Source organism: Haemaphysalis longicornis, unplaced genomic scaffold (genome assembly GCF_048455015.1).
Source record: "Haemaphysalis longicornis isolate Haplotype H1 unplaced genomic scaffold, Haemaphysalis longicornis Haplotype H1 scaffold_6, whole genome shotgun sequence".
NCBI lineage: Eukaryota > Metazoa > Arthropoda > Arachnida > Ixodida > Ixodidae > Haemaphysalis > Haemaphysalis longicornis.
Window position 1 is genome coordinate 14,269,921 of NW_027526407.1, and position 72,089 is coordinate 14,342,009.

General features: G+C 47.2%; 1 protein-coding gene across 1 annotated transcript; it reads left to right on the forward strand.

Moving 5' to 3' along the window:
* Positions 1–33,236: 33,236 nt before the first annotated feature.
* Positions 33,237–56,964, forward strand: LOC144141871 (uncharacterized). The gene is made up of 8 exons (XM_077673349.1): positions 33,237–33,311; positions 47,093–47,171; positions 48,637–48,737; positions 48,859–48,897; positions 52,046–52,136; positions 53,301–53,399; positions 56,767–56,852; positions 56,911–56,964. Exons 2-8 carry the CDS (start codon positions 47,093–47,095, stop codon positions 56,962–56,964), a joined length of 549 nt encoding a protein of 182 aa, XP_077529475.1. The 5' UTR covers positions 33,237–33,311.
* The last annotated feature ends 15,125 nt before the right edge of the window (positions 56,965–72,089 follow it).

Sequence of the window (72,089 nt, forward strand, 5' to 3'; positions counted from 1 at the left end):
GGGACGTCGGGCGGCTGCCGCAGCTTCAATCATACACGCTTTCTCCCGAAAGCGGTTACGACAAGCGACATTTTCAGTTTCTCTAACCACCTCGCCACAACAAAATTTCTCGGTCGATTTATTGCGCATTCACTTAGAATGATGTCTAATGAAGGTGTGAGCCCACGCCGTGAAGTATACAAGGCGCGTGCAAAATGTTTTAAGGTACGTCGCCCTTGGTCACAACCACACCTCCGGCGGTGCTGCTTCGTTTTCCCGGCGCATGCTCTAATTATCTGTGCAATTATGTGTACCCTACAACAATTTTCTGCCCTTCAAGCGTTGCAATAAACTTAGAGATCTAAGGCTTCTGCCATAAAAAATATTAGTGGTCCATTAGAACGTTCAGGGTAGTCCATTAGAACGTTTTCTTCGTGTCCTCTGTGTAACTTAAGACCAGTTAGATATACATTGTGCCCTAACTTATGTTTTGATTTCCCTTTGCCAACTCCAAGCGTGATATGGACAGGGGAGCCTTAAATCTGTTTTGCGGCGGTGCCTGTGTTTTTTGTGTGTGGTGTGGGTCATTCGTGTAGATTTTTGTTAAAATTTTGTGTCTAACATAACACTTTTGGCATAAACAAACCTACAACTGGCAAAAACCATTATTAAAGAAAACAGCGCACAACGCGTGCTGCAGTCTTCATTCGGCATGTCACTGTTAAGAATCATTGAGAGCAACTGCATGCAACGAATAACTTCTCTCGGGTTCCGTTCGATATCAAGAGAACGCTTGGTGAATCGGTGGGAAAAAAAGCGGCGAAGTAGAATAGAAAATTCACGGAAACTCTAGATTTCCGCGAGCGGTTGCAAGCATGGTGACATGATGAGAAGCGTGGACACAAAGTGCTCCCCACAATGACGTCAGCACTCAAGTTGAGCACACGTATTTGAAGATATCTACAACGGACCCTTCCAGAATGTGACCGTAATAGACATCCTACCCTTCAGCAGTAGGTTGCCGTGACAGCTGTCAGGTGGGAAGAATGGGAAGGTGGCACAGCAAGGCATACCACTTCTGAATAAATGCGAGTTAACAAAAGCCGATACGGAGCCCTTCCAGAGCTTTCAAGAACCAACTCTTCCAGAAGCCTAATCGAGTCTCTTAGCCGACCACGGACGGCTGAAGCTACAAACCAGCTACGTGGAAATAGATACCCGTGTGGGACGCAGCGGGCCGAAGATGTGAAGAGGCTGTGTCATCCCTCAACGTCTGCAGAACAGTCTTGTGTGGGCGTACTCAAGCGCCGTCATGCAAACATGCTTAGAGGCGACCACAGCGGCTGTGTTTGCGATTGCATTTGCGTCAAGTAGACTGCACAGAGGAGTCCCTGTACTCAACTGCTCAGGCGTTCAGGCAGAGTGGATGGGGAAACATGGGAAGTTGGGAGGAAAAGGACGCGGGAAGCTTGTGTGAATGAAGGAGAAAACGTCAGCACATGGACAAAAAAAAAACGAAATTTGGAACTCTCTTCTTATTGGGCTAGGAGGAGCACCGGAGTCCACATAACAGCCTCTCGTCAGCGCTAGAGGGTACGTGTACTGAGCTGCAGACGCGAGAATGGGCCGTACCGCATGAGCCACTTCGTCGTCTGCTCCGCCCAGTGGTGAGCGTCACCACTACCCATTGTGCTCAGATCCTTCGTGCTCATCGACTAGACGAATTCCTTTTGTTCGTTAAGCTACAAAAACTATTTGGCGGCGATGTGGCCGGCCAAGAATTTTCATTTACGAGCGTGGTTGGACTGCTACGGAAGCCCTCAGCGGTGAGTCTAAACGTCTCTCATCAGTCTGCAAGGACTTTAAGTGTAATCTAGACAACTTTCTAAACAAAAAATCTTTCTCCTCTCTTGAAAAGTCATGCTTAGAAGGGAATATGGTTCAGGGCCTTGTCAATTTTTTTAATAATTGAGAATCGCTTGTTTAACAATTACATTCCTCTGGGCTTAAATAATCCGAGTTTTTCAGCTAAAGCTTCAATTGTTACACACCGCTTGTGTCAACCAGCTTTTCTTGTTGTTGATTTTTCTTTTGGCTTTGGACATCATGAACATATTATAACTTACCCAATCCGCTAAACGTTACCAGGGCACATAGACGCAGGTTGCACTCCGTATTCAAGTGAGTAAGCGTCATAAAAACAGTGCGTTAGATTCTAAAACAGTCGTAATACCATTAAGCAACACTAGTACCATTCTTTATTTTAGAAAAATGCATGCATATTAGCTAACCGGCCACTCCAAGCCTCAAAACGTGGTTGGCCTTCACCAGGCAGTCACAAAAAGAAGCAAAAGGAGCTCATATAATTACTGCAAAAAACAAAAAACAAAAGAGAGAAACCAAAATAATTCTAAGTGAACGAAAGAAGGGGGAGAAAGAGAAAAAGGGTAATAAAGTGTAAGTGCAAACAAGGCCAAATCTCTATAGAGGTTACAATCTGAACAACGAGCCCCAAAGATGATGTTTCTCAACTACAAGTTTAAGGTATATTCAGAGCAGGCAGAACATGTTTGCTTATACGAAGAGTTAAGCGCATTGTGTCAGCAAGGCGGCTTAAATGTCAAAAGTGGGTTTTGGATTTTGATGTAGTATAGGCAGAGGGATGTTTTAAAGTTCTGAATGATGGATGGCGGGAAAAACGTCAATGCACTAAATCTGCACCATACAGTAGTTTGAATAAAAATGATCCCTCAAACGCGAGTAACCATAAGCACCGAGTCTAGACGTGTACCTGGTGCTACGACCGTATACTTCACTATAATAATGTGTTTAGCTCTCAGCAAGTATGTTCTTTTAAATTATTCCAACATCAATTTTACGATTATATTTACAAGCTCCATAACCGTGTTTATAGGCGTGTATAAGTCATCTAAACACTTTTATACCTCAAGTTGTCAGAAGTTAATGTTGGGAAGTTCTAGTGTACGCCTCGCATCACAAAATGCACTGAGCGCACATTAGGGCAAAGCGATGGCACATGACTTCCATATAATTTCCCATGCAACTGAATATGCCTCCACAGCCACGACACCATCACTACAGCGCCTTCACCAATACCGCACCGTAAAGAACCTAAATAGCCCCCGTCTTTGCGAAACATTGCGGCGTGCATTAGTGCATCCCCAAAGGAAACGCAAAAAAAATATTGGCACTTTCCTTTGTGAATTTTAACACCGCCTTCTTGCAACCCCTCTGGAAGCCCGTGCCTCACACGTTTTTTTCAAGACAAGATCATTTAAAAAAGTTTGCCACGAAATGTTTGTTGCCAAATGTAGCGACATTGTCACATAACTTGCTCAGTTTCGGCCGAGGTCAATCTAAGCTGCCACTCATAATTGCCACAAGAAAGGTACAAGCCTTGCTTCCCAATGTACACAATTTACATCTGTCAAAAATGTACCTCGCGGAACATCCCATTCCGTTCCTCTCCTCCCCAATTTCGGGAACAATAAACTTTATTCACTTACTCACACCTTAAGTTTGTTTCATGCGGTGTTCCTCAAGGAATCGTACTTCGTCCTTTGCTTTTTATGATATATAATAATGGCTTACCCCCTTCTGTAAACACTAGAGTTGGGCTCTTCGTTAACGATTGCATTATTTACCGTACACCCTTCTAATAATTAACGTAATCCTCTACAATGTGGCCTTCACTAACTTGGTGATACTCGACGTGGCTAATGACCCTGAATTCTTATAAAATTAGGTTATTTCATTTTGCCAAAAAGGCTTCTTGCATTCTAACGTCTCAATTGCCAAATAATACCTCTGTGGAACTTGCGAACACGTATAAATATCTCGCCGTTAACGTTCAATTTAACTTGTCATGGCGCTACCACATTATCGTTACTCTTGCGTCAGCAAACCGCTTACGCAAGTTCCTTAAATAGAGCACAACCAATCACTTTTATGCAAACTGGTTTATATCACTCTAGTCCGTCCTAAGATAGAGTACACATCAGTCATCTGGGATGTCGATCAAGACTACATTAATAAAACATTGAATCCCTGCAGCGCTGTAAGTTTTATTTTTTCGATTACTCATGTCACACAAGCGTAATTTCATTGACTAATTGCGCCAAACTGCAAAAGATAACGCGAAGTCGCTGATTCATGGCTACTTCACAAGCTCTACCGTTATGCATTCCTTCGCGTTGACTCCGTTAGACCACTTCCTGCCGCCTTTCCACGCCGCGATCATGCTTCCAAATCGAACTCTTTGCTTGTCGGACAGCAAATTATGCAAGATCATTCATACCGAGCACAACAACCGACGGAATAACTTGCCATCAAACATCGCAACGTACACCGATACAAATGCATTTCAGTAGCTGCTAAACATAAATGTAAGTGCGTAAGGGCATCCTGTCCCCTCCCTATCTTTTTCTTTGCATTTTTACACTACAAAGTGTAACAAAATTATTGTTTTGGTATAGTGCAACATGCGTATTTTGTGGTTCCTGTTCCTAATTGTTGCTCTAATTTCCTTACGCTTTTTACGGGCATTTTCTTGTGCTGGTTCATTATATATAAGAATTAAGGCCGCGTTTGCTTTGTTTAAACCAGAGTACTCTCTTTTTTCTGTATCATTGACTCATATTTGTTTTTGTATGTGCCTGATTATTATTAGGCAGACGGCAAGAATATTAGGCCTTGAAATTCATTTTTAATTGTCATAGTTTTTTCCAGTTTCTGCCTTTGTTCGACTTTTTAATATTTGTTATATTTTTATGTGTTACTGCTCCCTCTATGTAATACCCTCCTGCGAAAGGTGCTTTAAGAGTATTCTGAATACAAAACATCAGCTTCATAGGTATGTCTTTGCGTGTAGCACTTGCGTGCATACGAATTCAGGCATAAATTGTCATCCCATTCGATATTCTTCCTGAATTCCTTCTCAAGCGGGGAACAAAGTGAACATTTTTTTTCTTGCTTCACTCTTTTGATTAAATTTGCTTTCTTTTTTCTTACTCTTCCCAAGATGCGCATAGCAAACAGTATTTATAACGAACAGAACAGCATCAATCACGGCACGAACACCTAAAATCATGTTTCTGTTGCCTCCAGGCGAGAGATGTTCGCAGAAGTTGCCACTGCTTCTAGCTACTGGGCCCTACCACACCCGAATCCACCATCCATGCTACGCTTGGTAGATCCTGCATCGACTCCGGCTTGCATCGGCACTGGCTTGGTTGCGCATGGGACTTCTATTCACGCTACCAGAACTTCGGCAGCCACTGCGGCACTAGGATGCCGCTTCAATCCGGCATTCTGCTTGGACATTTATGACGCCGGCAGCCCCAGCTCGTGGCCTGACGACTCTACCTCAGGTAGGAGCTAGGCAATGGTCAGTAAATAATTTAAAGCTGCCTCCGTTTTAGAAAAGATGGCCTGTCTTTGACTACTTCAACCCAAAAATTTTGGCCTGTCTCTCTGCCTCTCAATCCCTTGATTAAGCCCTTCGGCCAAAACTTCACGGAATCCTTGAACGAGACGCGTATACAGACAGAACGTTTCCAAACCTCGAAGTATGGGGCCGTGCCTCATACCTGTCAACAGTGCTCAGCCTGAACAAATTTATTTTAAGTGGGGGTAGGTGTGTGCCTGAAACTTGCGATATCAAAAAAGCATGCTTCCGGAACAATGTTTTCACTGAAAATACAAGGGCTCCAGGGCACGCCTAGACTTTCTGGCGGAATTGCCAGTCCAGCAGTAACGAAGGCTGTAATATGTTGTTTGTGAGCAGTGGATCGCTGAAAATTAAATTATTTGAGCAAACTTCCAGCGTATTTATTGTGCAAGGAGCAGGACAGAGAGAAAAAAGCGTGAGTGGTGGGCGGGAAAGAGAGAGAGGCATTTACGGGGTATGGGAGACAGAAGACTATCGTCTTTCCACGACATTTGAGGTCAATTGAGCAGATACAAGGTTCTTTATGACATAGGGTATTTAATGTAAGCATTCAGGTATACTACCAAGTATCCCAGATCACTAACCTCATGCGGAGACGTCTAGACTGCGGTATGTATGGGAAACCGTAAAATGACGTCCCACTTACCTAGCTTTACTTTCATCTCCTAGGTATAGATTTTGGTAACCTTAGTCTAGATCGACGCAAGCTTTCCGACAGGTCGTCTAACAGATAGTTCAGAGGAATTAGGCTCACACTTGCCGCTGGGTAACAATTTCTTGCAGTGCGAGCTTGAATACCATACGTGTCTGTTATTTTTAAACGCAGTATCTTGCTTTACAGCATATCTCGTTTTTTATCCGAAACACCTGAGAAGAAGACGATTTAAAAATGTGTCAAAGATTCAAATCTTGCAGTCACCGTAATCGTCGTTTTGTAATATGTCCTATATTGTATTACAGCGACCGTTATTCGCGGGAAATACTAAATAGTAACTAGTAAAATAAGGTACGTTGTTGAGCTAGTTGGGCGATCATACTTACGGGATGTATAGCAGAACAAAAAAGACGAAGGACGCCCTTTTTGTTGCGCCATACACCCCTTTAGTACTTGTAGCTGTATTTGTGATTGTTACTAGTAACTAGTAATTTTAACCGTAACTAGTATCTAGTAATTGTACGTAGAAGGTTTGTGCTAAGGACTCCTGCAATGCTCAATTTCTGCCTGGGGGTCGGCTCACTAATCCGACCGGAGGAACGTTTTGATAACCGGTTCGTCAAAATAAATCCGCATTCGTGGTCGCACTTTTTCACTGCTCATCGAAGCGAAGTAGCATTAAAAAAGAAACAGCATCTGCCTCGCAAATGGTAGTGTTCAGACGTCAAAAATTTCCCTGCGGCCACCTTTGCAAATGGTGGATGTACATGTCGGTATTTAAAATTCACTGACACCCGTCTTAGCAACGTTTACGTACGCGTTTAAGGATGTTTGTTCTAACTTATTGCTATCTGCAAACGTAAGGCCTCCTTGCCAATTTTGTTACTGTTTGGTAACTGCAGAAAGATGTACAGTTGCGTGAGTTCGTGATGTAACATCATGGCGAAACAGCACGGCATACCATCGCACAAAACAAAAATAGGGCAGCGCCCGTACTGCATGTTTCCTCCTTGTTCTGTATCTGTTAAGCCACTGTTTCACCAGGATGTTGCGATATTTATTAACTGCATGAAAAATTTCGCCCTTATTCTGGAAATGTAAGCATTCAACCCCAGCTTCTCATACCAAAGGAGCATTTAGCACCTTTGCACGACCAACGCAGGCACAGAGTGATGGGAAAAGACCCGTTTGCGAAGAATTTCCGATATAATGTCAACGCCACCGCCGCAGGAATGCTGTCGTGGCCGTTGAACCGCAAGCAGCGCCGCAGCCGAACAGCATTCACGCAGCAGCAGTTGTCTGCGCTGGAACGCAGCTTCGCCCGGGCCCCTTACCCAGACGTGGGGACGCGAGAGAGCCTCGCGTTGCGCACAAATCTGACGGAGGCACGCATACAGGTGCGTCAGCTATTATATCAAATCGCGGGAACAAACTTACATCAAAACTATCATGGGAATAATTGTTCTTCATATATTCAGTACTTACACAATCATGAACAATAAAAGCCAGTGCGAAAATATGTACCAATACACACAAATCCGCAATTTCTTTTTACGCAAATCAAATTGTCGCCTGGCTTCTGACTGTAGCAAAGTGTCAAATTGTGAATTTTTAAATATACGACAACTGCATCATTACGTGATCTCCACTAACATTATTCTTCGATTTTGCGTTTTCTGTTTCAAATTTTCGTCTCCACTTTTCATTTGTTCATGACTGCAAATGTGTGTTTGTAAAAGAAAGGCAAGACAACTTCGGTAAGTATCAAACCTGTATATAACTGTATGGGTATTTTAGGGATGGTAAAAAAAGTTCTAAATGTCATAAAGGTTCGGAAGAACAAGGACAGCGGCGTGATCTGTTCACACTGTAGCATTTTTTTCAGTTGGTCTGAAGCAAAATCTTCGCTTTCAATCTGTTGCACCCGTACGCACGGCATGGTGTAATAACACTCTTCTTGCAGAGTCAAGCAAGAATGGACGACGAACCGAAACAACAGAAAAGACACATTCCACTACTCTACCAAATATATTAGGGTATATGGATGGCTGAGGCAAAAAAATCTATCCCGCATTTCTTCATTGTTGCTTTTGGTTTCTCATCATCTGTAGCCATATATCATCGCAATGTTATCTAAGATCATCACAGTATTATCTAAGATAACTGCAGTGTGTACAATTTGCATACAGACTCGTATTTGTGCGTGCGCGGGTAATTATTTGATTCCTTACATGCACAAAAAATAGTTGGCCGTAGTAGAATTTGTGAGTAGGTCAGCTTTTCTTCACACTCTGTTGAAAAAATGTTTGTTCAGTAGTTCTTGTGCACGTGAAAACACTTAAGCTGACGTAGGTGCCCGGACGGATTCCCCTCTATGTAAGATTGAAAGAGGGGGTAAATTTATTTAGCCTATTTATGCGTTGAAGTTAACTACTCTGCTGAGAGATGGTCAGCTGGAATAGTGGACAAGAATTAACGTTGATTACAGAGGAAAACAAGACTCAAACACGCAATAAAGGCAAGGACACAGACCAGCTCTGACGTGAGCACTAAACCGGGAGCATGGAGAGTAAAATGTTTCTAGACCCGAAAATGCGCTTATTGCATTCAGAATTCATCGCTAGATGTGTAACTAGCTGAAGCCATCCTTTTGTGTTCTCGCTAGTTCCCGTGTATTTCCCCCTGTGTGGGTAGGTTTAAAAAGTTGTATTTGTCCTGAGAAGATAGCGCAGCAGTAGTGCTGGCTGCAAAAGCTCTTCACACTGGCATGAGCCCTAGTTGTGATAATTGTCGCTATGCTGGAAAACATCTGTTACTGTCTTTTTTTTTGTTTACATTTTCTGTACCCTGCTGATGCGCCAGGTGTGGTTCAAGAACAGAAGAGCCAAGCATCGCAAGACGCAGAAGCAAGTCGGCACGGCGCCGACTGCTGGGGATTCTACTGATGGTCAAACTGCTACCGAAAGCAACAAGCGTGAGAAGTCGGATGACAGCCTTATGAGCGAAGGTACGTGGAATAAATTCAGACGAGGTCCTTGTGAAACGGATACGAAGACTGTATTGGTCCATAGTTTATTAGTATTCTTGAATAGACTGTGCCCGTATTTCAGCAAGATTGTTGTTGCAAGATCATCCCTCCGTATGCTTCTCGTCGAATATACAAGAATATGCACGTCCTAGCCTATATACACATTATACGAATTCATCAGTTTTTCAATCATTCCTAAGTTCTGAAGTAGTTTTTTTCTGGGCCACTAAGCTAGAAGCTCCAGTATCCGCTTGACGACGCCGAGAAAGCCATTACATGGCGGCGACATTGCCACGTCATACAATATAGTCACATAAACGAACAAAATATAAGTATTTACGTTACACTGACATATAGGGTACAGTTATACTGTAGTCACCGTATCGGTGCGCTGCGGGCATGGGAAGGGATGTGCACGCATTTCCCGCTCTAATCACGAGCAGTTCTGAGAAAAATAAAAAGACTGAACCTAAAAGGGCGGTGGAGGTGGCACACACATGCCATGTATACTGAGAGCTTTGTAATAGAAATAAATCAAGTTAAGGCCAGCGCTGCCAGGCAACGCGAAGCCTCGCGGCAGTTGGGGACTTGTAGTTGTGGCTATAAGCGCAGTGTTTGACGGCACATCAAAAAAGCACCCCGCTGACCCGGCACCGCGGCACAACAGCCACTAGTTGCAGCGCAAAAAGGGAAGCACCTCAGCAATGTTAAATTAGGCATAACTTCTTTCATATTCACAACTCATGAGAAGTGCTTAGGTGTTATCAGATTTTTTGCGTTTTGTTGCATGGGATGCCGTACTGACGCATCGCAATATTGAAGGATTTGCAAATTGCAAACCGGCTTACAAGACTAACAAGAAGGTTTACGCATTGTATACACTTTATTCTGTTAAACCTGCTGAACAATGTGCATGTCCCACTGCATAATCCTGTCCAAAACGCTAACCGTCTTGTTTTGTGCGGCGAGCACAAAGGCGCTATTTGAAAAATTAGGTGATTTTTCTATTTTGACAAACATATGATCACGTAAAACCGATTGTGGCCCTGATTCAGATTTAGAGTCAAAAGGAAACTTGAATCGACCGCGAGAGTGACGATTTTAGGCAACGTCTATGGAACACTGCCCGCCATAAACTCTTAAAAATCCCTCAAATTGGTGCCCTACTATAGGAAGTTTCGTTTTTGGGTGTACCAGTATTAAAGAAGTATCACGTGTCCTCGTCTTTCTAAATAAACACTTTTAAAGGCATTGGGTCAGCTAGGTTCCTGAGGACACAGTGGGGCCTATATGTGCTGCTTGCTCAGGTTTTACATTTCTTATATGCATCTCACTAACGAATCATTCCTTTTGTGTCTTTCTCTGCACCTTTCAGCTTTGCCACTTGCTCCAACCAAAAAACCAACTGCTCCATGGGAAGTACTTCCATGCATCTCCTTGAGACCCTATGAACCACTCCCTCAAGACGAGCGCACGTCCTCAATTTTGAAAATCGATCTGCGCGATAGTCCCACAAAGCTGCCCAATAATTACCCTATAGGATGTCGCCTTTACGACTCCAGGCTGCACCCATCCAGGGAAGTACTCCACGTTCCACACAGAATTTTGTTCGATCAAACCCCTACAGCTGCACAGTTCTGGTACGGGCTGTCCCCGCTGGAGGCCGATACAGACTGTGCTCGATACCACCGCAGCGGATGTGCGTTTTCCACAAGATTGGCGCACTGGTCAAACTGCTCTCCGGATGCTGGCAGGTTTTGTCAACTCACGTAGGACTGTGTAACCACAAGCGCACTCCACTACAGTGTTTTCATTCAACTGGTTAGACTGTGTCCTTTATTAAAGTCACCGAAACCAACTATGCAAAAACTTGAATGATGGTGCATAAATACCCCCACATATGGTCTCAATAGGTTAGCTAATAAGCAATACTGCTTAGCCATAAGTTACACTATTTTTACAAAAACATGTGAGGCCAAACACGTGATATGTACTGTCCGATTAATCCCCTCTTTGAAGGCGATGGATTCAATATAAACACAAACACTGTGCCGGCATATTTTCTGCTCTAAATTTTTCAATAACGTTTCTTGGGGGCTGCAGTTATGTGCCCATGCAATATCCTTCACCGTGAAAGCATTTCTAAAAAGCTGTTTAGCTGTTTTTAGCAACATTTCAGTAGATAACAGGAAGAACCGTTATTTTGTACCTACTGAAGGCACCACATGTTGATTCAGCTGGCTACTGATTTTGTGAAAACGCTCCAACCCATTTTTTGACACCCTCGATTTAAAGGTGTTCGCGTTGGATACAGAGAACCTTGTATTTGAGGTTCCCTTATACCTGCTTACCTCTGGGAAGGCAAAACCGTGGTAACGACTAAAAGGATTTAACCTTACACTTCCGGGTGCGATAATATACAATGCCAAACCGTGCATTAAGAGGGCTGCTGTTATTAAAAGGGTCCTTTCCGGAGATCGTTATTTGAGCGTCTTCGGTTTTAGTTTTTTGAGAGAACACTGCGATTTGACCAGTGTCACAAACGCCAGTAACACTTTACATGCTTTACAACCGCTTTCACTGGAATTGCTAAATTGGCTGTTAGGAGAACTTTTACACCCTTGACCATCCATGACTACAGGTAAGCAGTAGCTTGTATTTAAATTTGTCCTGCTCTCCGTAACCGGCACTTATTTTGTATGATACCTTATTTCCCAAAGCAAAAAAATACTGAAGCCTAACTAGGCTTAACGCATGACATCGCAAAACAACCATTTGTTCCAAGTGGAAATGTTGTCTAAATACACATTCCTGTCAACTACCATGGTTTACTCTGTTTGCATCAGCCGCGGTCAGAACATATAGCATGGTCCGTGCATCAGTCAGTGCTCACTTCTGTAGGTATCCATAAATGTTGAATTAGTACCTTAAACAGGTACTAAGAACACCCGAAGGAACGGAACGCCGGAAAACTCTCCGTTTTGTCAGGTAATGATAAGCGCTTAAACTGCGTAAGGCCCGATGGGGAAAGAGCGTAAAATCGGAGGGTTTCCATGGGCACTGCACAGTGGTAAGTTCCTGGAAACAAGGGGAAGAGAACACTTAAGACATATGAGCAAAAATAAAAACAGGAATAAAAAATGGCACAGACACTCAAGAAAAGTACAAAAGCGTCGCCCTCAAAAATCCGTCCACGCGACCATCCCTCAACACCTTCAACGGTGCTACTCGGCCTTAGAAAGTAAATAGGGACTTTTCTTCCGTCCGGAAGAGCAATGGCTGCATACAATAAGACACAACAGCCTCTCTCCTGAACTTACATTGTCTAATATATGAAGACCACTAGGCGGCTGGTGCTTTATTTGTTTTTAGTTAAACGGTGGTCACAATCACAAGGAAGAACGCTGGTGAAGAAAGAAACGTCACATCACTAATGCATTCAATTATACTCTACGCAAAGCAACCGCTGAAAATCCATAAAAAATTGGCGGCCTGTCGGAGTTTATCTGCTTATAACTATTGCGACGTTGTATTCAACCGAAATTCGAAATCCGTAACTATCGAACAGCGAAGTTGAGCATCGGTGGCGGCTGCATTGCATGCGATTGTTGTGTAGTAATTTCCGCGGCCAAAGTTAGATTCATAAAGACCAGGACGACCACTCGTTTTAGTCATAAACGTTAATCACACTTTATGTGGATAGTGGGAAGGGGTGAACGGAATGCTGTGAATAAAATCTCTTGTGTTTATGTTTCTTCTTTCACAGAGTTTTTAAGTGAGACATTTGCCAATGCTGTCGCATGCACCCAGCAAGCAGGAGCTTCTTAAGGCCCAGGATGGGTGTTTCAAACAGGCTAACGAGAAGAGCGCAGGCGTACGAAAAAACCAAGTTACCCACGTAGAAGTAATACTGAAAAGGCGAGAACACATAATGTGTTATTAGCAAGATTTGTAAGTGTTATGTGTTAGATATCACCATCATCTATTCCGAAGAGGAAGCAGACCAACACCTCGCAGCGCGAGCGCGCGATCAGTTCCGTCAGCCATTAAAGGGACACTGAAGTGAATTTGTCAAGCTCCCGTTTTTGCTTGCACTGTGTAGACTGGCTCAAATTAGCACACTTTTAATCGTTTTTACGATTGACAAATCGGTAATTATTTTACAAAGCGCGAAAGAAGAAAAACTACCATGCGCGGTTTGCGGCGGCCGCACCAACTAAAGCTGTGACGTTAGGAGGAGCGGGCACCGTGATTGGACGATGCCCAAGGTGAGCAACCAAACAAGTTTCGGTTTCGGTTTCGGTTCTGTAAAACACAACCGGTGGCGTTGTTGGATGGGCATTCTCAATGACTCAGTAATCATCGTACCGCGCTTCTGCCATGTTGTCAGCTGTAAAAATGCATAAAGATAAGCCTCCTAGGACGGCTTGGAATCGTAGCATTCACTAGCCGAAACCTACGCAGTGCATGAACGCCCTCCGCGTACTCGTAGACGCCCGAATGTCATGCGCTTTTCCCCCATAATTGGAGCGTGCCTCCATCATGCCTGTATCGTAAAAAGCGTCTTCGCACCAGGCCAAGGGTCTGTTCATTCTGGCCTGTGCCCACTGCCTGCAAGCAGTCGGTGCTTATGGCAACAGCACGCCAACGAGAACTCGCTAGCGCGCCATGCATGTGCCAGCCTGCGCGCGTTTTGTGAACTAGTTCGTGTAGCCATGAACGTTGCGGCCCAAAAAAAGGTGAACTCAATATAGAAAACATCGGCGGAAAACAAAAAAGTTAACTTACAAAAAAAAAAGCACGTACCTGCGGGGATTCGAACTCGTGACTTGCAAATCACTTGCGGTGACATACCCAGCGCCCCAGACTACTAAGCCACGAAGCGGGACGCGAAGGCCTTGCTAATATAGGGTATATATTGTATAACCGGTTTACACTTTTATTTAGTTTTGGCATTTCAAGCAGCTTAGGTGACTATTTGTTGTACTGCGATCGTGCAGTAAGCGTCGCCCGAGTTTCCACAGTAGCTCACGTCTAGCAATTGCATTTCGTAGACGGAAAAGCGTTCGCAGATGCGTAGTCGTGCTGCTGACCGCTGTGCTTGTTCGCCCAGCGCAAAAAAGTGCTTCCCGCGCCCTAGTTTTACGCTGTACGGTAAAAATATCAGTTCATTTTATTTCCTTAGTACCTATATTGACTTCGCTGACTCTTCTCCCGCCTTCAAGAGGCCTTATATTTTCCTACTGGCGTACCAGTCAGCGAAGCGTCGCATGTGCGCTTGTGCAGCACTTGTGTGAAGCGAACTTGACTTGGAGCTAGATACAGTGTACAAACAAACCAAGTAAAGAAAGGCACATTCTTCCATTCACAAACGTGTCCTGGCTTCGTTTCAACTAAGCGAACGATTTGCGACCACGCAATTTTTTTTTAACCTCCTTGATTGCGACGACCTGCCGGCGGCCGGCGGACGAAACGCTGGGCCGACTGACTCTGTCGGCCGGGGAGCCGTGCAGTAGCGCAGCCGTGGCGCAGCCAATTGCCAGCTCATCCCCTCCTGACGTCACACGAAAACGCCACAGAAAATGGGCGAGCGTAAAGAGAGGAGGACAGCATTTTCGAATTAGTTTTTCTACTAAATATAATCGCGTAAACGCGCCTAGAGTGGTCGAAACATGGCCTGGGGACTCCGGACTACAATTTGCGCTAGTAATCCCGCAATGTTTACATATCACTTCAGTGTCCCTTTAAAGAAAGAACGCATACGGTTCCCAGGCCTCTCTCGTGTTTACAGGTATGACGAAAATTGTGCTGTAGATGTTGGTTTTTGTTTTTTCTAACCTTAGTTGCGAGATTCATTCATCCATTGGCAATACAGAAGCGTAGACGTGCTTCGACGTCTATACAAGCGCCAGCGCGGATACTTTAGTCACTACAAGTCTTCACTTACGGAATGAGGTTTATGTGGCTTAAAAGTGGCGTTAAAGAAACTAAAACGTTTAAAATTTACATTATTCACATCAGCTTTTTGTATGACGACGGTGAAGAAGCATTACGTGCACGCATAACAACGGCCCGGGCATTAAAAACCTCTAAACAACACTAATGCAACCCACAGAAGTATAACTACTACTGGCTTGTCTTGGGCGGCTAAACTCAACTGAAGTGTGCCGTTTTGTTCGGTGTAATATTTCGTGACAATATTGAAGTACTATAGTGCAGTCTCAAAAAATTGTGGAGATCTTCTGCCAGGGTGCTTGTACGTGTACAAGTGGGGACACAATTTCCCGGATTACACGAGCTCGTGGCGAAAACCACTGCCGCGCAGACTTACGCTAGACATACGCTGCCCGGTTGCGAGTCCTGGCATGCTCGTCGGCAAGCAAGTTCTCTTGTTTTCGGAAGCCGCACTCGGACTGTGAGTAGGGAGCCACGGGGCGATGCCTTTGTATCATTCCGTTCACTCTGACTACACATCTGCGGCATTGCATACTTGAGCCGGCATTAGGCCGATTCCGCCGGTATTTCCGCATGGATTCCCAGTGGGCCTAATTAGCGTGTAATCGGAATGGTGGATTTGTTGTTTTGCGTTTTTTCTTCATAATTCAAATAATATATAGTTAACCTGACGACATTATTAAAAAGACAAACCTTCCGAGGAATGATTTTTTCTGAATGGAAAGACCACATATGTGAAATCTGGTGAATTGGTCCGCTTGCCCGTGGAATGGTCATCAAGGAGAAGGGAATGCAACATAGCCGTCCCCCCGTGGTGTCTTACCGAAAATTATAGCGCGGCTGCGGACAGTGAGAAAGCTTGTATGCCTGCGATTCAGCAAGGACGCGCATGCGCGCCACGTAGGTCTCAACAGCAAGAGCTGCTCTTCAGAGTGCGCAGCGGTGGTTTTCGCCACGCCCTCCCATGGCCCGGAAAATTTGGACACCGCTTGTACCATCTTTTCGTAGTTTAATCAAGCACGCTATTGAGTAGATGGGTGCCCTAAGCCCAGTAAAGACTCGGCAATTAGTTAATCAGATTGGTGACTGCACTCGAATATAGTAATGATCTCATCCAAGAAACGATGTAAAGCTGCATACTACCCCCCCCCCCCCCCCAAAAAAAAAAAAAAAAAAAAACTAAAATAAACGTACCTTCCTCTGATACGAGATGTTACGCATTCTGCTAGAGCTGCGGGAACATTGGTTTTCTTTTCACGTTTTCAAGCAGGATTTATAGCCAGAAGCGGTAACGCCACTATATCCGCCGTTCATTTTTAGTAAGAAACACGTATTGTTAAAAATGAGCGGGAAACAGAAGTCACAATAATTTTGACGCTCATCTTTTTATTAGGTAACATTTGTTGTGTAAAGTAAGCTAGCACTGACTTGTGACATACATCGCCTCAATAATGTATTATGAATACAACTTGTTCCTGGGATCCACCACTGGGTTTGGTTCGTTGTGATGGAACCCCGTGAGAATTTTAAGGACGACAGTTATTCTTTGGCTACGTAAACCCGAAAATTATTGCCTTTCTCTATGTATGTATGTCTGTCAGCCGGCTTTCGATTCAGCTACCCGGCCAAAACGTGACAGAATTCTTGAACGTAGAGTTTTCATAGGCAAAGCTGTTTCAAATCACTAAAACTTAAAACGCACTTCTAGTGAAAATTGCTCGCCAAATAGGAAATATTACGCATACTTCAGATATGATATCCGCACAAAGCAGTACTTGCAATTTTAATTTTTTATTAAAAATACATGTCTTCTTGGTTTTTGTCACAGCAAATAAAAAATACTTGTCAGAAACAACACTGTACCCAAAACATTCCAAAAACGCTCACGCCCGGCCCTAGACTTCGTGGCGATATTTCAAATAGAACAGTAACAAAAGCTTCCAACAAATGCCGCACGAACAGTGGCACGCGAGAAAAAATGGATAGACTTGAGCAATCCTCCACAGCGTTTATCATTGGATGAGCGAGAGAGGAGGAGAAGAGTGCCAGAGGTGGGCTGGGCAGATAATAGAGGCTTTAACGAGGCCAGGGGTGGTGGAAGACTAGTGTCTTTCGACGACATTTGCAGCCAAGTAAGCAGGTACGAGGACAATTTTTTTTCTGGCGTCGTGATATTTTTTTGCATAACATACCGACATCACAACTCCCCGAAAAGCGTAGCATCTGCACAAGCCGCTGTAAAACAAGAAACTGTCGATTTACCACGAGTCCGGCGAAAAGGTCGAAATTGTGCTTCCGCGACGCATAGAAGACAGTAATGGCAATCACGTGGAACAGGTATGCGGCAAACGTGAGCCGGCTCAGTGGAACCAGTGCCTTCAGTTACAGAAGGCTGGTTGCAAAGCCTGTGCGGAACCGACATCGCACAATGAGCTTGCTACATTGCTACCTATGCATACGGTCGCACCCAGGCACCCATGCAATACTACTAGACTTGTCGTTGGTAAGATTTAGGTCCTGTAAAGGAATGGAGATAAACAGCAACATTGTCCGTTTCCTTCCCGTAGAAGCACATCTATTGACAGCAGACGACAATTGTCACTTCTGGGTACGAGCAAGCGAAGACGGTTGCAGCATTTTCAGTTTCGCCGAAAGCTAGCTGTGCCTAATCCGAGAAAGCCACACAGAAAGCAAAGTGTTTCCCTCAACGTGCAGATCCCATTCACTTTCAATGTACAGCCGGTAAAGGGCTTGTCTATAACACAGCGTTCATACTCTCAGCCTTATCCTGCCCCGCCGGAGCGGAATTTGAATAAAACTACTGCAGAATTCTGAAGTCTTAGCCCTTCGCTTTTGCCTCTGACATGTTTGGAACGAGTATGTTTCGGCAGTTTTCGGATGTAGCTGGTTGAAGTTGAAATCGCTGTGATAGACAAGCGTTTTACCGGCTGTACATCAATTTTCTAAGCTGCTGCTGTTTCGGAACAAAAAAAAAGCGAATACAGCCGGCGTTTTCATACCTCTATGGGTGTGTTTGGGTTTTAAAAACCCATTTCTGGATGGAATGTGTTGGAACAGAGCATGACTACAGCAAAAAGGCCGCCCTAAGAGCTTTACACTTTATATTAGCTTCTTGATTTTTTGCTGAAGCACGCCACTTTGCTTGGCGTGGTATTGAAACCTATTCTCAATCGACACTTATTGCCCCGCCATAGTCAAGGTAATCGAGTTGCTCCATTTACGATTAGAACACTACTCATAAATATCCCGATTTTGCGGCCACGATAGGCGATCAAGTAAAGTGAAAGGATGAATTCTGAAACGTACTCGCACGCAAGTTTTGGGGAATTCTCTTTGGAACACTTTGTGCCTGGTAAACTACAATAGTCAAGCAGTTTCCGTCATTGACCTTCTTCCAGCCTAATGTTAAATAACATCACCTAAAGCAACTTCGTATTTGTTTACCAGCAGTATTACGCAGCAACATAAAAACAGGTTGTATTAGGATGAAATCACGAGTATGACTGAATCCTCTCTGGTCGGGAAACAAATGACAATACTTATAAACTGACTCCTACCATGAAGGTTATAAAAAAAAGCGTGAAGCTCCGTTCGGGAGCCGAAGCTTGTTTGTTTTCGTAACTTTCCTCGTAGGAGTAAGTTTTAATTATCAGGTTGTACTATTAGTCATTCAGGCCCACCTCCGTGATCTGCGCCGCACGCTATCCCTATCCAAGCCACGCAGGCGGCCCAGATGGACCGCGCAAAGCCGCCGTACAAGGCTGCCGGCTGCATAGACGGGAATCTGTCTTCCTGCGGCCTCCACGGGTCACATGCCCAGAAAAACGGCCAACATCAGCCTGGTGCATACGGTCCATCCAACGTACACGCAGTACTAAAAACGAAGATGCGCAAATGACGTACCTGCCACTAGATCATCCGAAACTCAAATTTTATTTTTAATCCAACACCAACATCGCAAAAGGAGGCCCACTTTGCGTCACTCAAACTTTGCACAGGAGACATAACACCGAAAACTTGACGCTGACGTAATCTGCCCCTAACCCTGGTGAATACAAAAAAATGCGCAAAGGCGAAACAAGAAGAAAAAGGAAAGACATCAGCCCAGTATTTGCCGTCTGCTTTCATGTCCCGTGTTTTCTCTGCTTTTTATCGGGCATCTCCAAAAACCAAGCCTTTTAAGGCCCATTTTTTCTCAACGTGATTTTAGTAGTTGTCTGGGCGCTGCGTCAAGTGCATAGAACAGTTGTTACGACGCATTGCTTATAACCCTACTTTGAAGATGCACTGTACTTCATGTGTTTGAAAGGGACGCCATGATGTCTAATTAACATCAGGTGCTAACGTATAACTTGGTGATCAACAGTCCCCATGAAGACTGCTCGATTCAGGGTGAAATTTAGCCATGACTCCAAAAAGGCGCATCGTTCTTCGTACACTAGCCATCGTTTTCTCTAAGACAATGTCACTGAGCGCCGGGTAGAAATTTATACCACCAGCTCCACTCGAAATGCTATATAAAATGTATTCTGACTGTTTTTATTAATATTTTCTTGCTGAAGTGCCCATATATACGCAAAGGATTCACACTACGCGTTAAAGATTGGGTGTATGCGAGATTGAATATCCTGTTTTGATTAACGTGTTTTTAGAATTCCCTTTCAGAAGTAAGTGACTTAACTTTACATGCTAAGTTTCCTAAAGAGGCATCGCAAGGTATATTTGGGTTAAATTTTCTCCAGGCTTATTTTTTTTTATTTCATAAAACTGGCTGTTCCCGACACCCCCCCCCCCCCCCAAATTGCAGAATTTCATTTTTATTATTCAATAACATTCGTAATCGTTAGCTGTAACTGAAACGTATTGCTTTGAGATTCGTGCGCAAAAGGCGGATTGTCAGCGGACTCATCTCACCGTAGTGCACCTATCGACGCTTGTGTGTGACCAGCCAGTGCACTCTCGACGAATTCCCGACTCTTTCCTGGGCAAGCACACCAGCCCCAATCCCAGAGGTTAGGCCTCGCCCGATTGCGTTCCATGCCGGGCTCGCCTGCCGACGGGGATCGCGCCGCAGAGTCCCCTAGTTCCATCTCAAGCGACGCGGACGAAAACACGATGCTACACGACTCCACCGAAGGTGACAATGCAGAAAGCTACTCGGGTTACAATTCAGACTTGACGGACGTCGTCACCAAGGCTCAGCGGAGACAACTGCGCAAGACAAACAATGAGGTAGGCCTGACCGAAGCGCCTTCAACTCCGTCTTTGCCGCTCATACGCAAGGCCACCCCCAGGCCCAGACCTCTGCCCCAAGATTATTAAAATTTGGTCTTGCCCCATCAAGGCGGCCTCAAGCTCGCGAACGTAGAAATGGCCGAAATTTCTCTGGTGCTGTTGAATGCGATAAACTTCACTTGGCTCCCGGCTAACCTCAAAGTTCGCTTAGATGCCGTGTAAAATATAGTCACGATCAGCACACCGCCCTCAGAGGCAGCCAAGGCTCTAAGCGAAGTGAAACAACTAAGGATCGCCGATACTACCCATGCCGTCACTCTGTATGGACTAGCGCCCGATGACTCATCCAAGGGACTGATTCGGGGAGTGCCCCTGCGCTTTTCCGAAGCCGAGATCCTTTCCAACCTTGACCAAAGCCAGTGCGTAATATCCGCCTCTCGCAGGCTTGGCCAATCTAATGTGGTGGTACTCACCTTTGCCGGACTCAAGGTCCCGTAATTTGTAACCTCGTTCGGCGAGGAGTACCCCTGTTCGCTGTACAAGAAGACAGTCCCCGTGTGTACCCTATGCCACGAAACCTGACATCGATCCACAGCGTGCCCACAGCCAAACCTCAACGTGTGCCACCAGTGCGCCTCCGATAACCTAAACAGAGCCACACCTGTGAGCCACTGTGCACCCTATGCGGCTCCCACCTGACGGTGGCTCAGGGATGCCCAAAGCGCTTCCATGAGCCTTACATCCTTCGACGGAGAGAGCAAGCCAGGCGCCAGGTGGAGGAGCGAGCCATGAGTAGGGACTATACACTGCAACGTGGGCGGCCCAGGGGCCACTCTAGTACCCCTACCCGGTGGAGGCGCAGCAGCACGGGCTCCAGGTCAAAGTCTACCTCCCGTAACAGTGCGCTCAAGCCAGACATGACCACTAACAAGCAGGTGAGCTGGGCGCATGTTGTATCTCCCACTGCTCCCGGTAACCCGAACCACCCCCCACCACACGAACCATCACCTACTCCGTGCGAAGAATGCACAGAACTCAGAGCACAACTAGCAGCACTTCAAGCCAGACTTGAAAAAATTGATAACTTTGATAACTCCCAAACGGCAAACGTTCCAGACAAACGCAATAAACCCAATCGCCCTGACCCAGAACAATCAACACAAATGGACACAGCTCCCCCACCACCAACAATTGCGAATGATCCACAAAGGACGACACTTGAGGGTCCCACAACGAATGAAGTGCAGACACCAGATGCCTTTGCAAGTCGCCTAACCCCAGTGGTTTCAGGCAGCCATAACAACCGTAATGGAGACATTGACGAAAAACATTGATGCGCAGTATAATGCCCTACGCAGGACCTACAGAGATTACACCAGGACGTACAAGCATTGAAGCAGGATGTACAGGCCCTTCAGCAAGGAGAGCGTCACAGCATCCGCATAGACCACCTCGAAACCGCAAACCTACGCAGCAGCCGCAGGATCCCCCTATACTTACAAGAATCTACAGTAGAAAATTAGGACACAACCATTTACCATGACGGCCACACCAAATAGAACAAAAGCCACAGTGGTTCTCCAATGGAACTGCCGTATAAAAAACAAGAAGGGCGAACTTCAACAATACATCGCCTCTATTCACCCTCAACCAGAAATAATTACCTTACAGGAAACTAATAGTACATCTCGCCTGCCAGGATGCATCACGTATGCTGATCCTACCGGAAAGGCTACTGCGATTCTCGTCAAAGGTTGCGTTGCAGCGACACAACACATCACGCCATAGAAAGACTGCGCGCGTACGGTCATCGAAATTCTATATCCATCAAGAAAGAAGAAATCCAATCTGTTTATCCTTAATATGTATTGCCGGCCATCGCGCACACAACCTGGAATACGAGACGTTATCCAGGAAGCCCTATTATTACCAAGAAACTCACCCCTCATAATCATGGGAGATTTTAACGCCCCACACCAATTATGGGGGTACTCTCACAACTCCAAAAAGGGGAAAGCTATTCGCCCCGAGCGCGAACAGAGTCGGCCCCTGGCGGTGGCGGGACGAACCGCTCCTAGTGTGGATGGCGCTCTCGCGTCGTCTGCTTTTTCACGTTGCGTGCGGCGCAAGACGCGTGCTGCACACGACGAAACAACCAATATGTGTGCTCGTTTGGCAGTAAGCAATGACATAGTTACCTCTGCTTGTGCATTTCCTCTAGAAACGCAATAATCAGCGGCCGTTGCGGGTTAATGCGCTGGTTTAATTCCGCGAAACATCTTCGCCGTGGTCACCGCGGCTTGAGTGTGAACATCAATTGCTTTCACACATTGCACTTTTCCTATTGCTGAGTGCAGTCGTCTGCCGTTTCGGGAACGTCGAAGGGTGCTTTTTGAAGGTGGCGTGGTGATTATTTAAAGGATAAAAGTTTAGTATGCGAAACGGGTAAGAAGCGACAAGACCTGTGCATACGCGTGCAAATTCCACACCCTTGTAAAACTGCGCTGTGTCCTTATAGAAGAAACAAACAAAAACATTTACACTGCACACGACCCCTGAGCTATCGCCCATACATTACCGGACACGTATTTTACACCAGCAAGCGCCTGTGTGATCGTGTCCTTCCCGTATATTTCTAAAATAAATACCATTAGTCGTGTTTATACTGAGGAGGAGGAATAAACATTTATTCAACTGTATCGAGTTGCTAATTTTACGTATTATTTAAAATACGTTTCTATGGATGCGCTAGAGTATTTAGGGGGGATTGTTGGTAAAATTAAGCAGTTGTGAGTTTGCGTCTGTCATGTGGCATTTCGTGTGTCATTTTCATATATATCATTTTCAAATCCGACATGAATCACCTTGTCCAGAAACGTGTCTCACTCAGCATAACCAAATGCCTAATATGGTCACGTCTTAACCTCTTAAGGTGGACCTAAGTTTAAAGAAAGAGGAGAAAACGTGTAATATAATGCACGTTGTTGCCCACATGTGTGAGGGGTGTGTGCCTTGACTCGCTGATTTTTTCTTAATTTTTTCCCACAATGCTTGCTTTCAATACATTTTTGAAAAAGGCGAACCACAATTTCTGGACAATCTCGGACCAAAGGGGGGTTAATTAATTTTGAAAATACGTGTTAAAGTACTGCTTTTTCACCGCTACAGAACACAACTCCTAGTGTAGTTTCGATTGTCAGTATTGATAACCATAGTTTGGCTTTTCGCGTTACATGCGTTCTCTTCTCTCGGTTCTTACGTTGGCAGGACCCCCCCCCCCCTCTTCCCGAAAAAAAAAACAAAATAAAAGAAATGCACAGAATTTCATTTTTTAACCAATCCTAAAGAATTAAATGCCAAGCCAAAGGCGATATTCAGTTAACAAAACAAAGTAGTTACCGGGAACCCGTTGCGCTGATTCGCAACGAGAAATAAAAAGGAAATGTTTTACTACATCTGCAAAAGCGCAACTTCGATCATTTATTGCCATCTTTAGGGTTCGTTAGTGACCTTATACGCAAGAATGCAAACACATGTCGCTGTTGCATGCACCTGTTAGATTTTAAAAGGAACGATGGTCAACAGAGCAGCCGTAACAGAAAATTTGTGCTCACTGTGAGGTCCCAGAAGCTTGGTTTGCACACTTTAGACCTGCTTGTCACTTTGCTAAAACCTAGCTAAACATGAGATGTTGATTGTACCGCGTGCGTTGACAATTCAATTCGCAAGTTCACTTGCGACGAAAGCCGTAAATAAGTGATCTGAAACCGTTATTCATCAATTTGATTGATTGATTGTCTACGCAACGCAGGCGATGAGGCGCGCCGTAGTGGAGGGCTCCGGATTAATTTTGACCACCTTGGGATCTTTAACGTGCGCCGAAATCTCGTACACACGGGCGTTTTTGCTTTTCGCCTCCATCAGAAAAGCGGCCGCCGCGGCCGGGAATCGAACCCGTTATTCATCAAACCGCCAGAGTCGCTAAAATTTAATTTAAAAGACCCGTTAGAGCGGTTACATTTATATCTCTGCGTTGATCAAAATTCAGTAATTTTATGTTGCCTTTTGAACCCACAAAAAATATCGTAAGCTCTTAGAAAGAATTTCGGGGCGTTAAGTTGGTTAAGTAGTGTTACCATTTCAGGGCATCCCACAAATGCAAGAATGCGTCACGATATATACCAGTGAAAGCGATTGAGATTGCCATTGTAAACTGAATTTCAGAGATCGAGGATTCCTGATTTGTTTCTAATTATGCTTTTATTGAAGGCTCAAAGCCATAGTCTGGAAAGATCGAGGTTGCTACGAGCCACAGCGTACAAGTTCATTGACACAATTACGGCAATTATGAGATTCCCGATGAGCCGTCGCTTTTTTTTTGGCGTAGTAATGAAAACTGACTGCCGCTTCCATGCTTTACATTGAACGTTGAGGAACCGAACTACAGCATACCACTCTTGTTTGCACCTTTCGTGCGCACATACTGCGAGAAAAAAGCACGAAGCGCGCCCACAGTGTGCATTCTTACGGGCCGCTCAGCGGAGCATCCACACTAGCAGCGCGACGGTGTCGCCACCTACATGTCGAGCTCGCGGCGAATAGGTATACAATCCATCCAGCAAGATCATCGTACGCTGCTCAACGACCCCGACACACCTACTCAAACGGGCACCAGCGTATCCAGAGATACAAGTCCAGAGCTTACTTTGTTAGCCGGACCTCTAGATATTACCTGGACTAATACGCAGGAAAATCTTGGATCTGACCATGACATAATCCATCTGTTAATCAAGGACAAAAATTACAAGGCCCGTGGTGGATCAGCCTGCATTACAACCTTGGATAGTTTCCGGCAGGCCAGGGTCTCCCAGAACATCGATTCTGTACTATCCTATGAAGAATTGATGCAGGCGGCTCTTAGAGATGCCCAAGCACACACTCAGACAGTAGCTACCTCTTACGGGATACCTTATTTGGACCCAATACTCCTCCACATATGGGAAGCGCGACACAGCCTCCCAAGGTGAAGCGGCAAAGACAACAAAAAGCTCCAGAAGCGTATATTCCTCATAAACAAGCAGGCTGCAGAATATGCGGCAGCACTATGCAAAAAGAATCGGTTACAAGTTTGCGAGGGCCTACAAGGCACATTGACCACAAAGAAAACATGGCAACTAATTAGGCACCTAATCGACCTTCTGAAAAGTAAAGAGCGTCTAACCTGGTGCGCACACTCAACGCCTATTCGGGAACCAGCGCCGAACTTCTGAAGGAACTGGAGAAGAAGTACCTCCAGACACATGGAGGCTTTTCGCCTCCTCCGCACAAAGGAAATCCTAACCCCGAGCTAGACAAGGAAATCCAACTGTACGAGCTACGAGAGGCAATAGCAGACAGCAAGCGGAACAGTGCCCCGGGCCCAGACCAAATTACAAACAAGCTTATTGCCAACCTAGATGACCCCACCATAGAAATCCTACTTAGACATTTTAACTCCTTCTGGATGAAAGAAAAACACCCGGAACAATGGAAGATGGCTGAAGTTCTCTTCATCCCGAAGCCGGGCAAATCGCCACACATTGAGAACCTGCGACCAATATCGCTAACATCCTGTATTGGCAAAATTACGGAAAGAATTATACTGAGAGAGAGAGAAACAACATCTTTATTGCCTGCGAGAGGTTACCTACTGTCGCCGGCCTCCTGGGGTGGGAGGCAGCGTGTTCGGCCGCTGGCGTTCAAGGGCCGCCAGCGCAAGCTGAACGGCCTCCCGCTGTAGGTTGCAGTCTGTGCTGGCCACCGCACTGGCAAGGCGTGGTGGCAGCGTGTCCGTGAGTGGGTCTGTCTCTTGGCACTCCCATAACACGTGCACCATGGTGGCTCGATCCCTGCCGCACACCGCACACACATCACTTTGGTATACCTCCGGGCATACATGCTTTGCGAGTACTGGCGTCCATATTGCGCGTGCCTGCAGCTGTCGTAGCAGTACTGCCTCCCGTCGGGTGAGATTCCGGTGTGGTAGCGGATAAGTCCTTCTGTGTTCTCGATACCAGGTCAGCACCCCTTTATATGTGCCAACCGGTATCATCCCGTCATTGTCGCCTTCCGTAGGTCGAGGGCTCAGGGCAGTGCCGTGGCCGGTGAGCACATGCGCTGCTCGGTCTGCTTCCTCGTTACGGTTCGCACCCGTGCTCACCGGGCCCATATGCGCTGGGAACCACCTGATGGTCACTGGCACTAGTCGTTGTGGTAGGGCCCCGCACACCCTAGACGCGCACGAGGACACTTTGTTTGTAGCGAAGTTCATAAGCGCACTACGCGAGTCGCTGAACACTGTTGTGCACTTTGGGTTAGTTAGGGCTAGTGTGATGGCCAGCTCTTCTGCTTGGTTGGAGTCCCTAGCCCGTACGCTGCCCGCCGTGTACAGCTCCCCTGAGGTCGCCGCGACCACGGCCACAGCGTACGTGGCCGGGCGGTCTGGGTATGCCGCCGCGTCGACATAGTATGCACCAGTGTCCGCGGCATATGTAGCGGTGAGGGCCTTTGCTCTGGCCAGGCGACGTTCTTGGTTCATCTCTGGGTCCATATGTTTGGGAATTGGTGGAACCTGCAGAAAGCGAAGCAGCGCGCGCGGCAGCGGCGATCGGTCCTTGTCCCCCTGCAGCCTCGTTTGAGAACCTATTCTTTGTAATATCGATCTGCCTGTCTTTGTCTGTGCTAGTCTTGTGAGTTCTGCTGTATGTTGTGCCTCCGCTATTTCGCTTAATATGTTGTGTATTCCTAGCTCTAAGAGGCGCTCTGTATTAGTGTGTGTATAAAGGCCTTATATGCTTTGCGTATCAGCGCATCAACCTTTCGGCTCTCCGCTGTTGTCCAGTCGTGGAAAGCCGCGACGTAGGCCACGTGGCTGATCGCAAACGACTGCACCAGCTTCAGGAGGTTGCCTTCCTTCATCCCTGCATGCCTCGTTGCCACCTTCTTGATAAGCCTTACGGCTGTTAATATTTTCGTTTCCAGCTTTGTGATGGTAAGGCCATTGTGCCCAAGCGCATCGACGTGTAGACCAAGGATACGCAGCGTCTTCGTTCGCGGGATGGTCATCCCGTCGCGCGTCCGGAGGTTGATATTGGGTTCAGTCTTGTTTCCTCGGCTTTTTCGTTTTGGTGGTATGATCAGGAGCTCTGACTTTGTCGGGGAGCACGTGAGGCCTGTGCCTTGCAGTTGGTCTTCGACGTCATCGATGGCGCGCTGCAGCCACGCCTCGATCTTTCCGTCACTGCCGCCGGACACCCACAGCGTGATGTCGTCTGCGTAGATGGTGTGTCCGACATTCGGGATGTTCTGTAGTCGTTTGGCCACCCCGATCATCACTATGTTAAACAGTGTCGGCGAGATCACGGCGCCCTGTGGTGTACCAGTGCTCCCCAGTCTTTTCTTGGGCAGTTCAATGTCTCCGGCTACGATTGTTGCGGTGCGGTCTGTCAGGAAGTCGCGGATGTATGAAAAAGAGCGTTCTCCCATGTTGAGGCGCGAAACTTGTTAGAGGATGGCTGAGTGACGGATCTTATCAAACGCGCTTTGCAGGTCCAGGCCCAACACTGCTCGGTTGTCCATAGAGCTGATTGGTTGGTCCAGGACTTCGTGCTTGATGAGCAGCATGGCATCCTGTGTGCTGAGCCTGGCCCGGAAACCCAGCATTGTGTCTGGGTAGAGGCCTTCTTCTTCTAGGTATGCTTGCCAGCGGTTGAGGAGGACGTGTTCGAGAACTTTTCCTACGCAGGATGTCAAAGAGATAGGCCGTAGGTTCTCAATGCTTGGTGTCTTGCCCGGTTAGGGATGAGCACCGTCCTTGCCTCCTTCCAGCTGGTGGGGAGTTTGCCTACGCGCCAGCACCTGTTGAAGTATTCTGTTAGCGTCGTTATCGCTGCGTCGCTGAGGTTGCGCAGCGCCTTATTTGACACCTCATCTGGCCCCGGTGCCGACTTGCAGTTGATGGTTTGAAGGACTGCTCGGACCTCCTACTCCTCGATGTCAGCGTCGAGCCGGGCATTGGCTGCGCCCGCGTAACTTGGGAGGGGGGTTGGTGGGGTGGGTGGGAGATATTTACCGTCGATCCGCCGGCGAACTTCGGCTTCGCCGAGCTCTTGCTTTGCCTTGTGTAGGGTGCGTGCTAGGATGTGATGCTACGTCCCCTTTGTCTTGTTTTCATCCAGCAGGTGACGTAGCAGACGCCAGGTCTGGCTTTTGTGGATTTGGCCATCCGCTTCCTGACAGACCGCCGGCCATTGTTGACGGCAAAGCACCGCGCTATGTTTCTCAATTTCGCGGTTCAGCATGGCGATGCGCTTTCGAAGCTTACGGTTGTGGCGTTGTCGCCTCCATCTGCTCTTTAGCGAGTTTCGTGCCTCCAGCAGGTGGCTGCAAAACTACCTTGATGCAACACAACAAATGCTGGACACAATGTTTGGCTTCAGGAACCATCTCAGGACACAAGACGTGCTCATTCTACTGAAGGAGGAGGTCCTCGTCCCTGCCACGCGTCACTCCCCGAGGGCTATACTCGCTCTGGACTTGAAAAGAGCCTTCGATAACGTGGCACACAAGGCGATCCTTCGAAACTTGGCCAACACAGGATGCGGGGAGAGGACCTACAACTACATTGTTGATTTTCTTTCCAACAGCAGAGCCATACTCAAGATCGCGGGCGTCGCCTCTAATCCCATCACTCTCGGGAGTAGAGGGACTCCCCAAGGCTGAGTCCTCTCCCCATTACACTTCAACATCGCACTCCTGGATCTCCCAGAGCAGCTGAGAAGAATACCAAACTTAAGCCATACCCTGTACGCAGACGGTGTGACCCTATGGATGGGCCCTGTGGATGTCCGCGCCGCTGATGCACTCACAGCGCTTCGCAGAGGACGCTGCCAGCAATGGGAGCGCCGGAGCGGCCGGAGCGAGAGCGGCCGCCGACCGGCCTGCACCGCGTGCTAATGCCGATGAGAGCGGGCGCGCACCGGGTTTGTCAGCCAGTTAGAGCGGTGAAATCCAATGGCTCGAGGTACGCCAGCTCACAATTTAAGCTGCGATGGAACTACTATTAGACTCTTATTTCGCGACCCCGGATTTTTCGCGAATAGGGCTACGGAGCCTATCTGCGGCCGCTTACCTTCGCCAGTGAGACCGAAGGATGAAACCGCAGCAACGAGAGTAGCCGTTTCACTGACGCCGCTGGAACCATTATTTCGCGCAATGTTGAGACAGTGAGACCACGTTTAAATAGAGCCCGGCGGCACCACACGCAGTGTTTTGAAGTGCGAATGCACTTCTTAAGCGAGACTGAATCGTCCGCCGCCGTCGTCCGCATAGCAACAGCTGCGGGTGCGCGCGCTCCTCGTCTTCCTCCTCGTCTTCCCTAGCAACGGGGGGTGATGGGCGCGCGCTACTCTCCTCCTCCTCTCTCCGCTCAGTGACTGCGGGTGTTGGGCGCCTCCTCTCCACTTCGGGCGGGAGAGCTCTCGCTCGCGTAGCGGGCGCTCCGCATTCCGACGCGTGAGGGCGCTCGTGTAGCCCTCGCCGTAACGGCGGGCGCTACTCTCCTCCTCCTCTCTCCGCTCAGTGACTGCGGGTGTTGGGCGCCTCCTCTCCACTCCAAGATCACGATATCCACCGTAATCGCGCAATCAACAACCGTGCATTCGCACTTACACACTCTCCCCCTCGAGGAAGTGCGAGGGAATTTTTTTCCAATTAATTGTTAAAACTACTGGATTATCCCCAAGCGCCATGCATTGAATGCGGTCGGCAGGTAGCCGGCCAGGCTAGCTCCGAGATCGAGAAAAAGGAAAAAAAAAGCTGTAGTGAAATGCTTCACAGAAAAAAAAGACCCGCTCCTAAACACTTCGAGGGGGCGGGGTAAAGCCAGGCAAGGTCACTGGACTAAATAAGCCTCAAGAACTTTTCTTTTTACTTTCATACAGCCGCAAATAAAATGATTCACCATAACACAAATATTCTCTCTTGTTGCTTTCCCCGCGTGCGTCTCGCGATTCATTCCGAGTATGCGGGTGATCAAATAAACCCCTGTGCAATGAAGAATGCAAGCGCAGTTACTGTATGGCAGCATGATTTTACTAAAAATAAGTTTCGCGTGCTCCTCGAGGTAGCGAATATTCCAAATCGTGGAATTCACAAAAATTACAGGCGCGCAAAATAAAAGGTTTGATAGTACCCACTTTCTGCATGTTGACTGAAAGGGCCAAAAAACATAGTATGCATGTGTACACACGTAATGGTTTTATTCGGCAGTAACATTTAACAGATATTCCCAACTGACAAGGCAGCGAAGACGTGCGATTGGGCCAAAGTAATGAACCATGCGAATTGGGCAGCTCCCGTTCATGCTACAAAGGACATATTTGACTCGCAAACATGGTGAAGTCAGGACGGTTATAAAGTGCCACAGAAGAATTTACGGAGCGCACCCGACAAATGTTTTCGCGCGTTTACATATCCAGGGCAGTGTACGGCGTGGGTATACACAAAAACCGCTTCTTTGCAAGCTAACAAGTCAAAATTCCGCGTAAGGTGCCCCAGTTAGTACAAGATACCGTGCCGACAGTGGTTCCGATGCCACCGAGTATGTGTGGAAGCCTTTTGCCCTGAAGAGTAATGGAAGATAGAACGCAGCGACACTATTCCGTGGTTTGGCTCGATCGTTCATAATACACGAAAACGTACTCCCATCAATAATTGCTTCGGTAAAAAAAAATGTCTTTGTGTTCGTAGGGACGAATTTATTTGGGTAATCTGTTCGGGTAATCTGTCCACAGAAATGGGGAGAGAACGAAACCGCCCAGACCACGGTTCCTTCCAGCGTGGCCCAGACCTACGAAGGCAGCACGGCGGCACAGAACAGTGACGGCGGTGCGCCGTCCGCCGCACTGCTCCCCGCGCCGGCACTGGCCGGCCGCGCTCCGATTGCCTGCAGCGCCGCCGCTGCATGCATCACGGAGGAGCCCCCTTCGCGGCCGCCGGACGGCAGACTAGCATACCTTTCTAGGGAACCGTATACGCCTCGAGCGCAACCTGTAGGGGCGCCACTGAAATCCCCCTAGCGGCCCGTTTCGAAAGCAGCTGCGGGACTCCGCGCCTCGCTCCCCACTGTCGCCGCAGCTTTTGCGGCACGTTCACGACCGAGATTTACCGTTTGCGGGCGTTTGAAATCCATGTTTATGTGGAGCAGTCACTCTGTTCTCAAATGGAGTGTGTTTCGTTACGAGAGTGTAAATGTTTCTGACGCGATCTTAGCGTGGTATATTCGGTCTGTATAAGCGCCAGGTGTGTGTCACATGCCAGCGTCGCGGAACCGGCGTATGATGGAGCCGATTATAGTTACACTGCCCTGAATTTACTAACAGTGTCTCCGTAACCACCTGTTCCTCAGATGCTATAGTATACGGCTATACACTACGATGTAAATCAGTTTTGTGCGCTTACATAATCAGCGGAGCACTCATACCTTTTTGACAGCACGCCAATTACGTTTGCCAATATTATACCTCTGATATAGATCACCACCATTTACAAGCCAGTCTGTATTAATTCTGGGAATATTCAACAAAAGTAAGATGGACAATGCATAATTATACTCGGGGATCATCACATGACAGAGTCGTCTCGTCGTGAGGTGAGCGCCCGCAAACATTCATCTGCTACATATATCCTCTGCGAGCCTGCGAGCAGCGCGGACACGGGCTTAGAATATAATACGCGTCCGCGACTAAATGCTTCTTCGAAATATCGTCATGTGGCACAGCGAGCCTGTAGAATATAGCAGAAATGGAAATCACAGGACCTTATCACATGCCACACTCTTCCGACGACCCCTTCATCGCTTCTTGAACTACCTACCCTGTATACTTTCAACAATGCATTCGCCGTACGATCAGCTGTTCGTTGAACAACAAAAGGACAGTGAACGCGAGATTTGTGTGTGTGTGATTACTAAAACGTTAATTGCTTGACTCCGCTCTGCATTTGTACACAGCGTCCCCCTCCCCTACCCCCCACCTATGTCTCGCGAAATAGCAGTGCATTTCGCGTATAGTTGGTCTGGTGAGCCCTGCCTGTATTAAGTTTCGACGCACATCTTTAGCATGTCAGAAGCTGCACTGTTTTTTTTTCCATTTCCGTTAGAACTATTACGTTTCTTCCGCACTTGCACAGCATTTATTTTTCCGTGGTTTCATTAACTTCCCGTGTTTCTTGCTGTAAGGCGTGTGTGGGCAAATATTTAACGACGCACAGGCTTCTAATATGCTTAAAATTTTCGCATGATTTATATTCTTATAAAAGGCATACGTTATTGTGAGGCATTGGGTAATCATATCCCCGAAACATATTTTTCTGCTACGTATATAATCGTAGCCGCTTGTCCACGCTGCAAAATGTAGTTAACCTGTCACTGCGCCAGTATCAGGTCTAAACGAGGCGACAGTAGAATTCATTTGTGCTTGACGTATTTGGAGGTGACAGTGGTGATATGCTGCTACCGTCGCCGACGGCCGGAAGAGCGGCGACGAAGTGCGCAGAACCGCCTCCCCGGGTAGCTCTTGCAGGCGATCGCGTACTCTACGAAGACGCAGCTACGAAGACGCAGTGACCTAAACGTACTCTTTGCTTATCAACGTCACCATAACAAGTTTTTTAGTGCGCGGAAAGGCGAAAAGAAGCAAAACAGAACCAAAACACTGCAAGAGCAGCCACACAGCGCAAATCCCGTCAACGCCGCGGAGAAGCGGCGGCAGGCGGCGCAGCGATCGCGAAGCTCGAGGTGTATTGTCAACATGCGTGGAGGGCGCCACCAGCGTTCTCCCCGCTATCGCGCAAGGGTTAGGACCGCTCGCGCCACTAGTCATACTTGGAGCCTTCTGAGAGTTTGGAGCCACCGCACGAAAAGCACCGAGGTGAGACATGTGCACGTTTTAATTTGTTTACCCGGAACGTAATGGCTTTGCGCTTGTGCGGCGACATCGCTACACCTGTCGCGGTTCGTACGTAACCCCCAAAACGAGCCTTTTTGAACAGGATTACACCGCTCCGGGGGCGGTTAGGCCTAACGTCGTCGTAGGGAGTCTCGGCGGGCGCCCACTGCGTGTGGCAGGGAGCGCGAACGTGCTCGGCCACCCTGTCAGGTTATCAGTCGACGAAAATGACATCTTGAGGAGAACTTGGCGCAGTTAAGCTGACATGACATTCGACTTTGCCGCACATGTGCGGGGCGTTAGTATCGAAGCCGAATAAGTGGTCGCTCGCTCCTCCGCGGCGAGCGAGTGAGTCTGCGGCGTCGTGCGTGTGCGTCGCCGCTGAGACAAAACAGTCGCTGCTGCCGTTATTGAAAGCCGATCGACTCGCAATTTTTTGTGCCGGTATCGTTCATAGGTCGGCAGAACAGAAAGAACTCACTCAAACTCAGTCACATTTTTTTTCATTAACGCTGTACTCAATCAAACTCACACTCAAAAAGCTCGTCTGCTCTCAAAATCACTCATACTCACTCATCCCATACTCATTTGAAATTGTACTCACTTGTACTCAAACTCATTTGTCCTCACGAGTATTCATACTCAATCTGTACTCATGAGTACCCCATGTGTAATCATGAGTACTCAATCAGTACTCACGAGTACTCAATCTTCTATACTCATGAGTAGTCAATCTATACTCATGAGTACTCAATCTGTATTCATGAGTACTACTCACAATACTCATGAGTACTCAATCCGTATTCATGTGTACTACTCACAAATACTCAACTCAGTACTCAATACCCCCAAGGCACAATTAACTGTCCGCGTAGACTGACGTCCGTTGATATCCAGATCACTATCTCCTTATTCACAGTTGCTCGATGCTGGCGTTTGTTTTTTTGTTGTTCCGGATACTAGAAACTCCGTTACAGGGCGTTTGTCTCGATGAGGTTCGGTGAATATCAAATCGGCTTGTTTTTTAATGTGTGTGCCGTGGTATTCACCTCGTCGGACCTGAACTTGACAGCGTTTGCGGCGTTGCGTTAGTCGCGTCGCTTTCGTCGGCGATCGTGTTCCTGTAGCTCGTAGCGTGTTTGATGCATGTGGAGCGTAGACGGCCGTTTTGTCCGCTGGCGAGCTGCGGTGTGCAGAGATGGCATAGTTCGGCAAGTTGAGGACGTTGCTTCGATTCAGGTGTGCGTTGCGTATGCTGCGGGAGCCGGTTGGCCTTTAGCTTAGCGTGCGGTGGCGTGTTGTTGTAAGGTGGCGTGGCGGATCGGTCAAAATCATGGGTTAAAATCGTTGCGGCTCCGGGCTCGCCTTCGCCATCGTTGCTTCGAAAGTGAAACCGTTGTGCTGGGGAAGCGGGCGTAGTTCGTCTCGTCCGTTCGACCCACATTCCGTGGCGTCATAAGCGTCACTTCATCGGTAGGGCGTTCGATGCCTTCGTCTGGATCGGGCTCATTCGTTGGCGTTCTTGCCGTGTCCGTGTCGTCGCTCAAGCTCTCCTCCTTTGCCCGTAGTTTCGAAAATGCTAAAATCGCTATCTCTCCCATCCAAGCAGGCTCGAAAGCGTTCCGTTCGTCCCGAGTCCGCTTGCTCGCGGGTTTTCGGGTTTGCCGTGTGAGTCTCGATCGGAGCAGCGGGTGCCGGTGACCTTGTACGTTCCGGCTAGGACGTGACTCAAGCGCTGGCCGTGTCGTTGCTCGTTGACGGACCTACCTGCATGAGTGTAATGTCCTTCGCTCGCTGGATTCGGGTTGAAGCAGCAGGTGCCAAAGAGCTCGTACGTTCCGGTAGGGTTGAATCGCGTGCGCTGGGTTATTTGTTGCTTGTGGCAAGGTTGATTTCTGCGGTTGTGACATTCGCTGGCCAAGTCCGGATAGCAGCACCGGGAACTGAGGTTGCCGCAAATAGCGGTTTCCTCGTGTGTGCTGGCTTGGTCGCGTACCGTGCGCTTTGCATTTCGTTCGCCGTGGTCAGCTCAACCGGTCCAAGTTGGATGTCGTTTGTCACCTCTGGTGCGCTTCGTGCGCTGTACGTATCGTTTTAAATGCAGAGCATTTCTTAGCCTCGCCTCTTCCTGCGTCGGACGGCGTCCACAGCTCCGCGTCCGCAGGTGCGCCTCTCCTCCTTCCCTCCTCTCTCTCAACAGCAGCTTGTGGGCGCATGCGTCGTAGTCAGCCCGTTCGCTCCGTCGCGGTCTCGGCGTAACAGGTGCGTGATAGCAGCGCGCTGGGGCGCGGAAGGGCGAGCGCTGCTTGCGCATGCGCGCTCTCCCCCCCGCACTGCTCTCCCTCTACTGCGCGCGCTGCAAATATAAAGCGGCTAGCGGTCGCTCGTGCTTCAGTCACTGCGTTGCTCCTTCCTTCCTTGGTTGACGCTCGCTCCACCCTAACGCGACTTTACTCTCCTCTCACACAAACTCTCCTGGCCCTGTGCTCGCAACGTGTGTGTGTGTGTGCGTGTGCGCGACATGGTGCGACCGTGCAGAACTGAGCCGTACGCCTCAAACCCCGTACCCCCAGCCTGCCACAAAAACTATCCTGTACCGCAGACATCTCGCACACACTACCAGCGCGTCCCATCCTGAACTCTGCAAACAGTCTGCATGCGGCGCGCGCACTCTTAACCAAGTGTCCCATGTTACCCGTAGAAATGTCAACCTGTTTGAATGCCGTACCTCTGCCTTCAACTTATATTAATCATGTATCTCCACCCCATTGTACCCAGTATTTACCCCCGCAAGCCCCATACTACGCCCCCTGTAACCAGCTTAACAGCTATCTCCACACATATCTGCCCCCTCTCATATCCAGCTGCCCCTTACCATGTACCCTGTACCTTGCCAAGTGTTTTCTTTCCTTTTTTTTTCTCTCCCTGCAATGTTGGACGTTCCCTGCACTGCTGCCGTCGCGCCCCCCCGCACTTGTTGTTATTGCTGTCTGTTGTCCTTGGCACTGTTGCCCCCGCGCCTCTCACATTTGTTGTTTATACCGTCTTTTTTCTTGTCGTTTATTTGGGTGTCTTTTTTTATTATTTTTTTTTGTTTTTTTTTTCCTACTCCCGTATGTCTCGCTGCAGCCCCTGCTGCACTACCCGCAATGTTAGCCGCTCGGTACTCTGCTGCCGTCGCGTCCCCCCACACCTGTCGTTGTTGTAGCCTGCACTGTCGCCGTCGCGTCTCCCACATTTGCTGTTGGTGTAATCCGATAACTCTGTTGTGGCCCTCTGTTATTTTTATCCTGTATTCACGCCTGCCTTGCTGCGCCGTGTTTTTTTTTTTTTTACAAGTGTACGATTCTTGGCATTTACTCACTCACCTTCTCCCTACTTCTTTCCTCCCCCTATACCTACTCTTTCGACTCTCCCACCCTCCTCGCTTCCGTTCGGCCGGTTGAGGTGTCGGCGAAACGCCAGACAGTTACCGGCCTCTTTCCCCCCCCCCCCCCAACAACCACTTCCTCCTCCTCCTCCTCCTCTCTACCCCAAACCAACACCAACGCAACTACGACCCAACTACCCACCCTAACGCGACTTTACGCGGCGTTAACGACCCCCGATGGTCTGCATTTACTCGTGTTCCCCTCGCGGGAAGGCGCGGAAATTTTTTTTCCTGGGAAACTACCCTAACATTATGTACGGTCATTCGCCACGTATTGTGCGTTCCGTGCGCCGTGCGTCTCGCTCGTCGTGGCCTATCCACCAATCCGGATGCGATGTCGGTTGCGCGGACCGGGGCCAGGACAGGACGGAAAATGTGCGTACTGGCCCCGTTGCGTTCCGCGCTTTCAGCGTTTCGTTCGTGTACGTCTGGACCGGAAGAGCGGGTGGCGTGCACGTGGTGCTTTCTGGCTCGTGCGAGCTGCGTACGTTGCGCGCCTCGTTGCTCGTTGCTGGAAAGACCTGCGCGCGGGACATAGTTCGTCGATTGGCCCGGTGTCAGAGCGGCGTGTGTTCGTGATCTCGCCATTACCCGGGAGAGGAGCAGGCAATCACAATTTTGCAAACGTCGTGTCGTTCGTGTGCGTGCCGCCGTGCATGCTGCCTGTGTCCGGATATCGTGCAGTTCAGGCACTGTGGCAAAAGTGCGGCTAACTCTCGCCAGTTGTCTTAGAAAACTTTCCCGTTCTTCAGGCATCCTCCTCGCAAACAGCGCCGCTTGCAAGTTCCTGTGCCGTTGGTCGTCGTAAGCAGCCTGAAGTATCGTTGGCACATTCGTTCGTTTGGAGAGCTGGCGACATTGCTCGCTGTCCACTAGAAGACGCGAGGCGAAGTCGTCCATACGGCTAGAGCAGGGCAGCCCTCGTAATCGTCGTGCGCTCACGAACTCCTATTTCTTCGTTGAACATAGGACCTAGCGTTCCGTTGAAGTCAGCAGTGGGTCGACCACCGTTGACATGGGCTCCGTCGATGCCCCACGTCTGCGTGCCGCACTGTCGTAGTCGTGGTGCGGTTCGTCCACGTCGTTCGTCTGTTCGTCCGTTCGTCCTCCCGTGGCCTCAAATCCTGATCCTGTCCACTGCGCCTTGTTAGCTAGGTCGCGGCTCGATAGAAAGGCTAAACAGGAAACATTTTAAAATGTTTAACTAATTAGAAATACTGAGGTTACATATACATCAGGACAAAGGAGCACGGGAAGAAAACGTCTTACACTGTGAACTGTCGTAGGGCGACACACTACGCGAAGGCGGGTACACGGGAGAGAGTGAAACGGAACGTAAGCACTCGCGTTGCGTCTGGCGTCTTCTCGTGTTCTCAGGAATAAAGCACTGGAGTCGGGCGCATCGTGCTCTTGTGGGAATCTGGGCTTCTCGGCGCTGCCGTGGCCGTAAATTGCGGTTTTCTGCGAGTTTTCTGGCGGCAGCTTTCCTCGTCCGTTTTCGTTTCTCGGTGCGCTGAAATTTTCCGATTCATCGGAGCTTACTTACAGTACTCAATTCAACTCAATCTGTACTCACCTGTATTTCTTTGGAAAATTATCTGCACTAATATTTGATCGTATTCAACAATGTTTCTACTAATTTGGCCAATTATGCAAGGTGACAGGGTGCTTAGCGACCGGGAAAACCGGGAAAACCGGGAAAAGTCAGGGAATTTTGCGCCAGCGGGAAAAGTCAGGGAATTGTCAGGGAATTTTTCAATCAAGTAGTACCAGTCAGGGAAAACCACGTCGGGGCCTGCCCACAGTTTCAGAATAGGGGAAACCAGTGTTGGGGGCCCCCAAGAAGTTACCGAACGCAACACGTTCGCGCGCGACGAAAACGTAAACCGCATGAAACGTTTTCTGGTTTTTCTGCAAGCAAAAACGCGCCGCGCACGCCTGAGGCGCGCTGACGCCGCCGCGAAAACCACCTGCGCGGTGCGCGCCGAGCGGCAGGCGCCGGCAACATGGCGGCTGCACCCTGCACCGGCCGCGGAGTAGTGCGGTAGCTCCAACGACCGCTTCTAACCGCTCTTTAAAATGCTACTCAAGGCACAAACGCACTTGCTTGTGCAGGAAAGGAGCCACGCACGAAATCGTCGACGCGACCGTGAAAATACCCCGCACGAATCGCGCGCAGAAACTCGCCGTGCGGTTCACGCAGCTCACAGCTTAGGTTGCTGGTTGCACTTGTGCAGAGGGGCGATGTAGGTGGTGCCCAAATCGCACGCACAACGCGCTTTTTTTTTTCCAGCGAATTTCAAGAGTCAGCGCTTTTTTGAAGAGCTAATCTTGAAAGAACTTCATTCTTATGACATCGGAAGCCAGAATTACCTAATCAAAAAGAAACATGAAGTGGTTTTCTGCTCGCGAAAATGCGCCGCGCACGTCACAGACGCTCTGACGCTGCCGCGGAACCGCCTGCACGCTGCGCGCGGTGCCGCCGGCAGCGGAAACATGGCGGCGGCTTCGACCGCGAACTGGTGACGGGAGATCGAGCGACCGCTTCTAAGCGCTCTATAAAATGCCACACAAGGCACGCACGAAGTTGCTTGTGAAGTAAAGGAGCTTATAATGTGGGCGAAAACGGTACTATGAAACATAATCCGCGCCGTTAGTGTTAGCGCCCATGCAATACCTGCCGGGGTTACGTAAGCCTAAACATCTCTTGCGGGGCCATCCGGCTGTCTTGAGAGCTTCAAAACTGCCACCATGAGGCGTGCGGCTCTCCATTGGCGGAAGTCGGCAGGCTCCTCCCACTTCCTCGCGCGACGCGCGTCATTTTCTGAGCGAGGCAGAAGCTGCCGCGCGCGCGAATCGTCGACGCGGTCGTGAAAAAATCGCACGCGCAACGCCGACGCGCCCGAGTCGCGTGCAAAAACGCACCATGCGGTTCACGTTGCATGTCGAGCCAGGACAATAATAATAATAAAAAAAAGCAAAAGGTGCTCGCTGAAGCGCAACTTGAAGCTTCTATCCCGCAAGATGAAATAAACTCTCTGAAGCCGTAACAGAAGGCAAGCAAACCTCAAACTGAAGTTAATGTGTTTTGTATATGCTTTTTATATGCTTCATAGACCATTTCCACAGAATGGAGCCTGTTGTATAAGTCAGGGAATTTCGTTTAAAATGGTCATGGAAAACATGGAAAAGTCAGGGAAATTGAATTAGGCAATTTGCTAGACACCCTGAAGGTGGTAAATATCATCCTTACAGATATCATAGTTATCATCTTTAAATATCATTGTTACAAATATCATCGTGGCCGTTTGGTGCAGTTGCGAATAAAATCCAACAATGTTATTTAGACAACGGTAGTCTTGAACAGGGGACCAAAGTTGCAAATATTTTAGTGCTCTCGAAGCACATCGTGTCGCCCAACTTCCGTCAGCGTGTGTTTCTTTCTACGATTGTCATTGTTTGAATTTAATTTCAATATCGTGTAGAAAATTTCTTTATTAGTGGGAATAAGTTTTCATCGGTCTTGCGAGGTCAAACCAAGCCTGGATGCACGCTGTAGAGAAAAAATAATAGTAGGACACGATGTTCCGTCAAACGTATCGGCTACATCCAACCAATAGCCTCAGTTACGGTTGACGCAATGTTGCATCATGCGAAGTGGTACAGCTGACGCAATGTTGCATCATCCTCGGTAGCTCTTCGCAACACCTGCTAGGCAAGTAGTCCTTCCGAGTGACTGATTGGTGAGCACTCTTTCTGCGACTTCAAAATTACTTCTCTGACACCCTGTAGATCTTGACCACTGCAATTAAATGACATTATTGGAGCCGAAAAATGATAAGTGATCATTGTACGATTAACGTGGTCTTGTGTTCTATTTGGTGTTGTTCTTTTGCGCGGGAAGAAGAAACGGAACAAATTTCCAGAGGTGGAGTTGTAACAAAAACAAGGAAAGAGCGGTCACCGCGGTATAAAAGGCCCAAAATTCGAGGTATGTGCAGTATGCGGATTCGGACCGTGGAGGTCAGTGAAAAAGTGTTGCGCTGACGATTGTTTGTGTGCTCAGCTATGGTTGCCTGCAACACGCACTCAGCGGACGACCTAGTGATAGCGCAATGTTTCAGTATGCCAGAAAGTTTGAAGGAACACTACGATTACATCGGCACTACCAAGGATTTTTGCAACGTGACCTATCGCTGCAAGTACTGCAAGAAAAACGTACGGCGTAGGAAGCTTCCATGTATACAGCGGGGGGGGGATATAAGTTGCAATAATAAATTATCTTTATGACAGACACAGAGATACGGACAGACAGACAGACAGGCCAACATTGTCGCGCTCTAGTAGCCAAAGAAAGACTATCTCCTTTAAAATTACCCGCAAAGAGACGCTGCCGCCATTGTGCCGCACGCTGCGAACATTGCGCAACCGTACCCCTCGCCGCCACCGCCAGCCCGAAAAATAGGAGATAAACACAAAAACGAAAACGGGCTAGCGCGCCAGAAGCCCAAGAGGGAGGTCCCGCCTAAGGGACAGGACAGGGGCGCTACGCGTCATGATGTTTATTTCCGTTAAGAGCCCAGGCAAAACCCACACGGGTCTGACTTCAATCACTCATTATTGTATGCGTGTGTGTGTTGTGTCAGTGCGCCCGACACAAATTCGCTGCGCCCGGCGACGTGCCGACGGCGGATTTGATTCGCGCCTAGGTCGAACTGCCCGCGGCAGATGTGCCGCAACTTGGCTGGAAAGGCACCACAGAGTCTGCTCTCACTTTCCCATCACGGCGGCTGGACGAAATCATGCCTGGGAAAAACGACCCCCGGCAGACACGCTGCAAGCAGCGCCTGGAGACGGGGCCACTGAATCGCTTTCCCTTTCCCTGTTGTGGCGGCCCGGCTGACGCAATCGCTTCCCCTCCATTCGCCGGATTCAAACACTGCAGCCAATGATAGTCCCGATTTAAGGGATTCGAACTGCACGCGGCTGCAACGGAACCCCGGGGGTATAACACCAGCCCAGAAGCAGCGGTGGTGCGGCGGCATCTCATCGGAGGCACTGAGTTTAGATGTGCTTTCGCCTTTGTCCGAGTCACGCTCGTGCTACCTTTGTATATATTGTATATAAATACAGCTTCAAATCACCGTCGGCTCGACTACTTCATCGCTCTACTCAGCGCGATTTCGATAGCGGACTGAGCAGGGCAACGTCGCAACAGTGGTGACTGAGCTGGGATGACCCCGTCCCAACAGAGAGAGAAAGAGAAAGAGAGAGAGTGCGTGCGCGCACGTGTGTGTGTGTGTGTGTGTGTTTGGGGGGGGGGGCGTGGAGCGGGTACCGCTCGCAGTCGACTGCCGCAGTGCACCCAGTTGCTTGGCAGCCGTTACAGCACTGTCCAACTGCTCTCCCGTGCTTTGTAAACTCGAAAACAAAGGTTGCAGACGCGTTTTTTGGAGGCGTGATAGCTTGCACTGACATCGCTTTATTGCCGTGTTGGTGCCTAGGTTGCACAGTGGAAATCTGCAGCTCTTGTCTCGAACAGCGCTGACGAAGCTGGCAGATATCGATCAAAAAGTGCGGTGGCGTCGTTATGAGCAAAAAAAGGAACATGTTTTACGAGACGTTCCAAGACGCGAGCTTAAGCTGAAACCCCAACGTCTGGCGTTGCCGTTTATCATATAAAAACGGCCCCTTCACTAGGCCTTCCACAGCGCGAACTTAAACTTGGCAGTAGTTGCTAGCGAGGGGCGGTCGCGCCGCCAGTAAATAGGAGATGAAGGTAGGGGAAGAACAACCACCGAAATTCACCATCGTCGTCAGCTTCCTCACTACATGGTGACATAAACGAGAAGCGGCGCATCGGGATGCATTCGAAAGCAAAACCATTCGAAAGCAAAACGCTCCTCCAGCGGCAAGATGCCGGAGCTCTTCGACAAAATATGCGAGGCGAAACAAGGCGTCGCACGCGTTTGACTGGGCATTATGATGTCCGATTTACAACCCACAAACGTGCCTCGGTGTACTTGGATATTTTATTTCCAATGCAGGGGAAAATTACGCCACCGCGCCTGCATGGTGGGGCTGTATGCTCACCTGTAAATGGACTGCACGAGACCATAGTCCTACCGAACCTGAGCAAACAGTTTCAAAACGGGAGCTTAATAAAACATATGGGCGCGCGTACATCAAACAAATTATCGCACAGCGGCATGTTGCGGACAATTTCGGTGACACAAACCATGCAGTCGATTTGACGAGAATCACGTAAATTAACTGCGTCTGCTGAAACAAGCGGTTCGGCTCAGGACATGACTACACAGCGTTGACATGCGTCTACGGAAACTGCTGAAGACCGGAAAAGAGCGACTTCGGTGCGCGCAGTGCATGCATTGTTAGCAGCCCCCACCACCTCCCCTAAAGCAACTTGAACAGAGAAAGCGGAACGAAGCAGCTACGTGTTCCCAGGCCGCGTATTTGTAAACAAAAACAACTGCGCCAATCAACACGTGCCGTAGAAACAGAGTCACTGCGGCTGCACTTCCCGCCGGGACCTTACCCCCTCGTTTTTCCCTTTTCACCGCGACCCCTTAGCGAGCGACCGCCGAAAAACGCTAACTGCGCCAGACAGGGACAGGGAAAGGAGGGAGGCGCAGTTTTCGTTGTCTGATTTTACCATCCTTGAGAATTAAGCTGCACAGCGGCAACGCTAAATGTTTGTGACTCGTAGATGCGCGTTTGCGACTCGAGTTCGTGATAGAACTTGTTTGCGCTACTGTACTCACGAGTGCATGCACTCGAAAATACATTATTCATGAGTATTGTACTCATGAGTACTGTATACTCACGAGTAGTACTCATGGCTACTGGGTACTCACAAGTACTACCTTCTTGAGTACTGTGTACTCATGAGTAATCATACTCTCGAGTACTCATACTCATGAGTACTCATACTCATGAATACTGTACTCATGAGTACTCATTCTCATGAGTGCTGTACTCACGAGTAGTGGACTTACCCTTGTACTCACTCGTCATCGTACTCACTTTTTTCAACTGGGTGTGTACTCACTCATCATCATACTCACTCGCGAGTTTGAGTACAAATGAGTACAAATGAGTGTACTCACCAGAGCTTGAAATGGGGCTAGTTGGTTTCTTACTCGGAACATTGCTGGCGCTAGGCGGGACAAGGACGACGAATTACGCTCCAGTGCGCTCCAGTTGTGTGTAATTCGTCGTCCTTGTCCCGCCTAGCGCCAGCAATGTTCCGAGTGTACTCACGAGTGAGTACGCCGACCTATCATCGTAGTGTTCCACCAGCATGTTGAGCAGTGAAACGTCGCTCCTGCTGTTTGAAACTCGAGCGCCGATCAAACGAGTGAAGCTTTCTTGAACATGCGAAGCGCATAGTTACGACGCCGTTAGTAATTGTAAACTGTTTTCGTACGAAAACACTACTGGTAAATGCTATTCCTCCCCCTCCCATTTACGGAATTTCGTTTCCGGCACCGAAAGTGTGCTAACTTTTTTTTACTGGCAATGTACCCTAAACCCCCCCCCCCTCTCTAGAATGTGCCGTTTCACCTTCCTTCTGACATGAGACCATCATTCCCGATGTCAAAAACGCTTGCTTTCCATATTGTACCAAAACAAGACAAAAATAACCGTGGGTTCTGGAACTCTACTGTTTACATTAGTTTCTGGTAAGGTGAGGTGATTGTAAGAGGGAAAGAGGGAAAGGAAAGAGGATCTGAATCAAATACGAATAGTAATAAGTAGCTGCGAAGTTAGTATTTTTGAATGCGAGTATTTTTGCTTCAGCGTGTATAGAGCGTCTGGAATGTAACTAAAAAAACAAGATAACTTAGGAAAGTACAACCTTTATAGTACACTGCATGTTCATGAAATAGTCCTTTATAAGGAAATGGTGCAAAATGTAAAAATGAAAGATGAAGACACGACGGCGAAGCACTGCATGAAAGAGAGCATGCGTTGTCGTAAAGAAATTTTGGTTCCTTGATGTGCTGTCAAGAGTGCTGTACAATTGACTGGTACCTCCAGTCACTGAAAAGACGTCCATGTTAGGCATTCTTGTGGGTTATGGCAAGCCAGGTTTCTCATTCATGCCAGTGTGTTGAGAAACTCCTTTATGGCTGGTAAATTTTATTCAGGTAGTGTTCAACTCCAGCTGACGTGCACCAGTTAGCGAATATATTTGTTTCGTGTAAAGGTTGCACATTTTACACCTTCTCGTACAGTTTCATAGTCGTTCGAGAAAGCCAACCTAAAGACATAAGTAAAGGTGGGGACATACTAGAGGCCTAAAGACATAGGTTTTGACAGGAGTGCCTCAGCCTTGTAAAAATCTTTTTTGTGATGTAGTGCTTGGCGCTAAACCTGATTTACTTATGGCGTACCACTAGCCTGCATCGACACAAATCCAACCGAAAAATGCATGCATCTATTTTTCTATTTGTTGGCTGCCACAATTAATCAAAAAGGAGTGGTCAGTCAGTGGCGGCCTTTGTCTTTTTCACTGTCGCCATCTTCATGCGTTTTTTTTTCATAACGTTTAGTTCAAACTAACTAGCCAAATTTAGTGCACTAGTAAGATTCCTTGAACAACCCTGTCACCAGAAAATGCAGTAAGAGCCATACAAATATCCCATGGCCCAAGGAAGGCCAGAGGTGTACTAAAGCGTGTTCAGTTGCGCATATGACTAATGATTACTTAAGCTAATCATTGATTGATTGGATAGATCAGGTGGGGATTAGGGTGGTACAATATGGAAAAATATACATCAGATAGGGATTCAGGGGGTAGAATTTGGATGAAAATAGATCATGTTTATCTATCTTCATCCACTCTATCCAGTTTAATCCAGACGTAGTCTCTTCTAATCCATATTGTACCACCTTAATCCCTCTCTGATGCATCTAATCACTCAATAATTAAGATAAACATGGATTGCGGATCTTAAAGTAGTGGGGCTCCTGTGTGGATATGTATATGTATATAAAATAAAATGTATATGTATATATGGATATGGATATAAAAGGTGACTGTTTTAATAGTATTCCAAAGTTTTGCCTTCATTGCGCACAAGCAGATTTTTTAATTTGTCATTTTTTTCATACGGAAATCAATTTATTTCTTGCAGGGGTGGTTTTAGAATCACTAATGCTGTGCAAGCAGCAAAATATTTCTGTTCATAAACCTAAATAATGCGCTGGTCGCAAAGAAGCTGTTTTACAAACACTTGGACATTGATGGACGCTGAAGGAATTCGCCGAAGTTTTACCTGTAGCTGCATTGCAGAGTTCAACTTATATAAACACTGATTTTTATATCAACTTGCAAGCCCTGATTTACTTTTAATTGGCGAGATTGAGCTGAGAAAACACCATCAGCCAATACTGTCATCAATGTGAGTAATACAATAAATTTCAACGGTATCTCCACCTTCAGAATATTCATTTTGAACCACTTTGTGGCAAATATGGCCTATTGTTTGTTCACACAGTTTTTAGCGATTGAACATGCTTGCAATGCACTAAGTTGAGTATCACTGACTTGCCATAGTGCGATGCCACATTAGGAGACAGTAAATTGCCGGGAGGGACACTGCAAAGAAAAGAGTACTTTTGAATGCTACTTTCTCTTCAAAAGACGCCTTTGAATGCCAAGAAAAAGCTCAGATTATGGTTCACGAATTTTAGACAATGTTTAGAACACCTTGCCCTGAGTACGTTTCAATATTTATTTTGTCGCAAATCTTACATTTTATGAAGACAAGCAAGGTAATTTATGGATTTTAATTCAAATTCCTCTTCATGAACTGGACCCAACTTTTCTGCATGGTGAGGGGGACCACAACATTGCGCAAGAGAGTACACAACCTCCATTTCTAGTGGGAGCTGGCTGCTGCAGGGACAAGTAGCTTCTGTGTGTGGTGAGAAATGGTGTTGCGCGTTTATTTGAAAGTCTCTACGAAACTACTCATTCAACCTAAACAGCTTTATTTACCAGCTTAGCAGATTAAAATGCAAAGCCATTAACTCATCATCATCATTTCCACCTCCTACACGTGATGGCTGCCTACCCAAACAACGTATAAAGTCGTCCTGACAACCATGTTTAGTTACGCTGCTGACGAAAAGATCTCAAGCAGATACATTGTGTGCCTGTGCACATAAGACACAATTGGTGGCTACGGTAGTCGCTTGACCGCAGCCGCCCTATCTTGCGGACAATGCACGACACATTCTGTGCTGCCATCACCCTTGCGAGAGCTGTGCAGATAATGAGCAAGAATTTTATTTTCGTCCATAGATGGAACCTGACAAAAACTGGATAGCTTGCCCTTGGTGCGGAAAGCGGTTTCTGCCAGCACAGGGGGAGACCTTTCCGAGTGAGTGGGATGAGTGCATGCTGCAGTTCTCATTTTTGTCCTCCCTTTTTTCTGGTTGAAAACGTGTTCTGCTTCTTGGCATGGTGATCCATTACTGCGCATGCGAGGAATAGTATTAAGGTTGAGCAGCTATGGGAGAACTATGTAGTCTCAGAAACATTAAGAAATGCCATATTTCCTCAGTTCTAAGCTTGCCTTCTTTTGGAACCCGTATGCCTAAATTGGGGCTGTTGAAGGAACTTGTACAGAAGCCTGGAAAACTAGGAATGTCTGCTGCCAAAGTAAACTGCGGCAGCGGTTATTGCTACGCCCGTGCCATTTTCGTACCGATGAACGTTTCAGTGACGCTGTGTGAATAAGCAAGCTTCGAAGCAAATCATGGCTTCCAACCTATCTCATCAGGTGACATCGCATTGAGCCCATCGTTACAGTGCCTTTCGGCGACTTCTGAAGAACATGTCCAACACGTCAGAAACAACCCCCAAATTTTACAGAAACTTACAGAATTCGGTCTCAAAACAGGTCTCTATAAAGTAGTATGATGGCGGATCGTTCACCCTCTCTCTAGATGTACCCCCAAACACACCCCTTGTGGCTCCTGAACGGCTCCTTTTGGATACTCCAATCATGGTCGTAGTAGAGTGCCCTCGTCACAACTTCACCTGTGCATATCGTGAACGCTCACAGTGCAGTGCAGACTTTATATGAACAATCTTCCCCTCCCCTTTTCCCCGTGCCCCACACCAGGGTCTATTGGCCTCCTCCTGTAATAAAGTCATCCATTTCATTCCATTCTTTCACATTGGGGCTCATTTGAGGCTTAGGTGGGTAGGCTAAGCATACATTGCCTTCCTCCGTGTGATGCTGCTTGGGGCACCAACGAAGCAGTATAGAGCAGGAAGGGTATTTCGAATCGTGCTCGAGACTCGTTTAAGGGGGGGTGGGAGGCGTACCTTCATGTTCCTGAAACCCAGGATCGAATGATTGTGATGGTGATGCGTTCAATACGGGCAACAGGGTGCAGGGATGTGGTTCATTGTGGGCCCTTTGTGTGTGACAAGGAAGACACTGTAGTTTGTGTAGGGTCGTGAATTGGTTTATGCTCTGCTGTGCCCAACTTAAATTGCCAGCTGGCTGTGTGTCTGCACAGTGGACTGAGGTTGACGTGTGTAAGATAACTGTGCAGCTATACACGTGACTAATTATATTGTGGGACTATAGCTGTTGTTCAGTTGCACATGGAAAAAATGGATCACAAATTTGATTGTGAGCATTTACAAGTGATCTAAACGTTGATGTTCTTAACACGTGCTCGGTCCTCTCCAGCCGCATGCTGCTTTATTTAAATAGCTGTGGCTGGCGTCGTAGCGAAAATTCAGCAGCTTCTTTCAGAAGCACTATCCACGAGCATTATTTTATTTAATTTCTGTTCCACCATGCACTACTGATTCTACAGCTGCTGCAGCTTCTACAGCTTCTACAGCTGCTGCTGCATCTTCAAGGACTATGAAGGACGAGTTTGAAGCCTTCCCGATGACTCGCACGGATAAGAAGCCTCCAGAGGCTGTACGCTTTGAGTAAAAAATCATTTGCATGTATATCTGCACTGCATGCTCAATGTTCCGCCCTCGTTACAGTGCTGTCTGCAATACCACTGAATCTTGGTATTTTGTGGATTTGATTACAGTGCGCAAGCAGACGTCTGGTGCAGAATGAGACGCCACAGGTAAGTACAATGAAAGCAAAATAGAAGATTGGCTCACTGGCGCAATAACAACGATGCCAATTTTAGGGCCACCTTCCAACAACAAGGCTATATGAAGGGAACCAGATAAGTCAGTGGCAATTTACGAGCCAGCCAGTTCCTCTCTGGGGGCTTATGACATCAAAGGGGCTTGTTTTTTGCATTTGGAGGCCGCCGCCAAGAAACGACTGTGATCGTAGCGGTGCCTGTAGTTCGTTTTCATCATATCGCTTGGATGCTTTAATGCAGTAAGGTAGCATAACTGCTGACATTGTCAAGCGCGAAAGTGTGAAGTTTTTTCGTATTTCTTTTTTTGTTTGAAAATTATCTTTTGTGATTTGAGTGAAAATTATCTTTTCTGATCTGAGGTTTAGTTGAGGGAGTTACCAGAGGTTACTTCATTATTAAAGAAGGCTATATTCTGCGTTTAGGTTATTCAAGCAAAAATATGTTGCGGAATGGTATAATGTCTGTGTAGCACAAAGGGAGGTGGTCTAAGTTTTTGGTTTTCGGCATCATGCGCACCTGGCTCAACTCTGCCTTTTTTTCTGTTCCTCTCTTTTAACTACGCATAGGAATATTTTCTACACGAGTTCGTAGGGGACTTCCTACATTGATCCTAGGCTCCCTTATCACACTGATCTATAATGCTTCTTCTGGTATAATCCTTTTTATTGTGGCTTTGTAGAACCGCTGCTTCATCGCAATCAGAGACAGTAAAAAATAGTGTCTATTTGGTTGTACATTGGTGCATGCGCATTAAAAATGCACTGCCTTGGATTTGGCTAGTGGTTCTTTTCAGTCATGCAGAGTATCCATATATCTTTTCTTTGCACTGAAATGACAGGAAACACGTTGATAACCAGAAAATGGTGTTAACACCAAAGTTTGGTACCCTAAAGCGTTCCTTGTGGGGCCACAACGAAGCGTTGAACGAGGCGTTGAAAGTGAGAGGGGACTTGTTTGTATGGTACACATGTTTTTGCTTTAAAAATGTCTACCTGACTTCAAAATTCCTCGTTCCTCAAATTTCTTGGTCAAAGGAAACGATAGGTATGTGATCAGGGGGAAATGGTGGTTCAGGAGATTGTTGTGCAAAAAAAAATTGAGTTGAATCGAACACGTTGGCAGTGCACTGAATTTTTTTCTTTTCCACGCATACTCGCACACATTTACTTGCATGCAACACACACACTGAGCAGATCTCGCATATGTGACATCTCACAGGTGCAGTTATCTTTGAAGCCCTTGCACAAGGAAAAAACTTAGTGCACAAACGATTATCACCGCTGAGTGCTCATGGAGTGCATGCCCAATGCGCACTCGGCTTAAAGTTACATTTTTGCTGTTCCCACACTTCTGCACTTGTGTGTACTACAGGGAGTCTGACAGAAAATAGTGGTCTTTCAGCAAATTCGAACAGTGGGAAAAAAGCTAAGCAAGAAAGCTTGAAATGCGAGACACAGGCTGTCAATGTCTTTAAATCTGTTGTTTTTGAGGGTTCAAGGATTTTTTATACTGAACATCCCGAGAAAAAATTCAGAGCCTTTCCACTCTGAAGAAGGAAGCCAGCGAAGCTGTAGCTGTAGCTATGGGGGGATGAACTACAGCTTCGCTGTAGTTCATTCCCCCATACTTCTCCTCCAAACTAACACCGACACTCTTTATTTCCTACCCTTCTTTCTCTGGGCGAATGACACTCATTACGTATTTGCTCGCTATGATACAAATGTCATCAAAAGAGTTTTTGCTGCCCCTGCAACGTAAATTTCCCTCCCCTCCCCTGCCCTTCTCTCATGCTTTTCCCCTCCCATCTCAGCCCTGCTGTGATAAACACAATGGAGGTTTGGTGAAATCAGATTCCTGCGTTCCACTGCTCGTGTGCCATATACTGGAACCTTCTGTGACTATGGGACTTGGGATGCCACCCTGGGCCCTCTTTGTATTTTTCAGTCTAACATTGTTTTCAATGCGTGTTTTTGTATTTGCTCTGGAAGAAATCAAGCACACACTACGTTCATTTCAAGCAACACTGCAAGTGCTTGTTATGTACGATGTATTGCCTTAACTATGCTTAATGTTTTCTTTTTGCTTAATATTGCTAACAGATATGAAGTATGGTACCAGATTTGGTGGTTTAGAAAAGTTTCTCCTGTATGAAGTTCCTGGCTCAGAATTTCTGTAACGTGTGGTTCAAGTTCATGGAGACGATCTGTTGAGTGCTAGCCATGTACACTGCAATAACACTGAAACGCGGGCTACTTGGTGTACATTCATGACAACTTTGGCTGCACAAAATGAGTGCACAACGAAGAAAGAAGAGGCACAAAGACCAGCATAGACCAACAACAGAACAGTTGTCAGTCTGCACGGGCCTACCTGTCTCTTCTTTTTTGTTGTGTCCTCATTTTGTGCGCATAAAGTTCATGAGCCATATACACCTTTGCTGAAAGAATTGATTGTTGTTAAAGGTTATAGGTAACCCTCGCAGCTACATTCCAGAAATGCACGGGATATTTCAACTAAAAAAGAGCAAAAAATGATGAAAACTGCAATTTCATACCACACGGCATGAGTGGTACCAGAGTGGACATTGAAACTGCAGTTATCAGTGGGTTAACTGCATGTCAGCATTCAAGTGACATGATTAAACGGAACTTGAGGCCCAATTGCAACTATACGGTCATGTTTCTTGGCACTGGCTTTGGTTGGCTGCTGCTGATCATACAAACAAGATTCAATGTGTAAGGAACGTGCAAGAGAGTGGCTGATGAGCTACCACTGCTTCATTAGTTTTCTCTCATTTCTACAATGTCTGTTTGAAATTTGCGATAACATTAGTATTATCATTACTGGGAGAAATTTCTTATCATTTTCGTATGAACTGCCCTTGTAATTCGTCTTCTTGGCTCATTTAGAAGAAGCTACCTGAAAATTCTATCTCTATCAATGACAGCGATGACGGTGTGCTGATGCACTTTTTCCTTGCGTTGGTGCGTAGTTGGCTTGTCATCAATTTCTTTCTTTTTTAAGTGTCTGTACCAATTTCTGGGCTGTTGGTGGGCATGAAATGGTTCACATGCACTGCGTTTTCACTATTTCCCCTTGTTTCCATGTCCAAACACAAAAGAAGGAGGCTCCAAAAAAAACAACATATTATGTGTCTTTGCGGCAGCCCAACCAACAAACGTCGCAAAAAACTGTCCTGCCAGCACAAAAAGGTAAGCTTCCTAAGGCTGCATGTGACCCTGCCTACGGATTTCCACTGGGCCGATATAAAGCCTGCAATAATTAGCGTGCATATTTGTGCGCTCACTGTCTCGATAAAAAGCTGTGGTGACTGGCGACTCGCATATGGCCACGTTGCACTTGGTGGTGATGAGCGGTCTTTATTGGACAATAGCAACTAAATCTCGGCTCGACAGCTCCAGTTCACAGAAGTTGAGTCCCCTGTACTTTGTGCGTGTGGATGGTTTCACCCGTGCCCTTTCATTTCTGCAGATGCCCTCCCGGGCTTGAGAGGGATTCCTTGGTTGTGTTTCCCAGATAACAGCATTGAACAAATCATGTGAAAGCCTCAGCTGTACTCCATCAAGTTGAAGCATCTGCAAGTCATAAGATGCTTAAACTGACGGAAAGGCTGTATGTGCTACCATGTAGGATGTGTTACGATGAAAGAAAGGCAGCCACTGGTCTTGCTGTTCACAACAGAGGGATGAACGACAAAAAATTTGGGCAAAGACTAGACTGCTAGCTTTCGGCAGACGTGGCTGGAGTTCCTAGAGAGGCGCCTTCGTCATGCAGTAGGCACAACCAAGCTGATGATGATAATTATGTGTCAAGAAGGAAGTAGAATTCGCAGGTGGTAGTTGAGTGACTGCGAGAGGGAGTAGACCTTCTTGCGTAATTAGCTAAAAAGAAAGGGAAAGGGGTAGTTTTATTAAAAATAGTAATGGTGGGCAAAAACGACGTTATTTGGCTTGGTATCAGGTAAAGCTGGTCCTACCTAAAAAGAAACTCGATTGGGAAAAAGGGCAAAAAAACTTCGAGGTAAGAGTAATAGGAAAAGGAATTCAAGTTTTTGGAGAAAAAAGGACTCGTATAGGTATGTTGACGATGACGAAACAAGTATTAAGGGCTGGCTTCAGGTGATGCTGTCAGAACGTGTGTGTGATAACGCATCGATTATCATTGCATCCAAGTGTAGGGGTAAAAAGTGGTCGCGGTGTCCTATTGGTTGATTCCTCATAAAAGGAATACGGAAATGCAAACATGCTGGGCTGTTGGAAAACTGTTGTCGTGAAAGGGTGTGCCGAGTTCATTGCCTTCTGCCTGGGGTTTCTTTATGGACCAGCAGATGAAAGGTGTCGTCATCTTTGATGCAGGGAGCCAAGGCATGGCCCAAGGGTCAAAACAAGAGAGAAAACCAGGTGATGACCACCTTGGCGCCCGGGAGCCTTGTTCTGCCAATTCGGCTTCACGTAGTGAGTTCCCTGAGTATACTTGCTACACAACTTCGGTCACCGAAGGGTCGCCGCAAACGAGCTGTCACTTTGCTCGGCCAGGAACACTAACTGAATCTGAGAGAGAGTTAAAGCTCATCCACGCTGTGGTGCCATAATTACTTCAGCCATATTTTGTCTACCTCTGTAGTAGTTGTAGAGCCTAATAAGTAGAAATGGGGGAGAAATCTAAACAAAAAAAGTCACCTTCGAAGGCAATGTTGTATGACGTGTTGACAATGCATAAATGTGGCAGATACGTATGAACTGCCAGTAGCCGAGTATAGTAACGGTGGAAGGGGCATTATTTTTTTTCTTCTTGTCGTTAAGATTTCTTAGGGTGTGCAGTGTTTTGTGGAGGCATATTCAAATGCTGCAGGACACCGTGGTTCTTCTGGAATAAGTGCACAATATGCTTTTAGCGCAATAGGCAGCTCTGGGTAGAGAATTATTACTGCGGCTACCCAATTTAGGTGCTGACGCTAGTTCTTTCTTTTGCTCTTGTAAACTAATATGTTAGGCATACTATGCAAGATGGACAACAGTAGTATTCACATTCTGTAAAGTCAAAAACACAATGTCCAAGGTTTGCAATTTAGTATCCTACTGGGTGTGGCAAAGCGCATTTTTAGACCATTTTGCCTCCATCGTAGCTAACTTTCGCATTTAGTTCACAAACACAAGGCACTGATAACCATCCGGCTGCTCAGGTCCTACCTATGAATTCCAGATCTGAGAGATCCGAATGCTTTGTGTAGACCTATGCCTTATTTGGTCTGTTCCAAAGTCGTTTGGAGGCCTAAAAAGTCATTTGATGGTACAAGAAGTAGCTCCATCGCCGACTAAATTGAGCCACACAAATTAAGTTTGGTTCGAGAGAAACTGGACAGTTGTATTGTTAAATCCTCAAAATACAGCCTTGCCAATGCAGATGACGTCACAAAAGGCTGCAAAAGATGAACCACACTCTGCTGTTCGTATCTTGCCATTTGAAACGGGCTATCTTTGCTTAATAAAACTGCGTGCTGCCTCACGAACCTTTGCATGAAACACACTATGTGAGCTGGAAGGTTGGTGTACTGGTGGCTAGCCTTACTGGGGCAGGTCCCGAGTCAGACGACAGATTTCAGGGCTCTTGGCAAGTGCATGAGCTTGTGCTTACTACCTTCCCCCAATTTTATAATCAGGGAAGGTAGTACATGGGCCTCAAGGGGCCAAAAGACAAAATGTAAGTTTGGTTCATTCGGGAGATTGCTTCATTAGGTTAGCCCAAAAATCGCTTTTAACCTTAACTTCGCTCAGATAAAAGCAAAGAATAGGCATGCAATACTTTAGCGACTTTCCCACATTGAACTTACGGCGTTTTTTTTTTCAATTAAAATATTCAAAATTTTCTGTACAAGTCCACGTACACTTCTTTCCATATCCAACACATGCAAGCAAAGGAGGAGACGGGAATGAAGAAAATAGAACCTCCTTACGTTTTTCATTAGTCAGCCAGATCGATTTACTAAAATTTATTGACATTTCTGTTTTCCTGTGAAGAAAAAAGTACTCCCAGGACATTCGCTCTATTATTCCTAATCAATTATCTATTATTAGGGGAAGGTTATTCATAGATTAACCTTCCGATTAATCGATTATAGCTTTCGCCGCGATTAATTGCTTTAACCGGTTTAAGCTGGTGAGAAAACTCAATAATATTTGTTCGTGTACCTCTTGTTCGTGTACCTCTGAACTCGTGTATCTTCATTCCGCAGGGCAAAATTTTGAATAAAAACTACAAATATACAAGCCACAAAAAACGAGTGGGCAGTTATATATACCGTTTTGCCCTTGTATAAACTATTTCTGTAGTAAGCAAACCGCGAATAATCGGCGCCATATGCACTCCCGGGCGGGTGCTGATGTTCCCGATTCTAGAAACGTGTGTGTGACGAACGAGCTCGCCCGCATCATGTGCCATGACGATGACCTACTTACCTCATCTGGAATGTGTGTGAACAAGTGTATGAGAATATTAATCCTATTTCTACTACTGCATGATTATTTTTGGTCATTTGTTTTTCCAAACCAACACAACCAAATAACTGATGCATAAAGCCATCCGCTGAAACGGGTTAAAATATCCGACGCCTAGCCCTATTAATTACGTCTGATAGAAGACTCGACCCATGTAAATTTGTTATCAGCACAAACTGCAGACGCTACAAACTGGCACTGTGCGCCCACTGCACGAGGTTCAATTTTGTTTATTCCCATCTTCTCCTTTGCTTACATGTGTTGGATATGGAAAAAACTGTACTTGGGCTAGTACAGAAAAATTTGAATCCTTTAATTAGGAAAAAACGCCATCAACCCAGCTGGGATTTCAACCCACATCGCTGCAGTGGTGTGGGCGCTTATATCCCATTCCTGACCACTCGACCGATGGGGAGCCGGTGTTGTCGAACGTAACTAGTTTGGCCTTAAAGCAGCAGCATTGGTGTTTCCGAATTTGACGTCATTTAACGTACATGCGACCATTTCAATAATGTTGCGTATAGATTACACATATAGGACATCATGGTAGCTGGTGCCGTTAGCTCTAAATTTTTTTGTGTGCTTTACGTTACGCTGGACGTAACTCAGCACTTTGGCCCAAAGTTCCGTCGGACATAACTCTAGCTTTCAATTGTCGGTTCTGTCGGACGCAACTCGAGACACTGCTATTATTTTTTTCAACTTCTCACATTTCTCGACTTCTCACATTAAACCTCAGAAACCACTATCCACTTTGGACATCAAGCTCAGCAGTAGTAATTGCAATGTGAGAGCCTACTTTCCTTACTTCCCGTGGCGTTCGTGCCATGCCAGGCCTTGTAAAAGAGCCACTAGGATTCAACTGAGATGGGCCTTGAAATCAACCATCACCTACGAGAAGAAAGAGGAAACTGCATCGTTTAGCACCCCATCACCGCTATCATTAGTGGTATACGATGTTGGGGGATTCTTCATCTAAGAAATCTCTCGTCCCAACGGTCATGCATAGCAATCCTGACAAATTTATTTTTTCTTCGGCCCCTCTCGCATGTTGGTAATCTTTAATGCGGTGTCTAAGCCAACTTCTGTTGAGCAAGAGGTAAGAGTATGCGCTTGCTGACGAAAGGCCTGCAGTGTTGCACATACAGATACATCTTTGGCAGTCGCTACCGACTACAGTGCGACCGCATGTGTAAAGCCACAGTAAAAAGGTGATTGATCTGAAGCCAGAGTGCAAAATGTAAGCCACAGTGAAAGTTGACAGCAAACTTCTGTGTAGCAAACGGGGTGCATTGACACATTCTTGGTCTGAATTCTTTCTTTGCAGTATCGCCTGCAGCTTGTAGTGGCCCAGGAAAAGCTGCGTCCAGCAACATACCTGGAAAAACAGCCTCGGGCAACACGCAGAAACAGGCAAGTAAAAGATTCTGTGCTTGTGTGCCAGAGTCACTTCCCCGTGCATATAACCCAGCAAACCATAAAGCATTTGATGTCGGGATATTCAGTGCCGGGAGGATGTACATGAACATCCTATTTTTGTCCACAGGATGTCCGAGCAATGTCTCATTGCCTCACACTGGACATCCACAAATATGTTTGTCTAACTATCCACAGGATGTCCTTAAATTTAAATGCATGGAAACTTTCCGCAGACATTTCACAGATATCCTGATGACATCATGCAATGTCCATTTGATGCCATGGTGAGGCATTCTCAGGACCTTAGTATTAAATAACTATATATTTACATGCATTATTGTTATTACTGACAAGAAACCATCTCCAATTTTTATTGCAAAGAAAAATGGTATTTGTTTCACAACCATTTCAAGATCCACCAGATAAACCTTGCTGGAAGTCCAAGACCTGACAACCATTTCAAGATCCACCAGATAAACCTTGCTGGAAGTCCAAGACCTGACAAATATTACAAAAAATGGCGCGAGTTGAATGCTTGTTAAATGGCTATTATTGAGACAGCAACTTACACCAGTCTGCCAATTGAAAAAGTGACGGCTTTAAAGAAAACTGCAATCAATCGAGCTGCCCAAGCAGTTGACAAGCCCGATACACCATCAACAGGTGTGCATATCAATCGTTTCTTAATTGTACAGCTAAAATGAGAGAAGAAAAACACAGCAAATATTTCAGCTTTTGCTGATACTCGACAAGAACAGTGCCAAATAAACATTGTGATTCAACTTGAAGCCCTGAAAACTTAAGCAAAGAAGATTTAAACGTTATAAGTCCACAAAAGATTTTAAAGTTATGAAGTTAAACAGAACACCAGTAAAAATGGAAGCTGACATAATACCTAGGAAACAGGCCGCACAAGCAAAAACAAATTTGGTCTCTAAAACATTACTGCTTGCTAAACTACTACGCAAAAGAACGCACGTGCTTGGATTCATGTTCACGTGTTCTGTAAATTTGTCTCTGAGAAGTTGAGCGACCAGTTAAAATCTTGTGTGATCCAGAAAACCTGTTTCTTCAGCAGAAAGAGTGGCAGCAAACTTCGCAGCAGCGGCAGCGGAATCGTGTTTAAATGAAGGGGGGAAAATGCTGTTACCCTTCTTGAAATGGCAGAATCGGGCAAAAATGCTAGTTGTGCTGCAAGAAAATGTCGTATATCTTGGTTAGATTCAGCTTATTGGTGACATTATGATTGTTTTTTTTACCTTCTACTTACTAGCAGTCTTAGAAAGAAAGCTTGAAGAAAATACCAAGCAGTAATTTAAACTCACGAGTAGCTTCAGAATCACAGAGAAGAAATGCCTTGGACAGAGATGGTTTCCAACGGCTCCACATTATGCGATGATGGTAATTATCAGTGTAGAAGGACGGCTGGGTTCTTGAAGTAAAGGCGATCGGTCATCTGAGAACCATGTGGTGTAGCCAAAGACAGGAATCGACAACCACCACACCATCGCTTTCTTGTCTCCCGATACGCCAAGGTCACTACGAGACAGTTGTGGTGACAGCAGGCGAGCACAAAGACCGACTGAAGAATGCGGGAATCATGCCGTGCTCCCTCGTCAGAGAGGGCGAGGACCGGTTTCCTCCAGTACGGCCGCTTTTGCGCGCGCGAGTGGCAGAGGGGCGCGCACAACATTAGCTATGCGTGCCCCTCCGCCTCCCTTCCCCCGTGCCGAAATGCATTTCACATCTGGATGGTGTGGTGAGTCCTACCGGGCTTAAGTTTAGACAAAAGTCTTTTGCATTTCCGAAGCTGCACTGGGTTTTTGTTCATTCCTGTACAAGCTATTCTGTTTCTTCTGGACTCAAAGACCATTTATTTTTCTGGGTTTCATTAACTTTCCTCAGTTCTGTGTACGAGGTGTGAGTGGGCAAATGTTTAACGACGCAAAGCCTTGGAATATACCTAACATTTTTCATGTTAATTATATTCCCATAAGAGGCACAAGTTAATGTCAGGTATTGGCTGATTGTATCTCCGAATCACATTTTTCTGGACGTATATATTAGAAACAAAGCAGCATTTGTTGTCGGGGCTTCAAAACGAAACATTGAAACCAACCTCTCACTGTGCCAATATCAGGTCTAGACAAGGCGACAGTAGATTTCGCTGTGCTTGATGTATCAGATGTGAGAGTGGTGATATGCTGCGGTCGTCGTGGACGCCCATAAAAGTGTCCAAGAAGCACGCATAACCATATCTCCAGATAGCTGTTGTTGGCGTTCGAGCACTCTATAAAAATGCATCTCTTTTTGGAAGTGCCCTAAACGCACTATTTGCTTACCGACGTCACCATAACAAGTTGTTTAGAGCGCATGAAGGCAAAAAGAAGCGAAAGGGAACCAAAACACTGCATGAGCCCCTATCAGTCACACAGCGCTTTCCCATAAGTGTTGCGGATAAGTGGCAGCGGGCGGTGCAGCGACTGCGAAGATCAAGGCATATAACAAGCATAGTGCTCGCAGTACCAACAGCAGTATGCACTGGTGCTTCTATGTTTTTGCTTACTTTCCTAGCTTCCATTGTTTACCCCACCATCCTTACTGCATATAATGAATATGCATTAAATTTAACCACAAATAGCCCATTCTGCAAGTAATAAGCCCTGACAACTTGCATTTGCTTTTGCTGGTCGCAGCCAATCACACATTGGCCCATGTTAATAAGTTTTAGTGCAGGGAGTCATATAGTGGATCGCATGGCCATTCTGTTTTCTCCTAATTAAATAGCCTGTTTGAATGAAGTTTGTGCTAAAAGTGACATAAGCGTTAATTTAGTGAGGCAATATTTCAAATAAACCAAAGCCACATTTTGTCTGCATGGACCGTTTAAGCATTCTTGCGTGTGCATGTGTGAGAGAAATGACCATAAGATAATTTATCAATTATAGAAACACACGCATTTATTCTCGCGTGTATATATATGAGTAAGGGAAGTGACCATAAGATAATTTATCGAATATAGAATTACTCATTTATAGGGGTGTGGGTGTACTGAAAACGTTTGAATATTGAAGTCAAAAACATGATTACTATCTTGACTTGAAATCGCTTGTAATATTAGATAATATCGTTAACTTTTTCAAAGTACTTTGAAGTTCAAAAAAGCGAAGGAGCCATTGTTACTGTGAACTCGGGCACTTGAAACTTTGTCTTGTTGAAACTGAGAATTCTTCACTCAAACATGGGCAAATGTTTGTTGTCCGAGCAAGGCAATTTGATATCACCAGCAAAGTGGGGAGGCGGCGCTATCCCAGAGCGGCACCAAAATTCAACATGGTGGTGACGACAAAGATGCCCCACCAAAAAAAAAGGAATGCACATGGATCCAACATTTTGCCAAAGAATGTTGGTCATCACTCAAAGACTGTCAGATTTATTTAAGAATGACTTAGAGGAGTCTCTGAGTAACCCCCGCCCCCCACCATAAAAAAGTTGCATAAGAATTCATGTGAGGAATACACGGTCGACCGACACAGCCAAAAGAAGGGTAGGGAAGGGTAGCAGATGGGCTGTTGGTCTGCTAGACAGAATTGGGTTGGGTTGAACTATAGACTGGCCGTGACGCAACAGTGTTGCCTGGGCACAGTGGATCTCAGGGTGTGGAACGAAGGAGGAGGGCTCCTCGCCGGAACGGTGCGGAAATTTTAAATTTGCAGTGTATTCAAGAGAGCGGGAGGCTTGTTCGGAATTCAAAGTATATTCTTTAGTAGGTGGGGGCCAAATTTGTTGCCCTTTGACTAAGTGCTTACGATCGACTGTTACTAACATGCTCCGCTGTTCTTTGTTAGGGACAACAGTCTTTCCAGCACTCTTCTGGCCACGTGCAACGAAACAGCAAGGTGAGGTGTTTTTTTTTTTTTTTGGGCAGCGCCTCTTATATCTCCTTGGCATTTGGCCAACTTCACCGTCCTGCTCCAGTTTTCCCCTCTTGATAAGGTGGTGCGGCTCAAACCCCCTGGTCAACACATTTTAGATATGATAGTCAAGCTGCATACTGTAGTCGTATGATTCTAGCGCGCAACTTTTCTTGCTGAAAGTAACCTTCAAATTTATGTGTGCGTTGCAGTCAGGCTCAACGCCGACATTGACAAAGCGGCCAGCAGCACTTCCATGTTCACGAATGCCTCCAAAAATGAAATTCAATCCAATCAAAACAAATATGGTGTCCTAGAAAAATTATGCGCAATGCCTATCTTTATTATCTTTCACGTGTAATGTATAAATTTCTCTCTCTCTCTCTCTATATATATATATATATATATATAATATGTTGGAAGAATTTAATCCATGGTAAAGCTTTCTCAATAACAAGGCGTTGACCCTGCACACTATGGAAGCCAGTAAGCCAACTGTGAGGGCCGTGGAAAGTGAGCTTTGATTGTAAAGTTTATGTGTTGTTAGCGTAGAGAAAAAGAATACAGAAGAAGAGAATTTGAAAGTGGCTATGATGCCATCATGCCGTGATGGCATGCATGAAAGGTTGTTTAAATCAGGGAAAATTAATTTTTCATCTATTTTTTCTACTTATGCGAGGCTTTCTCCTTGAAATGGCATGGTAGTTCATGGAACTACCACTTACATTTTTTAAAGCAGAGCTTTTTGGTCTCGCTGATGGTAGTGTCATAAGCAAAACCCACCTCAGGGAAGCCAACTTTACACAATGGGGGGGGGGGGGGCAACATGATGGTGATGATGAAACGAAAAAAAAAATGGTTCTCGTAGTTGGAATCGAACCCGACTGTCTTGTTTTATGAAGCTGATGTTCATGCGATTGCGCCATCGTCGCATTCGGATCGCTGAGCATTTTTGGGGGGTTTACTGCGCGGGCGCTGGCTTTGGAGTTGGCTGAGCTACAGTGGACTTTGGCTTTACACTTTGGCAGTTTGGATTTTGGAGAAGACAATGGTCTAACAACGACGACGGGTAAAAGGGAAGGGCTCAGCTTCCTTGCGAGAGATTCATTTGCCGTCGTGTGAGTTTGCAGTTTGACTCGCGGGCAGTTTCAACTTTAATCATTGACGCTTGGACTTCGACTCTCGGACAGTTCGCATTTTGATTGTTGACTTTTTTACTTTGATTGCAGCGGTTTTGGCTTTGGTACTTCGCCCTCTGAATATTGCATGGAAGAAAGCTTTGCATTTAAGCCATTGTCGTCGTTAGGGGGAGAGGCTTCTATTTCATGGGGAAATTTGGTTAATCATGTAGTTTGTCAGAGTGCATAGTTGTACCCTAAGTACACCAGTACACTGAAGCTCTTCTGGATCAGGTCACCGCAGCAGGTGAAAGGTGTCCATGTATAAGGTACGATATCATAGAGATAAAAGCAGTAGCTGGAGTACCATCTTTTGTTTTACAAAAGAGGAAAAATTTGCAAACCCTTTTAAATGAGCCTTTTAGTTTTCCGTAGGCTAGTTACTGAAACATATTTTAAAAATTGGGAATTTCAGGTGTTGTTAGGAATCGGTTATACTCGCTTATATTTTAAAATATTTGGTTCTGTTTGCAAGCACCTCAACAAAATAATTATTCACTTCTGAAGCAAAACTAACTATATTCTTACACTGTACTCATGTGTGTTGTAAAGTAGCAATGTAAAGTAATTAATGATGTTCAATGGAGACATGATCTGAGTGTGTCTGCAAATCCCATTGACTTCTGCGCTTGTGCACTTTACCCATTTCAGACACACTGCCCCCCGAAGACAACAAGAGGCGGAGCTCCTCCAACCCTTTTCGTGCCCTGTCAGTCCAAATGGTTTTAAATGTCTCATCCTAGTCGCATTGAATGAAGCTTTAGTAACTTGTGGGTGGAATCGAGGATGCAGGGTTCAGCCTGGCTTTTAGTAGGGGAACACAATGGAAAAACCCAGCAGTAAGCGACATGCCCAACAGTGAATCGAACGTGTTTTTTTTGTTTTGTTTTCCATCTGATTCTTTTGATGTAATGTTAACTTTGGTGTGTGCGTGTGTCCATATACATTGCACAAAACCAGTGCACACCCCATCCCACTTCAAGCCTGGAGGAGGAGGTAAACGAACTGTGTTGCCCAAAAGGTAATGGGACTACACATGATTGAAAGAAGGATTACTAGCAGATGGTGCTATAAAGTATTTCCTACTGCCTTCTAAATCATTGCCTGACAGAGCGCTGAAGTGCAGTGTAGTCCAGTCTGCTGCAGTGTTGTACACAAGTCGTGTCTGAGTGACTTTATATAAATGTATGAGTGGTTTGCATCAATAAATGTTCATCTCCAGACTTTACAGGATAATATATTGATAAATTGCCCCATTATTATAAATTGTACAAAAATACGGTGAACATTGCAGCAAAATTCATGTGTATTCTGGCTAGTTCGCAAACAGCCCATTAACAACTGTCCATACCCCGTAGTTTGCAGTACTATTATTTACATGGTCAGATGAACTACCATGGTAGTCAAAATAAAGGTTGAGCCAGATATAGATTGACCTCCCTAGCCTGCGTCCCAGAAATGTGAGAAAAAGATTGGGTACACATCATTGTTCTACTGAGTCTTTAAGAACGTGTTTCGTCTCAGATTACTCCTTGGAGTGGTCTGATCTCTTGTTGGATGACTGCTTCGGGCTTCTGTTCACGATATATGAATCATTGTTCTTGTGCGTGTGTGTGAATGATGTGCCCTATACTTAGACTTTTTCAAAGTAAAGAACTAGTACTTATTGTAAGATTTGGCAGCTAGACAGACCGATTCACACGCAGTTGGGTTTACACTTTGCAACTGAATGCTTGCACTTCAGAACTTTACAAGAGACATACAGAATTTGTTTTCTGAGGTTTATGGAATAGATCAAAGAAGGGCGGCAATATTTGTGCGCAGATTTTTAGTGAATCAGAAAAAAAGTGTTTTTCAGCATTACGGCACTGGTTGTTGCCTTCATAGACCAATTTTGCTGCTCTAAAAGCTGTCCAAAATGTCTCTGGCCAATCAAACTACTGAACATAAGCACCCACGTCGAGGAACTTAAAGGACAGGATACAAAATCTAAGAAACAAATAATGGCGCTCAGCTTTTGAACCAGTAGGAACTTTCATGTGTCATCCTAGTCGCATTGAATGAAGGTTTAGTAACTTTTGGGTGGAATCGAGGCTGCAGGGTTCAGTCTGGCTTTTAGTAGGGAAACAGAAATCGAGGATGCAGGGTTCAGTCTGGCTCTTAGTAGGGAAACAGAACGAAAAGACTGGTGCGAAGATTGGCTTTTTGTTTTCTCTTTAAAATAAATATTTTGGGCTTGAAGCTAAAGTTTGTAAGAAGATATTGTGAAGTGTTCGGCTGTAAATCTGACTTGTTTTCTTTTTGTATTTCCATCCTACGGTACGCGGTTGAAGAGAGAGAGAAAAGACCTTTATTCGGCCGAAGTTACAGGCCGAGCATGTCCACCGCCTGGGCGACCAGTCTGCGCTGTTCTTCTTCTCCTTCAGAGCCGAGCCAGTCGGTCCAGGTGGTGATGGAAAGGGATGGAGAGGGATAGGAGTCAGATAGCTGAGCCACCGGGCAGTAGAATAAGCAATGAGGTAGATCAGCGTAGGCAGTGGGGCAGTTGGGACAAGAGGGGTCAGACCTATAGCGATAGAGGAAAAGGCGGGAGGGAGTGATCAGGGCATTCATTTGGATGTGCCGGAGGAGTCGAGCCTCCGCCACGGTGAGTGATGGGTGAGGAGGCGGGTAGAGGCGTTTGTCAAGACGGAGCTGAAGGTAGACCTCTTTGATGGTACGGCGAAGGGAGAGGCTCGCACCGTCCTCCGAGGGCCCGGGCCAGGGGATCAACGGTGCCCGGTGAAGAGTTTCGCGGGCGAGTTGATGCGCCAACTCATTGCCGTCAATCCCGGAATGTCCAGGGACCCAACGGAGGAAAACGATGGATGGCTGTAGAGCGGAGACCGCTCGTTCGACCTCCTGTTGAAGGATAGAAGGTAGGGAGCGATTTTGTATGTGTATAATAGCGGCGTGAGAGTCAGAAAAGACAGTGTATTCGGGGACGGGGGGAAGAGAAGCAAAGGACTGAAGGGCATGGGCAATGGCGAGAACCTCAAGAGACATTGCTTCCGGAGGGTGAAGGTACGGGCCGCTAGTGTGGGTTTCTGCTTCAGCAAGGTGAGGGTGGTACAGAATGTAACCGCACGAGCCTCGAGGCGCCACAAAGGAGGCATCTGTGTAAGCAATTCCCTGGGTCGCGAAAAGAGGAGAATGATGCTGCGCGGCCGCATGACGACGACCTGCATGAAGGACAGGGGACATGTTTGACGGGAGAGGGAGAATACGAAGGTTGGGCGCCGAAATTGCGTCAGGAGGGGTAATGGGGGAGACGGGAATCGGAGATATACCCGCCTGAACCAGTAACCATTGACCTTGACGGGTAAGGGAGAGCCGAGAAATCTGGGAATCTCGATGGAGATTGAGGAGAGAGCGAAGGGAATGAAAGAGGCCCGTGGCAAAAAGCTTATCTGTAGAAGTGTTGATAGGGAGGTTCAGTGCTGCTTTGTAGAGTCCCACCAAGGCGGTCTCAAGGGTATTGAGTTGAGTGTTGGTGAAGGAGATGTAAGGGATAAAGTATAAGAACTTGTTGAGCGCGAGGGCGTGAGCAACCCTGCAGGCATTAGCTTCGTGAAGAACCGCCCGTCGAGTGACCACACGACGTAGAAGGTGGGTTACCGAGTGGCAGGTCGCGACGGCGCTGTGTAGGGCTTGTATGTTCTTGGCTGCATGCAAAGGAAAACCAAGAACCTTGCATTTGGTGACAACAGGAATGGGAGAACCAGAAATATGGAGAGAGATGAGGGAATTGTGGGCACGCTGGTAAGAGGAACGGTTAAGAAGGAGAAGCTCGGACTTTTCTGGAGCAGGGGAAAGACCAACAGCGGTAAGAAAAGAGTCGATGAGATCCAAGCCACGTTGCAGGGTGCTCTGCACATGGCCCGGAGAGCCAGATGAACACCAAAGGGTGATGTCGTCGGCGTAAAAAATGTGATGAAGATCAGGGATTTCAGATAGTTGTGAAGCCAGAGGAGTCATAGCAATATTGAAAAGGGTGGGGGAAAGAACAGCACCCTGAGGAGTGCCTCGAGTAATGCGGTGGGGGTCGGACAGATGAGAGTCGACTTGAAAGCGAGCCACCCGGTGAGAGAGGAAGGAGCGGAGATAGGAGTACATGCGGGAGCCGCAGGACATTGCGGCAAGCTGTGCCAGGATATGGTCATGGCACACACCGTCAAAAGCTTTACGGACATCGACGGTCACCAGAGCGTGGATTTGGGTGGGGGTGGAAGAGAGAAAGGTGTGCTGGAGAAGCCAAAACATATCCTGAGCACCGACACGGCGACGGAATCCGATGAGAGTATGAGGGAAGAAGTCCCTCTTTTCGAGAAATTCAGAGAGGCGAGTCAGAGCCATACGCTCAAGGGTCTTACCAACGCATGACGTTAAGGATATAGGCCGAAGGTTAGCGATGGAAGGAGGTTTTCCAGGTTTGGGAATCATGGTAATAAGGGAAGACGTCCAGGAGCTAGGTAGGCTGCCACTGTCCCAAGCTTGATTAAAAATCTGGAGGAGGAACTCTTTCGCATTGTCGGGGAGGTTGCGGAGAGCCGTGTATGTGATGGCGTCTTCTCCAGGAGCAGAACGCTTAGCATTTCCAACCAGGGCCGCCTCGAGCTCCCGCAGAGTGAAAGGGCGGTCCAGATCAGAATTAGGTTCACCTGAGTAGTCCATATAGCTAGGAGTAAGAGGGGGCGGGAGATAAAGAGAGGCTAGTTGGTTGAAGAGATCGGAGGCTGTTCCTTGAGCAAGAGCTTTAGCTAAAGTGGGAGCAAGCGTGGGCTTAGTGCCTAGGAGAGATTTAAAAAGAGACCATGTCGATCGTGAGTGCAAAGCAGAGTCAAGATTGTCGAGAATTTTCGAGGGAAGCGCAGTGGGCAACAATCACGTCTCGTAGAGCAGCGATTCTGGAAGCGAGCTGAGTATTTTGGGGTTGGGAGCGGAATGAGCGCTGCAGTCGTTTACGCCGGCGCCATAAACGGAGAAAGTGAGGGTCAGGGTCTTGGATTGGATGACGGATGCGAGCACGACGACTGCTGCTCGAAAGCGCTGCGGCTATGCCCGACGTCCAGTTCTCATACGACTCAAAAGAGTGGGAGGCCAGAGCCGTGCGGAAGGCGTCCCAGTCAATGTGAGTGACGAGGCGACGTCGCGGGATGTGGGAAACGGATATGGAAAGATGAATCAGAAAATGGTCGCTGAGGAGGTTTTCCGCTGTGACCCGCCACTGAACTGAAAGGGGCCCCCGAGAGAAAGTAAGATCGGGTGTCGTGGGCCGCTGTGAGGTAGTGCCGGCTCTGGTAGGGGAGCCCGGAGTATTAAGAAGGGTGAGGTGACGTTCCTGTACAAGACAGTGGAGAAGGCGGCCAGGTTTGAGGGTCTGCGGGTAGCCCCAAAGAGTGTGAGGTGCATTGAAGTCACCCCCAAGGATTAGATTGGTGGTGGACGGAAGTGAGTGAAGGAACTTGCCTAGCGCACTGAATAAAGAGGAAGTCACAGGCGGGTTGTAGAAAGAGAGAAGGGCCAGTGAGATTTTAGAAGAAGGATCATAATAGACCACGCCGACTAAATATTTGAGAAGGCTACAGGGTATGTCCAGTGGTTCCACGAGCATGTCGCCACGCACATAAATGGATGCCAGCGGCGTGCTTGTAGCGGCATGATGGGCGCGGTAACCTGGGATGGCACTAGGGGCACGGGCCTCTTGTATCAAAAGAAAATGAGGGAGAAAATGGCGGTTGAGGAGGTACTGATGGAGAGGCGTCTTATTATTGCGTAAGTTTCGGCAGTTCCACTGCACCACCTCCAAACCCTCAGCACTGGACATCTAGGTAGCGGTGGATGTAGAAGGACGGTCCTTTTTCTTAGCCGGGGGGAGTGATTCTTGTAAAGAAATAGCAATGGAACCAAAGGACTTAAGTTGCTCGGATTGGGCATTCAGCGCGGTAAGAACTTTGAGGATGGAGGTTTCGAGCTGAACCAATCGAGTGTGCTGGGCGGTGGACGTGCTTTCGACTAAGTCTGCCAAAGGCATGAGTTGGGTTGCAGAGGGAGCTGTGGTGAACGTGGCAAGGTGCTGATTGAGCTGCGCAAGTTGGGAGGTAAGACAGGTGGTGGTTGCTTGGAGTGTTTCGGTGAGAGACTGAATCTGCTGTTGCAATTCCTGGGAAACGCGCTGCTGCTCACGCAGCTGGCGTTCGAGCATCGCGAGTCGGAGGTCGAAAGAGTGACGGTTTTCCTCATTCAAGGACGGTGAGGGTGGAGCATTGGAGGAAGCGGGCGGTGGCACCGACGGTCCTTTCAGTTTAGCAGCGTACGAGCCTGGTTGGGATGTGACCGGTGAGTCAGATGCAGGTTTAGCGGACGGTAGGCAAGGGGTGTCCTGCGTGACCCGGCGCAAAGCTATGCGGCGTTCAAACGCAGCTTTAGCACATGCGCGTTGCTTTTCGAGGAGGAAGGGGCAGGTAGGGTCAAGAGAGGGGTGAGTGTTCACCTTGCAATGAATGCACCAGGGCTGAGAGCATACGTGGGTGCTAGGGTCAGGTGGTAGAGGGGCAGCACAACGGCGGCACTTGGCCGGAGCACAATGCTGCGGGCACTGGTGAGCCCGGTGTCCCAGAGCGAGACAGCGGGTGCATGTGGGAGGTTTAGGCTTGTGGGGGCGACACCGAAAAGCAACACGTTTGAAATATACGAAGCGGGGGATTACGGTTCCAGCAAAAGTAATGAGAACTGATTGGGTGCTACCCATCATGCGTGCAGCAAGAATATCGGTGGTATACGACTCTAGTTCCTGCATAATCTGAGGAGGAGTGAAATGGCCGCCGACGTTATGGATGACACCAAGGCAGGAGATGGGAGGGCTGCGAGCATAAGGTTTGATGCTGATGGTCTTACCATGAAGCCGAACGTGAGAGAGAGAGAGTAGGAGATGAGCGGTAAGGGGGGAGTGAGTTTTCATAAACACAAGGCTCTGAGTGGGCTTCGCCTGGAGGGTGATTTCTTCACTTGTCTGGGAGGAAAGTTGTGCAGCTGAGGCAATAGCGGTGAGCAAGTCGTACAGAGGTAGCTTGGGAGTAAGGGTGCCTGGAGGAAGTTGGATGCCGACAGTGATCAGTTCGGTGCGGGATCGGGCGGTGGAAGCGGGTTTACGGGCGGAGCCAACAGTGGTCCAGGCGTTTTCCGAAGATTGCGTTGTAGCGTCATCTCCTGGCGGCTGAGTGAGATCCATTTCGGCCGACGCGTCTTCAGTCGGAGGCACGGCGGGCTTAATGGAATGTTCTTGTCTATCATTGGAGGAGGCAGCACTACTTAAGAACTGGGTAACGGAACACACGGTAGAAGGTGTAGCTATGAAAGGTCCAGTACCGGCGGCAGCGTCCAGCGGCGACGCGGTTGGTGGGGGAGGAGGGCTCTTGACTTGTTCTGCGGCCAAGGTCATCGTCGGAGACGCTATGGCGGCGCAATCTGCGGTGAGGAACGCAGACGCCCGCAACGGGGCCGTCGGCCCTGCGCTGTCGGCGCCACTCACAGCGTTCGGAGCAGGCATCGCGGCGTTTGCAGAGACGACTTCAAGATTTTGGCTTGCGGGGTCGGCCATAGCACTGAGTGTGATGGGAGAAGGTGCAGCAGCATCGGAGGCAGGAGGTTGGAAGAACGGCGAAGCGTCTGTGGTGATCGGCTGTAGGGGCCTGGTGCTGTCTTGCATTCCCGGAGTGCCAGGGCGACGCTGTAGTCTTAGCGAGGCGACGCGGTGCTTCGGACTTTTGAATGGGCCTGGGGGGCCACCCCGTCGTCGGACCGGGACCCCGATGGTGGCTGGATGATCCTGAAGGCTTCGTGGAACGAAGGGTAATAACTGCGTGGGCGGGCAAGGCCCTCAGCAAAAGCAGGGGCAATGAAAAACGGAGCACGATTTCGGGCAAAGGAGGCGGTAGTGCTTGGTGATAGTTGTGTACGTAATAAGGAATCTCAAGTGAATTTTACTCTGTGGTTAGGGTAACGGAAGGGCCTTCTCGGGCAGTAAGATCTTGAGCCGCTATGTGGGCCGCCTCATTACCTGAGGTGTTCACACGAGCTCCACAGGCATTTTGGTCTGATTGAGCTGAAGAATTCTGCGAGCACTCGCTGATATGTGCCCTTGGGCACAGTTTCGTATGGCAGTTTTGGACGTGAATGAGATGACTGTTGGGGTGCGGCACTGACGGAGGGCTAGCGATATCGCTGCCTTCTCCACCACAGTAGGTAAGTTGGTGCGAATGGTAATAGATGTGTGGAGGTAGGGGGAGTTGGGAGCATTGATGACGACCAGGGTACAGGCTGTGTGGCATCGGTAGCTAGCAGCAACCGTATATTGGGTTGTGGATTGGAAGGGGTATTTTTCCACCAAGTAACGTGTGCGTTGTTTACAACAAGCAATATTGTGGGGTCCATACTGCAGGGTAGCGGCCAGGTGGCGACATCGTCTTGAATGATAATGGCAATCGGGTAGGCAAAATTGATGAGGATTGGCATGTGGATCTGTAATTGGTGGGGCATTGTTAGTCTAGTGAGGAAGAACGCTGGCGGGAGCTTTCTTCATGTGACGATTAGCATGTGGACCTGTAATCGGTAGAGCATTGTCAGTCTGGCAAGGAAGGATGCGTGCGGGAGATTGATTCATTATGTGGTCATTATTAAGTTCCTCAGAGGTATTGGGGAGGGCAACCCTCTAGACTTGGTGCAACAGGCAGTTTACTGTGTGAAGTTCTGCATGGGTGTAATTTATGTACAGGAGGGAGTAGGTGAGCCGACTGATACAGAAAGCTTGGATGAAGCATAGGCTTTCTGCCTCCTTGACGGCAAGGGTGTTGTGTCAGAAAAGGTTAATGGTTCGAGGGATTTGAGCATTTAGTTGAGTGAGGTATTGAGCTTGCACAATTTTGTTGTATTGATAGCCGTACTATTTCATGTGGGGTACTGTGGGAATTTTGCTGAGGCCGATAGTTATGGTAGAAGGGCTCGGGGGGGTTTACCGCTATGCGGGTGGAGAATGAGTAGCTAGGATTTTATTTAAGAACAGTTGCGTTGTAGTGAGTAAGCACAGTTGGTAGTGCATACCATGTGAAGACTGCACCAAATACCGTCCCGTAGCCAATAGTGATGCTGGCTTCCAGTAAATGCGGTTTATTGGAGCAAGCTTGTGCTTTGTTACAAACAAGAATTAAACGCAAGAGGTGAAGAAGGGATCCTCAATGTGACACACCAAGTAGAGCGTCGGCAAATAGAATGGCGTTTACCCTGCGAGCATTCATTTTTCTCTGGGCTACTTTCTGGAACGGTGGAATTAGTCCGAGAACACTGGCGATCAAAGAAAGTTTTAGCCTAGTGATGACAGTGCGAAACTCTCCTCATCGAGTGAGATAGCCTACGCGGCATACAAAAGAAAGGGAAGGAAACACACTTTACTTCGAATGCAGATAACGCAGGCGGGTATGGCCAAATGCTTGCAACAATAAACAAAAGGGAAGGCGGCATGGTTTTCGGGAATATAATAAACCAGTATTCATGTCTAATTGGGAATTCCTGACTGAGCAGTAACACTAAAAATTTGTTTTCAGAGAACAGGTCTTCAGTTCTGCCCTATTTCTTTTCATGTTCATCCAATTTTCTTCTCTGCGCATAATCTGCTCTTCCACAACCCTTTTCTGCTGTGTTTGCAGCCCCATCGTGTCCTATCGTGACAAATTGAAATACGAACAACGGAGCACGTGGCTTTCAGTATAAGCCGCGTATGCGCAGTGCGAACACGTTACCAGAGTTTGTGTCCAAAGTTGATATGGAAACACGTCGTTTGGCGTGTGAGCGTTTTGGTTTGTCTTCCCACTGCGTTCGGCGCCCACTCACACAAGTGTTATCTTTGTTGGTGCGATGAGTGAAAACGGCGCAGGCATGTAAATTCCTTTATTTTTTATTTTGTGCTGAGCGCCCAATGGACAATGGAAATGCGATGGCCTTTCCATATCATGGTTGGTCACGAACTCTCGTAACTTGTTCGCACTGCGCATACGCGGCACGTCGCCAGGATGTGTGGCATGTACGGAAAGCCACGCGCTCCATTG

Bases quoted from the DNA above. Each gene is read 5' to 3' on its own strand.
- LOC144141871 (XM_077673349.1), top strand. From the start codon at position 47,093: ATGGAACCTGACAAAAACTGGATAGCTTGCCCTTGGTGCGGAAAGCGG. The intron at 48,738-48,858 runs GTACGCTTTGAG...ATTTGATTACAG, and splicing joins ATAAGAAGCCTCCAGAGGCT to TGCGCAAGCAGACGTCTGGT. The intron at 48,898-52,045 runs GTAAGTACAATG...CAAACACAAAAG, and splicing joins TGCAGAATGAGACGCCACAG to AAGGAGGCTCCAAAAAAAAC.